At 35.0% G+C, this 72,089-nt stretch overlaps 2 protein-coding genes and 1 pseudogene across 2 annotated transcripts; all 3 read left to right on the top strand.

The window, feature by feature from the left end:
• The first annotated feature begins 29,790 nt into the window (after window positions 1–29,790).
• Window positions 29,791–35,657, top strand: LOC114266217 (uncharacterized). Its single transcript, XM_082892921.1, has 4 exons — window positions 29,791–30,229; window positions 32,193–32,468; window positions 33,630–33,767; window positions 33,884–35,657. The coding sequence occupies exons 1-4, from the start codon at window positions 29,849–29,851 to the stop codon at window positions 35,429–35,431; spliced, it is 2,343 nt and encodes a 780-aa protein (XP_082749047.1). The 5' UTR covers window positions 29,791–29,848; the 3' UTR covers window positions 35,432–35,657.
• A 3,058-nt stretch (window positions 35,658–38,715) lies between these two features.
• Window positions 38,716–41,527, top strand: LOC145800907 (mechanosensitive ion channel protein 6-like). The gene is made up of 5 exons (XM_082890659.1): window positions 38,716–38,840; window positions 39,168–39,291; window positions 39,493–39,753; window positions 39,890–40,092; window positions 41,224–41,527. Exons 1-5 carry the CDS (start codon window positions 38,716–38,718, stop codon window positions 41,525–41,527), a joined length of 1,017 nt encoding a protein of 338 aa, XP_082746785.1.
• A 29,913-nt stretch (window positions 41,528–71,440) lies between these two features.
• Window positions 71,441–72,089, top strand: part of LOC145789269 (uncharacterized) — a 7,796-nt pseudogene continuing 7,147 nt past the window's right edge.

Genomic DNA, 72,089 nt, shown 5'->3' with positions numbered 1-72,089 from the left:
ATCTAGATATACACGTTTCCTTAGAAGATTTCCAAGACATGACTGCCCCTATTAAGAGTGAAGTCTTTTATATCTGATATCTAATTCGCGTCACTATAGCCTTCTAGCACCGCTAGATATTGAGTATAATGCAGCCCATAATCCCGAGTGTAGCGTAAATACCTTAACACCCGCATAATGCCCTTCAAATGAGTAGCATCAGGATTACTCGTGTATCTACTAAGCCTGCTGAGCGAGTAGGCTATATCCAGCCTAGTACAACTCATCAGATACATCAAACTTCCAATTAGCCAAGAATATTCTAACTGAGAAACATTCTCTTTATTATTCTTGGTAAAATGTAGACTTAAATGTATAGGTGTCTGTAACAAGCCCCGCGGGGGGACCTCGCTACAGCTCGGACTCGACTTCGTCAGTCACGGTTCTAAATCTGAACCAAAGAGTCCAAATCCGGCAAATCATTTTAGGAAAACTGATTTTTGAAAAAGTAGTGCCAAACATGGACTGCTTTGCCAGATACAGAGTCGCCACCTAAATATTTTATTTTGGGAAATTTAGGAAACCCTGACTCGGTGCCAAAAGGCCACGTGTCCGTCATCACCAAAGTTGCCTCGGCTCGGGAACTTGGGTACGATTGGGGAAGGTCACTTCGTGAGCACCCCCGCTCGCCCGGTCATAGACCGGCCTCTACTAACCATGATATCAATTTTTGAAAACATTGTGAGTTCTTATTTCGGTTATTAGCCTAGGTTACTATGTGATACTCACAGCATATAAGTATAGACCGGGTCGCCCGAATTGGAATAAAACATTTCATGTTTGTTTTTGAAAATGGTTTGCTACCCGCAGGTAGGCTTGAAACATTTTGATGATTCATTCCAATTCAGATAACCCAACCTTCACCCACAGGCATTCGGGCAGATATATCAGATAAGCACATAGCCTCATGGTAAGCATGCTATCATGGCATTGACTCACACACATGCAAGGATGCTAAAGCATAAAACTCACCGGGTACTCCAAGCCAAAATAGATACTTATTAGAAATCATGCATGAATCCTAAGTATACAGAAATGCCTAATGCAACACATGCAAAATGCAACTATAGCAGGCTCGGCTATTCTAAACATGGCGTATGGAATGCTACAACTATCATGTATTCAACTTGGAATTGAAAATACAATGCAGTTAGTATGATGCGTCGAGCCCGATGCATGCAAAACAGATGGATGAATGCAAACATGCTATCATACTGTATGCTAATTTAAACATGCCCTAATCTAACCAACAAAAGCGGATAAATAAAAGGGAGAAAGACGTGGGATTGGAAGACATGCATCACACTCACCCACACTTATTACAGTTATGCCCTCACTCGGAGGGTCCGAATAAATAATACAGTCCAAATATTACAGTCCCGAATAAAAGAATATTACAGAATTCTAATTAATTAACGAATTAACTAGAAAGCAAATAAACTGGCGTGCAAGCCAGGGACCGCCTTGCTTCTGATGGATGATGCATGTCCAGGTTGTCTTGCGCGGAAATCCACCGGAATGCCCCAATTAGCCTCTGTTTACACCTGTTCTTGAAATGCGTGCCAAGTCCCAAAAGGTTGTTGATTCTTTGTTTTGCTGCAACAGAGAGCAGGAAAGGGGCATAGCAATGTATTTGCACAGATATATGCATGTCTCGATCCTCGTGCCACCAATCACGCATACCGAGGCATGATGGCCGAGGAATCGAAATGCACAACTCAATATAGGATGAATGCACATGAAGCTAAAACCTAACTCCATCATGGATAATCCGGAGTGTCGGTGACTGGGGAATTGAGACACATTCCGTCACTCGGAGTACGAAATGTACCTCGTTTCCCGTGCCCGGGTTAACTCCTATTCCGGACACGATGCAATATGCATAATATGCATGAAATGCAACTAATATACAATCCTAACGTACACAATGTTATGGAATGACGTGCCTCGAAATACATGCATACGGGCGCGCAAACCGAGGTGATGACAGAATGAAAATGAGGTGCCTCGAAGTACGTGCACACGGGCACGCAAACCGAGGCGATGCTAAAATGACATGGAAATGACAAATGGGCTTATACCAACATGAGTGAGCCTCAGCCACACTCACATCGGATGCCGTCGGATAAAGATGGAATGCCTCGAAATGCGTGCACACGGGCACGCAAATCGAGGCGATGTTAAAATGACATGGAAATGACAAATGGGCTTATACCAACATGAGTGAGCCTCAGCCACACTCACATCGGATGCCGTCGGATAAAGATGGAATGCCTCGAAATGCGTGCACACGGGCACGCAAACCGAGGCAATGCATACGCAATGCAAATGACATGGAAAATGAAGTATGGACTTATACTAATATGAGAGAGCCTCAGCCGCACTCACATAAGATGTCGATGGCAGAAAATGAGGTGCCTCGAAATGCGTGCACACGGGCACGCAAACCGAGGCAATGGTAAAATGTGATGCAACATGGCAAAAATGATATGCAAGCATGCTAATGGAATTTCAGCAATAAAACAAGGGGAAAACAGCCCCGGGATGAGGCGAAATGACATGAAATGCAAGGAAATGTCCCGAAATGTAACATTAGGCACCCGAAATGATCTATAGCTATGCTAAACATGCACAATATGGACATGCAATGCAAAGACAAAAGCTAGACAGTCCCAAAATAAGCACTTTTCCAGTTATAAACATGGCCAAACAGCAAGTATAAGCATGGCAAAAATAGCATACAAGAATAGGGACCAAGATAGGGGTAATGAAGCAAGTGGTATAAGCTAAACCCAAAATGAAAAATTTCCTTCTACAACACTGAAGATGGACCAAAAATATGAACATTTACAGTATATGGAAGCCTCAAAATCAGTATACAAATATGCTAAAAATGGGATGCAAAACAAGGCCCAAAAGGTGCTATAACATGAAGTATATAAAATAATCACCAAACAGAAAAAAAGTGTGAATGAAACATGAAGTATAGGCCAAAATAAGACTACTTTAATTTCGGACCAAGGTCCAAAAACAGAAGCAAAGAGGGCTACTAATTCATGCAAAAATGAGGCCAAATAAGGGATTGAACTACAAGTGCCACCTGGAGACACTAAACAATGTTGAGCCCTTCTCCAACATTGAAGAGGGGCTCAAAATAAGCCTCATATCAGTTTACAACATGCTCGAAAATAAATTGCTCATGGGTCAAAAATAGCATGCAAAATTATGACATACAAGATGACCAATGAAGCAAGTGTATTATGGAGGGCTCAAACAGGGTTGAGCCCTTAATGAGAAGTGAAGATGAGCTCAAAATATGGCCCTTTTCAGTTAGGGCCGAAGCTTGAAACCAAAAAGAGATGAGGCTTAGAAATAGATCAAAGGAAAGGGTCAAAAGGATCAAAGTGTAACTTACCCTTGAAGATCCAAACTTTTGTTGCTTCTTGGGTTGATTTGCAGCTTCTTTAGCCTTCAAGAATCCCTCCTAGCTGCTGGAAATGAGATGGTGGTGGTGGAGCTTGGTGGTGTAGAAGGAATGAAGGTTAAGAAGTTAGGGTTTTTTGAAGAATTGAAGGAGAAGACAATGGAGTTTAGGGTTTATGCTTGGAGAAGAATTTTTCTAACCCCCATGAAGAAGACCCTCAGCTGGTTTATATGGTCAAGAAAGGGGTGTAAAAGGGGGGTCAAATGGAGAGGAAAACTCTCTCCCAAAATATCCCCCGGATACAGAAAATATCTGGGGGATATTGCCCCACAGCTGGAAAGGGTACAGTGAGGAGAGCACGGCCGGCCGCTCACTTTGGCCGGAGGTGGCCGGCCGGCCACACCCCCTAGCCGGCCGGCTAGGGGTCAAAAGGGTCAACCAGATTTTCTGGCCGGCCAGGTATTGGGGAGGTAGCCCTATGTGTGTACAACACAACCATGTAATTGAAATTTCAAGAAAGTGGGCCCAAGGGGTTCAACAATGGCTCGGAAAGAGGGGGTCAAAAGGGTCAAGTTGACTTACTGGCCGGCCATGAACTTTTAGGGGCCTCTCAGGTGTGTACATCACAGATATGTGGTTGAAAGTTCAAGAAAAAAGGTCCAAGAGGTTCAACATTAGCCCGGAAGAAAGGGGTCAAAAGGGTCAGGTGACCTTAATGGCCGGCCATAAAATTTTAGGGGCCTCTCAGGTGTGTACATCACAGATATGTGGTTGAAAGTTGGCAACGCTAGCTCTAAGGTATTCAACATTAGCCCGGAAGTGCGAAAAACGGGCGCCGGGAGGCTCGGGAGGAGAGATAACTGGTTGCTGCAACAATTGCTGGCCTCCCACCCTTCAGTGACCTTCTTGGGGATAAAACAGAGGTACCTGCCAAAAATGAGCGAAAACCGTTGCAAAACGAATGTTCCGGAGCCAAAACACGCAGTTCGGGGTCCCGGAAATGGGCTGTTAAGCACCGAAAATTGTATTCGTCCTCGAAGTGGGTTTCTCAGCCCCCAGTGTCCCTCAAAATGGATGAAATAAGATGTATGCCAAAAATCAGAACAATAGGAGATGGTTAAGCGGTCCCGAACCGAGGCACACGGCCTGACGGCTCCGAAAACCGGGAACCGGGCTCCGAAATGGGCAAAATGGCCTACGGCCACCAAATGTAGCCTACGGACATTGAGAGATGGTCTACGGGACCTCTCCCTCCCTTCAGGAAAAGAAACAGAGAAAACCGAGTCTGGTTCGCAAACCGAGACAAGGCACAGAAAAGGGTTCGGAAGTCCGGAGGCAGGGCTTACGGCCGCGACTCTGAAACTTCTGAACGAGCACATTATGCAACATCACCAAGCGCTCAATTGGCGACGTCTGAGTCTTAAGGTCGGTCAAAAATGGGGTGTCTACAGTGTCGGTGACACACTCATATTTGATCTGCTAAACTTCTCAAGTATCTTATCAGCGGCCTCGTTTGGGAACAGGCTAATTTAGTAACTTTTTGGCTATTTGGCTAAAAAGGTAGGTAAAAAAAACTTGTATGTTTGGGATGACTTTTTGGCTAATTACGAAAAAATGTGCAAAAAGTAGAGAGAAAAGAGAATCTTTGACTTTTTGGTATGGGTTGTTGGATTTTTGGCTAATTTAGTAACTTTTTGGCTAATTGGCTAAAATAGTCTCTTGCCAAACGAGGCCTAATCTTAATTCTCAGAATAACATCTGCAGCGTCTATATCTTTCATGTCGAACTTAGAGTTTCACAACTTCTTGGTAGTTTTGATCATTTCATCATTACTACCTATAATGAGCATATCATCAACATATAGACACAAAATGACATAACCTCTGTCAATGTCTTTGACATAAGCACACTTGTTACATTCGTTGATTCTAAACTCACTTGACAACGTCACGTTGTCAAACTTCTCATGCCATTGTTTAGGCGCTTGTTTTAAACCATATAATGATTTGACAAGTTTACAGACTTTTTTGCTTTGCCCTGGAGCTAAAAACCCTTCAGGTTGCTCAATATAGATTTCTTCATTCAAATCCTCATTTAAGAAATCTGTTTTTACATCTATCTGGTGTATCTCCAAATTGCACAAAGTTGCTATCGCAATCACTATGTGAATGGATGTTATCCTAGTTACAGGTGAGTATGTATCAAAGTAATCCAGGCCTTCTCGTTGCTTCTACCCTTTGATAACGAACCTAGCCTTATACTTATCAATTGACCCATCGGCCTTCATCTTTCTTTTAAAAATCCACTTGTAGCATGAAGGCTTACTACCTAGAGGTAAATCCACCAACTTCCAGGTGTGATTTTGTAAGATGGAGTCAATCTCACTTTTGATAACTTTTTTCCATAAAGGACTCTTAGGAGAAGTCACAACTTCATGAAAAGTTTGAGGTTCGTTCTCAACCATATAAGTCAAGAAGTATGGACCAAAAGACTTGGACCTCATAGCCCTTTTACTCCTTCTAAGCTCACTTAAAACCTCAATTTGATCATTACCTTGCTCCTCAACTTGATCATCAAAATGATCATCATCATTAGCAAGCTCATCAAATGGCTCCAAAGACCTCGGAACCCCTTCTTGGGTTCGACAAGGAAAAATGTCTTCAAAGAAACATGCATTCCTTGACTCCATGATGGTATTCCTGTGTATGTCTAAATTTCAAACTTATGTATAAGAAACCAATATGCACTACTATTATGTACATAACCAATGAATATATAATCCATGGATTTCGGGCATATCCTAACCCGTTTGGGTGTAGGTATTGCCACTTTTGGAAGACACCCCCACATTCGTAAGAATTTATACGAAGGCTTAACGACTTTCCATAACTCATACAGGGTCTTGTCCACCTTCTTCTGGGGTACTTTATTTAGAATGTAATTCACGGAGATAATTGCTTCCCCCCCCCCACATATTCCATGACAATCCAGAACTTATCAATATTGCATTCATCATTTCCTTTAGAGTCCTATTCTTCCGCTCAGCAATCCCATTTGACTGAAGAGAATAAGGCGCCGTGGTTTGGTGGATAATCCCAGATTGAGCACAAATCTCAATAAACGATAATTCATACTCACTACCACGATCACTTCTTAACGCCTTAATCTTGCAGCCTAATTGATTCTGAACTTCATTCTTATAAAAAACAAACTTGTCAATAGTCTCATCCTTGCTTTTGAGCAAGTAAACATAACAATACTTAGCGCAATCATCAACAAAAGTGATGAAGTACTTATTGCCATCACGTGATTGTATAAACTTTAAGTCACATACATTACTATGCACTAAATCCAACGACTCTGAACTTCTTTCAATAGAATGAAACGAAGATCTTGTTAACTTCGCTTCAACACAAGTTTCACGCTTGTGTTTTGGATTAATCTTAAAAGATGGTTTGTGATCTAACTTGATTAATCTACGTAAAAATTTAAAGTTCACATGTCCTAGTCTACCATACCACAAATTAAAAGACTCAAGCATGTAAGCAGAAAAAGATGCATCTTTATTCATCTTTGGGATAACAGCCACTTAGTTAGAGTTATAAGATTACATGATTATTGTTTTGTATAAATTGATATGTAACTCTTGAATTATAGCGATCCCAGGTTTACCCTTGTTGAACAGTGATCCGGACATGTGTCTGTGGATGTTGGTAGTTGATTATTATCTTGTTTACATCCTTTTTACTTCGTATTTGAGTTATAGGATGTGTTGGGCAGGTTTGTTATGGGTTGGTTGAGTTTAGAAACCAAAACTAGTTGCCCAGATTTTGGCTTGTCCGCTCGAGCGGGTCTTCTTGCGCTCGAGCGGGGATTACACACTTCCAGTATTTCGTGTCTCTGCAAAACTTCTGCAGATGTGATTTTTGCGCTCGAGCGGGTTTGTTTACGCTCGAGCGGTGGCGCTCGAGCGGGTCGGTGGGCGCTCGAGCGGGTAGTACTTCCAGAGTATAAGTTTTGGGAGGGGGAAATCCACGCTCGAGCGGACTGGTTTTCGCGCTCGAGCGGAAGTGCTTTATTTTTGTTCTTGGCGCTCGAGCGTCGTGTTCTCCGCTCGAGCGGGTCATACGTATATGAGTTATCCGCTGGGTGATTTCAAATCACTTTTTGCTTTTCTTTCTCTCTCCTACTTTTTCTAAAAGCCATTTTGAGAGCTTCTCTCTCTAAAATCTTGCCTTCTCTCTAGATTTTGATCTAGCTAGGGTGAGTTCCTCACCTTCGGCCTTTGTAAAAGTCGTGTTGATCGTCGAGGGCGTCGTTTTCATCCGAGAATCTTGGTCTTTGAAGCATTTTGATTTTGGTCTTCATCTCCTTTGGAGCTCAAACTTTGAGGTAGGGATATTCTACTCCTCTCTATGGATTTTGTCTTTAAATTTTGGTATTTTGAGATGTTGGGGTTGGTTTGGTAATTTTGTGAAAGTTTGGGGCTTTTGTGTTATTTTACAAAAGTTGGGGTTTTATTTATAATAAACCTAGAAGCATGTTTGGTATGGAAAAATGGAATAAATGTTGAATCATTGATGAAAATGGGACCTAAGGGTTGGGATGGTAATTATGGAAAATGATCTAATTACATTGTTTGATTAATTGAGATAATTAATTGTGAGAAATAAGGAAATGAAATGGAATTGTTGAGATTGGGAATGTGTGGGGAAAAAGAGTGTAGTTAAATTATTTATCACTCACCGAATTGAAATGTTGATTGAATATCCATTTGTGCATTTATTTTCTGTTTAGAAATAATTGCTTTGGGCTATCGGTAGAGGATAGTCGTGATTGTTGTAGACAATGCATGATGATTAGGCAAACGGAAACTAATCAATGGAATGTGTCATGAAATTTGACGGTTGATAGAATACATTAATTGTATGTATTGAGTGACTGTATATAGAACTAATGTGTTTGTATACGTTATGTGTAGAGGAGAAGGTGGGGGATGTACTCCGCGGTTTAGGGGAAGATAGGGGATGTACCTCTAAACCGGATAGTGTTGGGAGGAGATAGGGGATGAACTCCGTAGATACAGCTCATATGCTTGTCTAGAGAAGTGAAGATAGAGCTTATATGCTTATCTTTGTGAAGTGTGGATATAGCTTATATGCTTATCTGTGAATGTGGGATATTGTTGTTATACATATCTGTTGAGAATGTGGATATAGCTTATATGCTTATCTGTGAATGTGGGATATAGTTTTTATACATATCTGTTGAGAGGATGATAGAGCTAATATGCTTATCTGTTGAAAAAGGGAAAATGAAAAGTAACCTGGACTCATAAGTCGTATGACATAAATATGTGATTTATGTGAATGTATCAGTGTTGGCCATCTATCAATTGCTAATCTTTTAGTCATTGTTCATGGTTGGTTTAGTGTATTTCTACTGGGCTGTGGCTCACCCTATATGGGAATATCATTTTCAGGTACAGGTAGCATGCCACCTCCAAGGACATAGCTTGGGAGGCTAGAGGCGGACATATTTTTGTCGTTTTATTTTTGATGTATTACATGTAAATTCAAGCCAAGGGCTAAAAATGTAAATGAGTTAGTACTCTTTTGTTGTAACCAAGTGTTAACTTGGAAAGCTGTAAGCCCGTAGGGCATTTTGCTTTTGTTGTTAACATGTAATACTTTTGTAATGAAACTCTGATGAATGTAAGGTTGTGGGACTTTTATATATCAATGCATATTTATTTGATGGATTTAATGTGGTTATTTTGAGGGCGTTACATGAATATTAATTTAATTTATTAATTATTGTCAATTAAATTGATATGTAACTCATGGCTAGAAGTTTAATTATTTAGGAGGTATAATGTTTTGTAATCTTTGTAATAATTTTATTTTTGTAACTCATCTAGCATGTTAATTAATTAGTTAATTTTATTATTAATTAGTTTGCTAGATGGTTTCAATTAATTTATTATATTTACTTAGATTATTTGGTATGTATTTTTGTTTTGCGTTTTCTACTAACCTTTTACAAGAATACTTAAGTGTGGAAAAGAGTTTTTTGAACTATATTATTTAAGCAATTTTGCTTGAGATTTAGTAGTGATTACTTGCCAATTTTTTAAGCAAGGTTGTTTGCTTGGCAGATTACCAATTTCATGGAAAAAGTAAAATATGTTTTAAGCTTGTTGTCCAAATTATGAAATTAAACAAATAGATTCACGAATAAATTAAAATTATATCCCAAGAACACATGCTGAGAATTACACCCAAATTACAACAGAAATACACAATACAATAAAATGGTAAAGAAAGCAAACCGAAGTCTGTACAGTAGCAGTTTCCTTAAAACAAATTTTTGCCGCCTCACGAGTCGAGTGCTTGAGGAATTGCGGCATCTGTCTCCCAAGATACGATAGTAAAAAACTAGCTATGGTAGAAGCACTTTCTATCTAGCTTAGCGAGCAAAACTCGTGGCAGCACTCTCTCACTCTATGAACTTTCTGGCAAACTTACTAGTAAAATGGAAGCAAAAATTTGTGTGTTGAGACTTGACAGGAGGGTCTCAATTTATCTATGGAGAGGGGAGAGAAGAGAAGCCTCCAGCCTTTATGGTTGGTCACTAATGCACACAATGCACCATTAACCCCTGCAATAATATTGGAGTTACAAACTCATTAATCATTGTGGGATAGATGTTACACACTAATCCCAATATCTCTTTCATAAGGTAATTTTTCATTCAATTCTTAATATTTTTTGTCATTCTTTTTGTGGTGTAAAGATCTTATTACAAAGTATCTAGACCCACTTAAACCCAATACAATAGATGGTTAACCCACTTTAATATTTAATTAAAGTCACCAAAAATTCATTTTTTCTAACATGATTATGATTTAAATGTAATAATTTTTGATCTGAAATTAAAAAATCTATTTTATCTTTTTATAATTAAAATAATCACAACCAAACCCAAATTTACATGCCTAACCATCACTAAAAATCTGCTTGTACCATTTACCTCCATTGTTATAGCTTTGTTGAAGGGGACAATGTGGGTGTTTGGGAAGTTGCTATTTTAGTAGGTTATTTTAGTTTTTGGCTCTTTTAAGAGGTTAAATTTTTTGTGTTTGAGAAGATAGTTAAATTTTTTTATAGTTGGATGTGATATTTGTGAAAGAAAAAGTGAAATGATTATGAATTTGATGTAACATTTTGTCTTGTTAACTATTTTAACTTATTTTATCTTTTAATATTATTTTAACAAAAAAAAATCAAAAAAGCTAATTCCCAAACGCCCCCACCTTGAATATGTCGAAAGCTTTATCCGGCTTACTTTTATTTCTTTTTCTCATTTGTTCTTTCTCTTGATTTTGGTGAATTCTCTACTCTTTCTATCTATATACTATATAAAAATATATATATATATATATATATATACTCTCTGATTTGACAAAAAAAAAATAATGTGAAAGAATGAGGAATTGCAGGCCAAATCCGGCTGTAAATTTAAATTTTATTTACAGCCACGTCATCCGTTGACGTATTTTTTTTAACAGAAATAATTTGGAGCTCTAAATAATGTGCTCTAAATCCACCATTAGTGAGATGAAAAATGAAAAAAAAAAAAAAAAAAACAAGGCACAAATCATGTTTCGTTTGGGATGTGAATTGTCTTTTTGGCTATTTTAACCTGGGGTTAAAATAGTTTCGTTTGGAATGAATTTTTTTTTTTTTTTAAACTTTTGTGAGAGAAAAAATGAAATGATTTGTTGTCCAAATTATGAAATTAAACAAATAGATTCAAGAATAAATTAAAATTATATCCAAGAACACACGCTGAGAATTACACCCAAATTACAATAGAAATACATAATACAATAAAATGATAAATAAAACAAACCGAAGCCTGCACAGTATCAGTTTCCTTAAAATAGATTTTTGCTGCCTCACTAGTCGAGTGCTTAAGGAATTCTGGCATCTGTCTCCCAGGATACGACGGTAAAAAATCAGCTACGGCAGAAGCACTTTATGTCTAGCTTAGCGAATAAAACCCGTGGCAACACTCTCTCACTCTAGGAACTTTCTGGCAAATTGACTAGTAAATGGAAGCAAAAATTTGTGTGTTGAGACTTGACAAGAGGGTCTCAATTTATACATGTAGAGGGGATAGAGGAGAAGCTTCCAACCTTTATGGCTGGTCACTAATGCACACTAATGCACCATTAACCCCTGCAATAATGCACGATTTACAAACTCATTAATCAGTGTGGGATAGATGTTACACACTAATCCCAATATATCTTTCATGAGGTAATTTCTCATTCAATTCTCAATGATTTTTTGTCATTCTTTTTGTGATATAAAGATCTCATTGCAAATTATCTAGACCCATTTAGACCCAACACAATAGATGGTTGGGACCCACTTTAATATTTAATTAAAGTTACCAAAAATTCATTTTTTCCAACAATCCCCTACATGAATAAACATTGACCGAATGACTCAACAAATGGACATTGTTCAACAATAATGACTTGAAGAGAGAGTACAACGGACTAACCCCGACATTAGAGAAGGTAGCCTTTGGTTTTGAACCTTTCCTAGTGAAAACCTATCGAGCAATGTTTTAAAAACCGGACCAGTGAGCGAACCGAAAAAGGGATCGGGTGGATGGGTCACCGATCTAACCGTCGGGTTGAACCAGAATCGAACCGTGACGTAATAAATATATTAAAATTATATTTAAATAAAAATATATGTAATAAAATTATAAATTAAAAATATTAAATTATCTTAAATATTTTCCTAATATTTTTTTTACTGAAAAATATAATAATATATTTTAAAATATTATTTATTTCAATTTTGGAAGATGAAATCAAATATTTAATATTCCCTCCGTATGATTTTAATTCAAATAATTTGATTGAAATGAGAGCAAAAATTTTGGAGGGATATCAAAATTTTAATATTCCCTCCAATACATTTGATTGAATCCCATATGGATATCTTGAGTCTTTTTGAAAGAATTTTTTTCTTATAAATAGGTGAAGACTTTCACAATAATTTCATCAAGCTCTTAATGGGATTCCTCACAAGAGGAGACCCTTGAAAAAGAGTTTCAAAGTAAAATTTTCTTATATTCTTATATTATATATATATATATATATATATAATAAGAAAGAAAGAAAATAAAAAAAAGAAAGAAAAACTATAAAAATAAAAATAAAAAAAAAACGTGGGATATTTTCAATGAGACAACTCCATTCGAGAGTAGCTGTCTTATGAAATTATGTATACGACGGATATGTCTAGACTTTTCATTATACATATTACTCTATGCCCTACCAATTGCAGATTGACTGTCACAATGAATACAAATAGCTAGCACAGATTTAGACCAACGTGGGATATTTTCAATGAAATGGCGAAGTCATTCAACTTCTTCTGTTGCTTTATCTAAAGCAATAAACTCTGATTCCGTCGTTGATCTAGATATACACGTATGCTTAGAAGATTTCCAAGACACGGCTGCCCTATTAAGAGTGAGGTCCTTTATATCTGATATCCAATTCGCGTCACTATAGCCTTCTAGCACTGCTAGATATTGAGTATAATGCAGCCCATAATCCCGAGTGTAACATAAATACCTTAACACCCACATAATGCCCTTTAAATGAGTAGCATCGGGATTACTCGTGTATCTACTAAGCCTGCTAAGTGAGTAGGCTATATCCAGCCTAGTACAACTCATCAGATACATCAAACTTCCAATTAGCTGAGAATATTCTAACTGAGAAACATTCTCTTTATTATTCTTGGTAAAATGTAGACTTAAGTGTATAGGTGTCGGTGACACACTCGCATCTGATCTACTAAATTTCTCAAGTATCTTATCTGCATAATGAGACTAAGAAAGTATAATTCCTCCAGATGTTCTGGTAATCTTAATTCTTTGAATAACATCTGCAACGCCTATATCTTTCATGTCGAACTTAGAGTTTCACAACTTTTTGGTAGTTTTGATCATTTCATCATTACTACCTATAATGAGCATATCATCAACATATAGACACAAAATGACATAACCTCTGTCAGTGTCTTTGACATAAACACACTTGTTACATTCGTTGATTCTAAACTTACTTGACAACGTCACGTTGTCAAACTTCCCATGCCATTGTTTAGGCGCTTGTTTTAAACCATATAATGATTTGACAAATTTACAAACTTTTTTGCTTTGCCCTGGAGCTGAAAACCCTTCAGGTTGCTCAATATAGATTTCTTCATTCAAATCGTCATTTAAGAAATCTGTTTTTACATCCATCTGGTGTATCTCCAAATTGCACAAAGTTGCTATCGCAATCACTATGTGAATGGATGTTATCCTAGTTACAGGTGAGTATGTATCAAAATAATCCAGGCCTTCTCGTTGCCTGTACCCTTTGATAACGAACCTAGCCTTATACTTATCAATTGACCCACCGGCCTTCATCTTTCTTTTAAAAATCCACTTGTAGCATGAAGGCTTACTATCTAGAGGTAAATCCACCAACTTCCAGGTGTGGTTTTGTGAGATGGAGTCAATCTCACTTTTAATAACTTCTTTCCATAAAGGACTCTTAGGAGAAGTCACAACTTCATGGAAAGTTTGAGGTTCATTCTCAACCATATAAGTAAAGAAGTCAGTACCAAAAGACTTGGACCTCTTAGCCCTTTTACTCCTTCTAAGCTCACCTAAAACCTCAATTTGATCATTACCTTGATCCTTAACTTGATCATCATCACTAGCAAGCTCATCAAATTGCTCAAAAGACCTCGAAACCCCTTCTTGGGTTTGACAAGGAAAAATGTCTTCAAAGAAACATGCATTCCTTGACTCCATGATGATATTCCTGTGTATGTCTAAAATTTTAGACTTATGTACAAGAAACCGATATGCACGACTATTATGTACATAACCAATGAATATACAATCCATGGATTTCGGGCCTATCTTAACCCGTTTGGGTGTAGGTATCGCCACTTTTGAAAGACACTCCCACATTCGTAAGAATTTATACGAAGGCTTAACGACTTTCCATAACTCATACGGGGTCTTGTCCACCTTCTTTCGGGATACTTTATTTAGAATGTAATTCACGGAGATAATTGTTTTCCGTCCACATGTTCCATGACAATCCAAAACTTATCAATATTGCATTCATCATTTCCTTTAGAGTCCTATTCTTCCGCTCAGCAATCCCATTTGACTGAAGAGAATAAGGCGCCGTGGTTTGGTAGATAATTCCAGATTGAGCACAAATCTCAATAAACGATAATTCATACTCACTACCACGATCACTTCTTAACGCCTTAATCTTGCAGCCTAATTGATTCTCAACTTCATTCTTATAAAAAACAAACTTGTCAATAGTCTCATATTTGCTTTTGAGCAAGTAAACATAACAATACTTAATGCAATCATCAACAAAAGTGATGAAGTACTTACTATCATCACGTGATTGTATAAACTTTAAGTCACATACATTACTATGCACTAAGTCCAACAACTCTGAACTTCTTTCAATAGAATGAAACGAAGATCTTGTTAACTTCGCTTCAACACAAGTTTCACACTTGTGTTTTCGATTAATCTTAAAAGATGGTATGTGATCTAACTTGATTAATCTATGTAAAGATCCAAAGTTCACATGTCCTCGTCTACCATGCCACAAATTGAAAGACTCAAGCATGTAAGCAGAAGAAAATGCATCTTTATTCATCTTTGGGATAACAGCCATTTAGTTAGAGTTAGAAGATTACATGATGTTAGGTTTTTATTTTTGGCAATCCTGGTTGACAAAACTCCTTTCAGTTGTATTTGCTTTCGCACTTTTTATTTCAGTGAGGTTATGAGTTTTTAGATGCGAATCCAACCCGAATTATGCCTTGCAAAGAAGTTTGTGATGTTAATACTTTCAAGATTGCCACTTCGTTGATTATGACGGGGATCGAGCTGCCCGGTCAGCTCGCGGGGGTCGAGGGGACAGCGCCCCTTAGCGGGTCCGGGGCAGCGCCACGGCGGGGTTGAGGGGCAGCGCCCTCGAAGCAAAATACAAAATTACATTCGGAGTTGCATGTCCGCCCTTGCTCGCTCGAGCGAAGAAGTCCTCACTCAAGCGAAGGACTGCGTCTGCATAAAGACCTGAAAGAGGTGTTTGTTCGCTCGAGCGAAGAATGCGTGGCTCAAGTGAAGCCACTTATGGAAATCACGCGAGATATGTTCCTCGCTCAAGCGAGTGAAGCTTCGCTCGAGCGAGCTTCAATATCCAGGATTTCTATAAGCAATTGTTTTACTCCAAAACTAGGATTACTTCTCCAGATCTTCTTTTTGGATATTAAGGTTTATATCTGGGGATATTTTGCTAATTTTCTTTGATGTTTTGATTGAGTATTCAACTCATGGTTTAAAGAGTACACATCAAAGGATTATTTGTTTGTTCTACACAGAAGAGAGAGTTGTTCTTCGGTGGATTCTGAAAAATTTGAGCCTGAAGCTTTGGTGGATTCTGAATTGGCTCATAGTCAAGACAATTCCGAGGTGAAGACGGGGTTAGAAGAGGCACATAGGGGTTGGTTCAATTCGGGCGTGGATTCGCTAGGTAATTGAGAGTATACCTGTGTAATTCTTTTATATCTTCTTAGTGGATTGTTTTGTGGCTGTTGCCCGTGGTTTTTTTTATCACAATTGGAGGTGTCCAATTGTGGTTTTTTCCCATAAAATCGTTGTGTCGATTTGTTTTGATTGTTTGATTGAGCTTATTGTTTACTGCTTAAAATTGATATATAATCACAAATCAACATCTAGGGGGTTTCTAGATTTTTCACATGATTATTGTTTTGTATAAATTGATATGTAACTCCTGAATATTAACTTAATTTATTAATTATTGTCAATTAAATTGATATGTAACTCATGGCTAGAAGTTTAATTATTTAGGAGGTATAAGGTTTTGTAATCTTTGTAATAATTTTATTTTTGTAACTCATCTAGCATGTTAATTAATTAGTTAATTTTATTATTAATTAGTTTGCTAGATGGTTTCAATTAATTTATTCTATTTACTTTCTGCCTAGATTATTTGGTATGTATTTTTGTTTTGCATTTTCTGCTGACCTTTTACAAGAATACCTAAGCGTGGAAAAGAGTTTTTTGAACTATATTATTTAAGAAATTTTGCTTGAGATTAGTGGTGATTACTTGCCAATTTTTTAAGCAAGGTTGTTTGCTTGGCAGATTACCAATTTCATGGAAAAAGTAAAATATGTTTAAGCTTGTTGTCCAAATTATGAAATTAAACAAATAGATTCACGAATAAATTAAAATTATATCCCAAGAACACATGTTGAGAATTACACCCAAATTACAACAGAAATATACAATACAATAAAATGGTAAAAAAAACAAACCGAAGTCTGCACGGTAGCAGTTTCCTTAAAACAAATTTTTGCCGCCTCACGGGTCGAGTGCTTGAGGAATTGCGGCGTCTGTCTCCCAAGATACGATAGTCAAAAACCAGCTACGGCAGAAGCACTTTCTGTCTAGTTTAGAGAACAAAACTCGTGGCGGCACTCTCTCACTCTATGAACTTTCTGGCAAACTTACTAGTAAAATGGAAGCAAAAATTTGTGTGTTGAGACTTAACAGGAGGGTCTCAATTTATACATGTAGAGGGGAGAGAAGAGGAGCCTCCAGCCTATATGACTGGTCACTAAGGCACACTAATGCACCATTAACCCTTGCAATAATACTGGAGTTACAAACTCATTAATGAATGTGGATAGATGTTACACACTAATCCCAATATCTCTTTCATAAGGTAATTTTTCATTCAATTCTTAATATTTTTTGTCATTGTTTTTGTGGTGTAAAGATTTTATTATTACAAAGTATCTAGACCCACTTAAACCCAACATAATAGATGGTTGACTCACTTTAATATTTAATTAAAGTCACCAAAAATTCATTTTTTCTAACATGATTATGATTTAAATGTAATAATTTTTAATCTGAAATTAAAAAATCTATTTTATCTTTTTATAACTAAAATAATCACAACCTAACCCAAATTTACATGCCAAACTATCACTAAAAATTTGCTTGTACCATTTACCTCCATTGTTGTAGCTTTGTTGAAGGGGACAATGTGAGTGTTTGGGAAGTTGCTATTTTAGTAGGCTATTTTAATTTTTGGCTATTTTAAGAGGTTAAAATTTTTGTGTTTGAGAAGATAGTTGAATTTTTTTATAGTTGGATATGATGTTTGTGAAAGAAAAAGTGAAATGATTATGGATTTGATGTAACATTTTGTCTTATTAACTATTTTAACTTATTTTATCTTTTAATATTATTTTAACCAAAAAAATCAAAAAAACTAATTTCCAAACACCCCCACCTCGAATATGTCGAAAAATTTATCCGGCTTACTTTTATTTCTTTTTGTTAGATTTTTATTCTTGGCAATCCCGTTTGACAAAACTCCTTTCAGTTGTATTTGTTTTCGCACTTTTATTTCAGTGAGGCTATGAGTTTATTAGATGCAAATCCGACCCGAATCGAGCCTTGCAGAGAAGTTTGTGATGTTAATGCTTTCAAGATTTCCACTTCGCTGATTATGACGGGGGTCGAGCTGCCCGGTCAGCTCGCGGGGTCGAGGGGCAGCGCCCTCGAAGCTAAATGCAAAAATGCATTCAAAGTTGCCTCCCCTCTCGAGCGTCCATTTCCCCGCTTCGATCGGAGAATGCTGAGTTCCAGAAGTATGCATGTCTGCAAAAATGCTGTGATCCGTGTTTTCACGCTCGAGCGTCCATTTCCCCGCTCGTGCGTACACCCTAGTGCGGAACACATCATATAGTGTCCCCGCTCAAGCGTCAATTCCCACGCTCGAGCAGACCTCGCGATTTCAGATTCTATAAATTCGCAAGTTGCTCCAAATCTAGGATTACTTCTCCAGATCTTCTTCTTGGGTTCTAGGGTTTATATTTGGGGATATTTTGCTAGTTTTCTTTGATGTTTTGATTGATTATTCAACTCATGGTTTAAAGATTATACATCAAAGGATTATTTGTTTATTCTACACAAAAGAGAGAGTTGTTCTTCGGTGGATTCTGAAGAATTCGAGCCTAAAGCTTTGGTGGATTCTAGAGTGGCTCATCGTCAAAGACAATTCCGAGGTGAAGACGGGATTGGAAGAGGCACATAGGGGTTGGTTCCATTCGGGCGTGGATTCGCTAGGTAATTGAGAGTATACCTATGTAATTCCTTTATATCTTCTTAGTGGATTGTTTTGTGGCTGTTGCCCATGGTTTTTTATCACAATTGGAGGTGCTCTAATTGTGATTTTTCCACGTTAAAATCGTTGTGTCGATTTGTCTTGATTGTTTGATTGGGATTGTTTTATACTGCTTAAAATTGATACATAATCACAAATCAACATCTAGGGGTTTTCTAGATTTTTCAATTAGTATCAGAGCGGGTCGCTTTTTTGTTTTTTAAAACTTTTGAGCGAGATCTTTTTTGATTTGTGATAATGAATTCAATACATGAGGGAAATTCTATGGTTCGACCACCCCTACTTGACGGATCCAATTATTCTTTTTGGAAAGCTCGGATGAGATCGTTTTTGAAATCTATTGATGAAAAAGTTTGGCAATCTGTCATGTATGGGTGGACCGAACCAACGATTACCGTTGATGAAGTAATTTTCCCCAAACCAATTGATAAGTGTGACACAATTGATTACCAAAATAGTAGCTAGAATAGTAAAGCTATCAATTCTCTCTTTTGCGCTGTCACACCTAAAGAGTTTAGTCGTATTTGTAATTGTGAAGTCGCAAAAGAGGCTTGGGATATCTTACAAACTATTCATGAGGGCACTCCTTCTGTGAAACGCTCAAAACTTCAAAGACTCACATCTAGTTTCGAAAACCTTTCAATGAAAGATAGTGAGATCTTTGATGAATTTTATACGAAGTTGAGTGACATTCTAAATTCCAGCTTCAATTTAGGTGAAAAAATACCAGAATCCAAAGTTGTGGGAAAAATTTTGAGATCCTTGCCTGATCAGTTCCAACCAAAAGTTACGGCTATTGAGAAGGCTCAAGATGTTGACAACCTCAAGCTGGATCATTTGGTTGGAAATCTCCAAACTTATGAGGCACATTAGAATTTCAAAAAGAAACAAAAAGATGCTATTGCTTTTAGTAGTGCTCATAGAGTTGGAGAGGATTCTGATGAGAATTGTGAGATAGATTCCAAGATTACGGCTGCTTTTGTTAAACAATTTAAAAAATCTTTTTTGAAAAAGAATCCTAATCTTTTGGAATCCACTCATACTTATAAATCTAAAGGCAAAGATAAACTCAAAATTAATTCTATAGCCAAGAAGGAGAAAAGAAAGATACAAGGGAACTCTGAAAGAGTCCAATACTATGAATGCCAAGGATTTGATCACTTTGCTTCAGAATGCCCCACTCGTTTGAAGAAAAAGAAAGCCCTCGCTATCACTTGGGATGATGAATCAGAATCTGATGAAGATGATAGTAATGGTGAAGAGCTTGAGCAAGCTTATAAAAAGTTGTATAAGGAATCTCTTAACTTATCCAAATTGAATGACAAACTCACTATGAAACTCAAAGCATGTGAAAGTGAGAATGTCAAACTAAATGAGGAGATTTCTGAGGCTAGGATTGATGCCATCAAGATAGCTAATGATCGACAAATCCTTTGTGCAAAACTCTTGACTTGTGAGACAAAGAGGAATGAGCTACAACAAATTTATGCTTTTCATATAATGCATCACTTTCTTTTATGAGGAATCTTCTAGAGGCTATGCACATTGTGTTTTCAAGTAATTGTGCTTCTTGGATAATCTTGTGTGTTTTAAGGTACAAATATGAAATTCCCTGCTTGCTCCACCATATTATTTTTGTCGTTTTTCTTCTTGTTCATTGTTTTTAGTGAGGGGGAGTCTGGTTTATCATTACAAGAGTTTGTTAGCATGAACACTTTGTTTTGTTTGGTAAGGGAGATTGGTTATAGTTGTTTTGCATGTTGCTATGCACTTTTTGCTTATTATTTCCTTTTTGCATGCTCCTGATATTTACATAATCTTATCATTGCTTGTGTGGTTTCTGATCTTGCTTTAGTTGATTGAGCTTCCTTTGTCAATTCGTGACAAAAAGGGAGAGTAATGTTGTCCGGTGCATGTGTCTTAGGATTTCATGTATTCATGCCACATCCATTCATGTGTCAGGTGCATGTGTCTTAGTTTTCATGTTTTCATGCTACGTGTTGTTAAAATCTCCAATTTCTATCTATTCATTTTTTTTTATCACATGTTTCAAGATAATCTAGTCATATGTTTATTGTATATACTCTTGTGGGACTAATAGTTGTTTTGGAGATTGTGGCACTAATAACTGTTTTGCAGATCATTAGCTTGAGAAAGAAGTTGGCTTTTGTTAGTTGTTATGGGTTGGGGTGTTTAGGATTTTATTTGTTAGGTTTTTATTCTTGGCAATCCCGTTTGACAAAACTCCTTTCAGTTGTATTTGTTTTCGCACTTTTATTTCAGTGAGGCTATGAGTTTATTAGATGCGAATCCAACCCGAATCGAGCCTTGCAGAGAAGTTTGTGATGTTAATGCTTTTAAGATTGCCACTTCGTTGATTATGACGGGGGACGAGTTGCTCGGTCAGCTCGCGGGGTCGAGGGGCAGCGCCCTCGAAGCTAAATGCAAAAATGCATTCAAAGTTGCCTCCCCGCTCGAGCGTCCATTTCCCCGCTCGAGCGTCCATTTCCCCGCTCGAGCGTACACCCTAGTGCGGAACACGTCATATAGTGTCCCCGCTCAAGCGTCAATTCCCACGCTCGAGCGAACCTCGCGATTTCAGATTCTATAAATTCGCAAGTTGCTCCAAATCTAAGATTACTTCTCCAGATCTTCTTCTTGGGTTTTAGGGTTTATATTTGGGGATATTTTGCTAGTTTTCTTTGATGTTTTGATTGATTATTCAACTCTTGGTTTAAAGATTATACATCAAAGGATTATTTGTTTATTCTACACAAAAGAGAGAGTTGTTCTTCGGTAGATTCTGAAGAATTTGAGCCTGAAGCTTTGGTGGATTCTAGAGTGCCTCATCGTCAAGACAATTCCAAGGTGAAGACGGGGTTGGAAGAGGCACATAGGGGTTAGTTCAATTCGGGCGTGAATTCGCTAGGTAATTGAGAGTATACCTATGTAATTCTTTTATATCTTTTTAGTGGATTGTTTTGTGGCTATTGCCCGTGGTTTTTTTATCACAATTGGAGGTGCTCTAATTGTGGTTTTTCCACTTTAAAATCGTTGTGTCGATTTGTCTTGATTGTTTGATTGTGATTGTTTTATACTGCTTAAAATTGATACATAATCACAAATCAACATCTAGGAAATTTCTAGATTTTTCACTTTTTCTCATTTGTTCTTTCTTTTGATTTTGGTGAATTCTCTACTCTTTCTATCTATATACTATATAAAAAAAATATATATATATATTATATATATATATACTCTCTGATTTGACAAAAAAAAAAAGTGAAAGAATGAGGAATTGCAGGCCAAATTCGGCTGTAAATTTAAATTTTATTTACAGCCACATCATCAGTTGACGTATTTTTTTTAACAGAAATAATTTGGAGCTCTAAATAATGAGCTCTAAATCCACCATTAGTGAGGTGAAAAATGAAAAAAAAAAAGAAAAAAAAAACAAGGCACAACACTCACTGTGGCAGTGGGTGGGACCCACTGCCACATTATTAGTGGTAGCACTAATTAGTGATCTCAAACTTTATTGTTTTTTTCAAATCTTATTGTCTTAGTGGTAGTTTGGTAATTTAGGCCTTGTTTAGGAAAAACTAAAAAAATTAAAAAGTCAAAAAATTATTAAAAAATTTAAAAAGTCTATACTATTTAAGGGTAGCTGGTGGGGGAAGCCACTAACCCTTTGAATTCAACTACCGAAAAAATTAAAAAGTTAAAAGTCAAAAAGTCAAGAGGGTAAAATTGTCATTTTGATTTTATTACACATCTTTTCGTAAAAACTTAAAAAATTATTCCAAACAAATATCTTTTTTTTCCTCTATTTTTTTAACCAAAAATCAAAAGTGCACTTATATAACACATCCCAAGTAATTACTGAGCAACTTATTATTATTATTTTTTCATCTTTAGTATTTTTTTCAAAAACATTTCAACCAAAAAAATTACTTTTAAGTTTTGCTAGGTTAGAAACTGAAAAAAATTACTAAAGACAATAAAAATATATATTTGTTGGTTTCCTTGCTTAAAAAAATGTAACTAATTTACTTTGCTAAATATAATATATTCTAAATCATTGAATTACATCTCAAAATTTAGCTATGATAAAATTTTCATATAATTACGTGATTTGAAAATATACTAAAACCAGAGAACAGACCTCATGCATTTGGATTCTGCCGCCTCATTTGTCTAATTATTAACGTTAGCAATGATGGAGATTGTTGCATCTCGTGTAATACCCACGAGTGGAAGTAAATATGTGAGGGCAAATAACAAGTTAAAAATTGATATTTAAAAAATAAAAGTTAAAAATATGTGATTTTTGTAATAATAAGATTTTTGGGTGCGGTATCAATAATTTTTAAAATGTGATTTTATAAATTATTTAGTTCTTTTTTTTTTCTTATAAATCTAAAGGGCTCATTAAAGTGAAAATTATATAAAAGAATAATCACTTACATGTTTAGGCTTAATTTTTGCGATCGTGCTACGTAGCTCGAATGCCGCGGCTCGAGACGCGGCTCGACACCAAAACGACGTCGTTTTGGTGTCGATTTTGTTTTTTTTTTTTTTGTTTTTTTTGTTTTTTTTCCTGGTTTGCAGAACGAAGCAGAAGAAGAAGAAGAAGAAGAAGAAGAAGAAGGAGGGAGAAGAAGAGAAGGGAGGAGGAGGAGGAGGAGGAGGAGGGAGGGGAGGGGGCCATAAAAACCGGTTTGAGGAGGAGGGGAGGCTGGGCTGCGACGGAGGAGGAAGCAGCAGCGGCGGCCGGAGCTGCGACGACGGCGGGGCGGAGCTGCGACGACGCCGACCTTCTTCCTCTCCCTCCCTTCTCTTTCTCCTCTCCCTCTCTTTCTCTCCCTCTCCCTCTCCCTCTCGAGCCATTTCGAGCCTGGTAGCTTCGAGCTACCAGGCATTTCCGTAATTTTTGGGGGATACACCAATAAATCTCAAATTAATAACTTATACACTGTTTAGTCCTAAAAGTTTTCTTATAGACTGAAAGGTCCCATTACAATGTTTCAAACATCAGATTAATGTTTCAAACATTAGATTTCGAACATTAGATTAATGTTTCGAACATTAGATTTCGAACATCAGATTAATGTTTCAAACATTAGATTGATGTGCAAATGGGACTAAATGGAGCATAAGAAAACTTTTAGGACTAAATGGTTCAACTTTTCAGAAACTAGGACTTATGGGTAAATTTTCCTTAATTTTTTAAGAATAAAAGTGGGTTTCTTCGAATGTAAATTTATACATTTGGACAATTCGCACTATAGAAATTTTGGAATTTTTCCTCATTCTGAAACAAATCCCACTTTACAAATAAAAACATAACACTCTAATGTAATACTCTACTGTAACATACTAAAAAATTCCTTAGTGTATTTTTTTTAAACGTAACGTAATATTAAAAAAAACTTCTTAGTGTACTTTTTTTTAAATGTAACACTCCAATGTAATACAAACGTAACACTCCAATGTGACATACTCCAATCAACATAACACTCCAATTAATGTAATTCCAAACGTAACACTCAAATGTAATATACTCCAATATAACACACACAAAAACGTTAAAAACTTCTTAGTGTGTTTTTTCCAAACGCAACACTCACAGTTTGAAATTATAAATTTGCCCAAAACTTACTAAGGAATTTTTATACTCCTTTTGGAATGGTTTGAAGAATTTCACATCCTTTTGGAATGGTTTAAAGAATCTTACATTCTTTTTTTAGAGTGTTATATTGAAGTGTTACGTTTGAGAAAACTACATTAAAGAGTTTTTTTTTTTTGTGTGTGTGTGTATGTGTTACATTAAAGTGTTACGTTGAGGAGTTTTTTCAAAGTGTTATATAAGTATACTTTTTTCAAACGTAACACTCACAGTTTGAAATTATACATTTGCTCAAAACTTACTAAGAAATTTTGGTACTTCTTTTGGAATGGTTTGAAGAATCTCACATCCTTTTGGAATGGTTTAAAGAATCTTACATTCTTTTTTTGGAGTATTACATTGAAGTGTTACATTTGAGAAAACTACATTAAGGAGTGTTTTTTTTTTTTTTGTTACATTAAAGTGTTACGCTAAGAAATTTTTTTGAAATGTTATATTAATGTACTTTTTCCAAACGTAATACTCACAGTTTGAAATTATACATTTGTCCAAAACTTACTAAGACGTTTTTGTACTCCTTTTGGAATGACTTGAAGAATCTCACATCCTTTTGGAATGGTTTCGAGAATCTTACATCCGTTTTTTAGAGTGTTACGTTTGAGAAAACTACATTAAGGAATTTTTTTTTTTTTTTGGTGTTATATTAAGGTGTTACGCTAAAGAGTTTTTTTAAATATTATATTTGAGTATTACGTTTGAGAAAAATACACAAAGAAATTTTTTTTGTGTGTTACATTAGAGTGTTACATTAGAGTGTTACACTAAAGAGTTTTTTTGTGTGTTATATTAGAGTGTTACACTATGAATTTTTTCTAGAGTGTTATATTGAAGTGTTACATTTGGAAAAAATACACTAAGGAGTTTTTTTTATGTTACATTAGAGTGTTATACTAAGGAGTTTTTTTGAAGTGTTATATTGGAGTGTTATATTTGAGAAAAATACACTAATAATTTTTTTGGAGTATTACATTAGAATGTTACGTTTGCGTTTCACATTAGAGTGTTACAGTTTGAAATTATACATTTGTACAAAACTAACTAAGGAATTTTTGTACTCTTTTTGAAATATTTAAAGAATTTCAAGTCATTTTTGTACACATTTTAAAATGTTTTCTAAATAAACAGAATTCTGATATAAAAATTTATCCCAAATTTGATTATCATATATTGTGTACCTTACCTTTCTAGCACAAAAGAAGAAAATAAAATAAAACATAATAGAAATAAGGGTATAACCATAAATTCAATTTTCAAATAATATATTAAATCTACTTTTCTAAAATTAATAGGACTGATTAGTCTATAAAAAAAAAATCTTTAGGACAAAATGGATCACCATTTCTCAAAATGGGATCAAGATTTAATTTATTTGTATCTCATAACTTGTAAATAAAAGCTGCATAAAACACAATGACACAAATTATTATAAAAAAAAAAAACTATAAGTAATTTCTTAAATCCACCAAAAACATTGTGATTAAATTGTAACTCTTGCATGATCACCTAAGTCTTAATGAAGAGGTCATAGTTTTAAGTATATAATGATATATTCAACATTGAGTTGTACTAATTTAATTTACAAACATCTTAACAACCTACTTGTCAAAAATAAATAAATAAATAAATAAATTAAAAAGTCAAGTAGTATGAAGGACATAATTTGTAGTCAAGAAAAATACCTTGGTTTGAGTTTTCTAAAAATATATTTTAAAAAATTCTTCTTTTTTGTTTTTCGTATTTTTTTTTATTTTTACTGAATTTTTTTAATATTTTAAGCAATTATTTTAATTTTTAGACACACCTAACATAAATACACTTAAAAAGTATAATTTTTGTGAAAAAAATCTTTGAAAAGTTCACTAAATACCAAAAATACAAAAAAAAAAAATACAGTACATTTTTCTTATTTTTGTGTATTTATTAATTTTTTAAAATATTTTTTCACAAATATTTTACTTTTTAAACACATCTAAGCAAGATGAATCTAAAAAAAAAAAAAAAAAAACTTAAAATTTTAAAAATATTCACTAAAAACAAAAAACAAAAAACTTAATTTTCAAAAAATTTAATTTAAAAAACTCAATCCAAACACATTGATTATAAATTTGGCAATTTATAGCACTTGGTTTCATCCTATAAAATGCTTTCCATATTAGTCTTATATTTATTTTGTATAATTGTGGAGCCTTCTATTTGTTTTGAGAATATGCGCCTCCTAAATTCCATGTCTTTTTGCTTGTTAATAATATATATTTTTTGGGTGGTAAGGCATTGCTCCATAATGCTTGAGCAAAATGATCTATAAACAAAAGTGTTACTTAAAAAATAAAATAAAATAAAATAAACATTAAAAATGATACAACAACTGAATTTTTGAAATTATGTGTCATAATTATAAATCCTTTTGTTTGATGTCACATTATTTTATATAATAAACTTGTACAATAATTATAAATCATAATTATGTGCTTTCATTAAATAAATGTCAAATCATTTTTTACATTTTCTACATTTAAATTATGTTTATATGACATTATTTTATTGTCACAAGTCTTCATTTCATATTGTCTTTTTTAGTTAATTTTTTGTGTTGGATTTTTTCAGTCTCATTTAGTTTGGCTTTTTTTTTTTTTTTGACTTTTATGAAAAAAAAGTATAATAATTATAATTTAAATATGATATTTTATTTTATTAATTAATGTAACTAATTTTATCTTTCTATACTTTTTTAGGGTAAATTACAAACACCTCCCTCGAGGTTTGGTAAAAATATAAATTCCCCCATGAAGTTTAAGAAATTACATCCCGCCTTCTGAAGTTTTTATTTTCATAACAAATTATCTCCTGAGGTTTTTATTTTTATACAGATTTTCCTTAATTTTTCCTAATTTGTTATGAAAATTTGACCCTTAAGGAGTAATTTGTAATTTCTCAAATCTCAAAAAAAAAATTTATATTTTTACTAAACTTCGAGGGAAATGTTTATAATTTGCCCCTTTTTTTAACCAAAAATCTAAAACCAAACCAACCTTAAGTAAGATAGTATAGTATCACACAGTGCCCGTTTCGCAGACAAATCAACTTTAAACTTTTGACTCAGTCAAAAATAATTTGTCATTTAGAAAAATATTTAAAAATATTAATTTTTAATTTGCTTTCAATGACATGAATGATTGCAGGTGAGCTTTTAGAAAAATGTTGTTGGTCCCAAATTTTTTATTAAATAAATAATTAAATATTTTATATTAGTGTGAGATTTATAAAATTATAAATTCTATACATTTGTGAGTTATTTTATTATTTATTTGGTAAAAAATTTGATATCTCTAATATTATCTAAATTATTAATTTATTTATAAATTAACACTTAATATCTTGTCATATAGTGTGAATAGATTTAAGAATAATATTTTAAGCATCTTTAAAATTACTCTATTTTTTGTTTCTATTATTTTGTTTGATAGGTCAAAGACGTAGCCTATAGCGAAAAAGTGAATGATTAATGTTGAAGTCAAGTATTAAATTTTGAATATTATATCATCACTATTTTGATATAGAGGAATGTTTCGTAGCTTGAAATGTCTTTGGCCCGAATGGCTCGACTGTTTAAAATGACGTCGTTTTGGGCAGTTTTTTTTTTTTTTTTTTTTTCTCTCTCTGAAACAAACAGAAGAAGAAGAAGAAAAGAAAGAGAGAAGGAGAATAAGGAGATTTGGACTTCAATGGGTCTCTTCGGATATGGACTTCAGTGGCTTGTTACTCGGAACATCATTCTCTCTCTCTTTCTCTGTGATTTGAACTTACAGACTCTGCGGTTGCGCTATGATTTTTTTGATTTGAAGGCAGAGAGATAGTTGATTTGAGACACCAAAATGGAGAAATTTTCAATACCCATCATGATTGGGTTTGTTGTGGTGTTATTAAGCTTGTGGGTTGGTATTACAGAAGAAGCAGAGTATATAAAATACAAAGACCCAAAACAACCATTGAATGTTAGAATTAATGACCTAATGAAAAGAATGATGGTGGAGGAGAAGATTGGGTAGATGGTGCAGATTGAGCGCAAGGTTGCATCATCTGATGGATTTGTGGATAGGGTTTGGTTTGAGATTTTTGATGCTTAATTTTGGAGAATTTTCAACTTACTTTACATATATTTGATTTTATTTGAGTCTGTATGTATGTATGTTTGTGATGAGAATGAGAGAAGATAAAGAGGATGAAGAAGATTGAAGACAGTGATAAGAGAGAGAGAGAGAGAGAGAGAGAGAGGAAGAAGATGAAGAATAAGGAAAAAGACAGTGATGAGAGAGAGAGAGAACAGAAGGGGGAAGAGAAAGAGCACAGCAGCAGAATTTGAGTGAAAAAAAATAATTCTGGCCACTCGAGCCAATGAGGATTCGAGCTACGTAACGGAGCTGTTTGATATAAGATATACAATTTGAATTTTTAAAATAATGCATTAATCACAAAATAATATCTAAAATTTGGGAGAAGTTTACTCATAGAAAATAAATTAATAATAATAAAAAAAGAACTAAGAACATGTATATTAGCCCCATTTGGAATTACATAAGAATTAGTTTTGACAATGATAACACCTTAAAAGAATTAAAATAAGTTATAAATTTGTTTCATACAACTTTTGATATTTTGTGAGAAAATGAACTATGTTAAGTTAAATAAATGATCACATATATTTTTTTGTGTGCAAATATTTAAAATGACATTAAAAATTATAATTAAGACAAATGAATTTTGTCCATACATATTTAAAGATTTTAAATAAGTTAACAAAGTAAAAAATTATTTTTTAATTTTTAATTTATTTTGAGTCATATCACCTTTTTATATTTATATATATATATATTTAAAAAATAAAAAGTGAGCTTTTAACCAAATTTTCAAAAAATCCAAGATAAATTATGAATTTTTAATTTTATCAATTTAAATCATAATATTTTGATTTGGTTTTAATTTAAACCATTCACTTATTTTCATTAAGTGATAGATAATGTTTTACCCATTAAATTCAATATAAATATATATAAAATGTTTAAAATATTTTTTTCATTGAATTTAATGGATGAAATCTGTTTTTTCCATTGATTAAAAGTAAATTATTTAAATTAAAAATAAATCAAAATATTAAAATTAAAATTAATAAAATTAAAAATTCAGATTTATTTTGTTATAATAGTCAATTTCTAAGTTTTTTTTACTATTATTATATAATTTCTCCAAATAAATAAATAAAAAGACCTTATTGTTGCAAATTTTGTCACCATTGTTGTACCAAATAAAACTGGTTCTTTCTCTCCTGCTTAGTCCTGATGCCTTCCATTCCATGTCACTCCATCACAGTTCCATAGAGAGAGAGAGAGAGAGAGAGAGAGAGAGAATGACATTATTTGGGAACACTGGCGGGGGATTTATCGGCGGTGGCAAGCAAGTACTTCCGGTAGATTACCAAGCGGAGGTCTCGCAGCGGCTCATCGACGCTGCACATTCCGACGACCTCAACTCTGCGATGGAATGCATTGCAGACCCCTTCGTCGATGTCAACTTCATCGGAACCGTGAGCTTGAAGACTCGAAAAACAGAGATCGTGTTACGCGATGAGTCCGCTAGTGAAGTTCGATTCGAGTTTGAAGAGTTTAGGACGGAGGTCACCGCTCTCTTCCTCGCTGCTCATGCCGGAAATGTGACGCTCCTCAGGAAATTACTGGTATTGTTTTTGTTTAATTTTTTCTCTTTGATGAAGACGAAGCTCATTATGGATATGTAATCTGTCATTTTACTGTTATTATTATTATTATTATTATTATTATTATTATTATTATTATTATTATTATTATTATTATTATTTTGAATTAGAAGGTATAGAATTCAAATTTTGTGTTTGTTTCTCATTTTGTTCGAAAATTGTCATCGATTGGTATTGGTATTGTTTTTGTTTTGTTTTTGATGAATACGAAGCTCGTTATATAATTTTGACAATGTGTGTTTATATGTATAATCTGTCTCATTTTTGTGCGTTTGTGTGTGTGTGTGTGTGGAATTAGAACATCTCTAATTCTTCACCAATTTATATAATTTTGACAATGTGTGTTTATATGTATAATCTGTCTCATTTTTGTGCGTTTGTGTGTGTGTGTGTGTGGAATTAGAACATCTCTAATTCTTCACCAATTTTTTTCATTTGATATGTACTATTCCCATATGAAATTTATGATAGGAGGAAATTTAAAATATATATATATATATATATATTGATAAAATTTGAAGACAAGAAAATCATCTCGAATGCTTCGACTTTTTAAATTTTCATGAAATTCAAATTTGATGAGTTCTTAATTTGATGAAAAATGACTCTTCCTTGATTTGATGAGCATTTAATGAAAAATTGGAGATTTTTTTGAGTATTTTTTTTGTTGAATTTAAATTTGATGAAAGAGAGGATGAAGGATTGGGGATGCCCTTACAACGTATAGACTTTGAATTTTGTGTTTTTTCGCATTTTGCTTGAAGATTGTCATCAATTGGCATTTCTTTTTCTTTTTTTTGTATAATTTTTGTTTTTATGAAGACAAAGCTTGTTATGTAGTTTTGACAATATGTGTGTGTGTAATCTATGTTTGTTTAGAAGGTATAGAGTTTGAATTTTGTGTTTGTTTCCCATTTTGTTCAAATATTGTCATCGATTTGATACTCTGAGATGTCCAAATGAGAGCTTTTCTGGCTTTTTTTCCTGTGATTATTTTATCAGTTCTTCAAATTTCTTGTATTTTCATCTCTCTCTCTCTCTCTCTCTCTCTCTCTACTATTCAAATTTCTTTATGAATTTTCTCTTTGAGATCCAATTGTGAGTAATCCAGTGAATTATCACTCTGTTTCGCTAGAAGCATACTCTGAAGGAAGATGGTTTTGGCTTTGGAGTCATTTGATAAGCTAAGTTCAAATTCTTTGAGAAAAATCAAAATTAGTTCTTATCTTCACTTTGATTGTGTTTGTGGATTTATTGGTTTATAATCTGAAACTTATTTTTTTCTTTTTTTCTTTTTTCAATCTGAATTTATTTCACAAATTTTTTTTAGGAGCTTAATTGGCTGTTGGTTTTCATTGGTAGTAATTTGAAATTTGAAAAATCAGTTATTGATTGGAAAAATCTATTTACAATTTCAGCCTTGATTTTTCAGTATATGGTCATTAATTGTTAACTGCAACATGAATGCCTTTGTTGAAATTTCAAATTAGGAGTGATTGTTGTCATAATAATAGGGATTCTAATAATACTGGTAATAATTATACTCATAACTATAATAATAGTAAGTATATTTTCCATTATCATTATTATTTTCATTTTCCTTGTGAGATAACTGCACTAAACTTTACATTTGCTTAACGGAATTCTACCCCCCCCCCCCACAAAAAAAAAAATGTTCTGACACTTTAATATGTTGAATTTTAGCTCCTCTTAACTTTAAGTTGGATTTCAAAAATTAGTTCCCAATTTTCTCTCAGCTTGATGTTAAAAGTATGTTATGTTGGGAATTTCCACTCATAATTAATGTTTTGTCATCATACTGTTCTGTCAATTGGCGATCAGTGTATTAACTTGAAATTATCTTATGAAAAAAAATACCCATTCCAAACAATTTTTTTGAGGTTATACATTTTTATGATGACAGAGTGTTGGAGCTAATGTGAACCAAAAACTGTTCCGGGGCTATGCGACGACAGCAGCAGTAAGGGAGAGCCATATTGAGATATTGGAGATACTCGTGAATGGTGGGGCAATTCAGCCAGCGTGTGAGGAAGCTCTGTTGGAAGCAAGCTATGTGGGGCAAGGCAGGCTTGCTGAGCTTCTCATGGGCTCCAGCATGATTCGCTCTCATGTAGCTGTCCACGCTCTTGTCACAGCATCATGTAGAGGCTTTGTTGATGTGGTCGACACACTTATCAAGGTACTTCATGTTTTTCTGTAATTGTTATATTTTCTTTCATGCATGTGGTTTGCTGTGACGTGACACAACCCTACAAATTGCAATAATGAATGATTTTGGAGCTCATATGATTGAATTGAATAGTTCAATTTTTTTGCAACCATGGATGTAAATTGTGGAAATGATGAACCAAGTTGTTATACGACTGAAATTACTAGAGGTAAGGTCTGTCGAACTGTGTAACCGTGATGTTTGTAAGTAGTGGTGATCAAATGGGTCAGTGTAAGCTGTAAGCTAATCTGCATAGTCAACCCTTAAGCTTAGTAACAAATCAAAGCAAATTGGGTGTCACGTGCCTAAGGAATTGGGAGTTGCTAGCAGTCCTCTGTGGGGTAGATATCCTCTGAAAACTTTTCCTGTTCCATTAGCATAGCTAAATTTGAATAGGATGACTCAGCGTTAGGAAAAGTAAGCGCCTCCTGTCTTAATTGAATTTGCCTTCGCTGCACCTTGAATCAATCAAAAAGCTTATTGATTTGTTTTATCCCATTTCATTTGGGCAAAAGAGAGGCTGCGTGTCACATGGGCTACGAATTTGTTGGTTGGTTGATTATCGAAATCACCTCTTGAGAAAAAAAAAGGCCCTGAGGTTCTGACCCACATGGTTTTGTAATTGGACGTCATACTGAAGTTCTTTTAAATTTGAATTTTATTTTATTATTTTTGGAAATTACACTTTCTTTTTTTTCTTTAGGAATTCTTTGTATTCTGCTTACTATATTTTATTGCCCCCTTGGTATTATTTGCCAATTGTGGATAGTATGCATAGAGTGTACAAAATAATTGAAATTCTTGACTATTGCGCCAAATAGGTCGGATTTTGAGCAACATATGCCATATTTGTCCAAAAGTTCCAACAATAAAAAATTAGCCTCCTGTTACAATCCAAATTGGCCAATTAATTTTTGTAAGTACTTCATTACCTTTTGGACTTGAGTGCCTACCAATTGGACTTCTATTTCTACTGCACTTGTGAAAATTTAGTCTCACATTGACAAGTAACCCCATGGACCCCTGAACCATTGTACTAGAACCGATATACTGGGTTACAATATTACCTTTAATAAGCATTGTTCTTCAAATTGATCGATCAAATGACATGTATGCTTTTAAATGTGGTAGTGTGGAGTGGATCCCAATGCAAATGCTCGGGTGCTACTTAGGTCTTCCAAGCCATCTCTACATACCAATGTTGACTGTAATGCACTTGTTGCTGCCATTGTCGGTCGGCAGATCTCTATTGTCAGACTGCTGCTACAGGTAATCATTTTGGATTAATTGTCGCTGTTGTTCATTTATTTAATAGAACTATTCTTAGTTTATCCTAATCGCATGACTTTAATCTAACATGTTTACTTTCTGAAAATCAAAATAAGTCTGGTGTTAGTATGAACATCAAAGTGAGGCTCGGAGCTTGGGCATGGGACATGGCTACAGGAGAAGAATTTAAGGTAGGAGCAGGGTTAGCTGAGCCTTACTGTGTTACTTGGTGTGCTGTGGAGTACTTTGAAGCTAGTGGTTCTATCTTACGCACACTCCTCCAACACCTCTCCCCTAACCTCCCTCATCTTGGGAGAACCGTCATCCACCATGCCATCTTATGTAACAATGCAAGGGCAATGGATGTTCTTTTGACTTGCGGCGCTGACATAGAATTTCCAGTTCAAACGACAGAGAAAACAGAGTTTCGGGCTATTCATTTGGCTGCGCGACTTGGCTCAGCTAAAGTTCTCCAACACTTAATCATCGGTGGTTGTAATCTTAATTCCAAAACAGAATCTGGTGAGACTGCACTAATGATTTCTGCGAGATATAAGCACGAAGATTGTCTTAAACTTCTGGCATCAGCCGGTGCTGATTTTGGGTTGGTTGATTCAGTGGGTCAATGTGCCCTATCAATTGCTGGATTCACACAGTGGACTCATGTATTCGAACAAGCAGTTCTAGAACTAATTCGAGGTGGGAAATTCGCATACTCTAGCAATGCCTCGAGTTTTTCATCTTTATTGTTTGTCACACGAGCCAATGACATTGAAGCCTTGAAAAAACTTGTTGAGAAGTCAGAAATTGATCTGGATGAGCAGGATGGAAATGGGTTCTCAGCAGCCATGATTGCTGCAGCATCTGGCCATGTTGAGGCTTTTTGTTTGCTTGTGTATGCTGGTGCTAACTTAAACCTGCACAACAAACATGGTGAGACTGTGATTACCCTTTCAGAATCAAACAAGAACAGTGATGTTTTCGAAAAAGTTATTCTTGAATATGCACTCACTAATGGAAGGTACAACTCTGCTGGATTTCATGCTCTGAATCGTGCAGCATGTTGTGGTGATATTGAGTCTGTTCGTATGTTAACAAGGGCGGGTTATGATGTTAATGTTGTTGACGTTGATGGGTACACTCCGCTCATGTTAGCAGCGAAGGGAGGTCATGGGAATGTTTGTGAACTTCTAATCTTAAATGGGGCAATGTGTGACATTGAGAATGCAAGACTTGAAACTGCGCTTGCGCTAGCAAGGAAAAACGGTGTGGGAAATGAAGCGGAACGTGTGATATTGGACGAACTTGCGCGAAAGCTTGTGTTGGACGGGGCATTTGTTAAGAAGCACACAAAGGAAGGGAAAGGATGTCCCCATAGTAAAGTGTTGAAGATGGTAAGGGTTTCTGGGTTTTTGAGTTGGGGGAAATCAAGCAAGAGAAATGTGATATGTAAGGGGGCTGAGGTGGGTCCCAGTTCGACATTTTGGTGGAATCGCCGCAAGAAGTTTGACGGTGGCGAACCGGGAGTGTTTCGGGTGGTTACTACCAAGAACAAGGAGGTACATTTTGTTTGTGATGGTGGGATTGAAATGGCTAAGTTGTGGGTAAGGGGGATTGAGCTTGTGACTAGAGAAGCTATATTTGGCAAGCAACAAGATGTGTGAATGGTGCATGTTAATTTTGTTATTTAACCCTTTGTATAGTAAATATTTTGTTAAACAATCCTTTTGTATTTATTTTAATAGCTGAGCTCCTCGACAGGTCGGACCTGGACATTCAGTCCGAATAGCCAATGTTTGCCACGTTGGCACTTTTTCTTGTGAATTAGTAGTTTAGATTCTTCATTTATTTATAAACTTATTCATCAATGTTACAAACGAATCCAATAGTAAGTTGGTTAAGTTTTGTTTGAAAATTAATGAACTTTAAAATATATTTAAACTCAACTTATTTATATGATGAGTAAATCTCGAATAAGTTTTTTAATGAGCCAAACTTGAATAATTTGATTTTTATAATGCATATATGTTTATCGAGTTAAATATTAATTTATTTAAGCTTGGTTTTAAAAATTAAACATATTTTAAAAAGTGTTTAAGTTTGACTCATTCATATAAAAATTTGATCTCGAATAAATTTTTAATAAGTCAAACACGGATTGAATTTGGATAATTTATTTTGTTTTGCAATCCCATCTACATGTGAAATGGACAAATATTGAGTGGTGTTTTGGAAAGTTGGTAAAAAGTTAGTTTTTTAGTTTTTTATGTGAATTTTTATATTAAAAAAGCTGGCTTTTATGATTTTTTTTTTTTTTTGTGATTTTTTTTTTTTTTTTATGTAAAAAGGTTAGAAAGTAAAAAAAAAAATTGAGGCTCCGTTCAATAAGACTTTTTAACTACGATTTGAGAATATGAATTGTATTTTGAGTTTGTGTGTTTTGAAATTATGATTTGAGTGTAGAAAATTTGTTTAATTATGATTTTTGAATAGAGTGTTGAATTGAGTTTTAAATTGAGTGTGAAACCGAGTTTTGTTTGTTTGATTTGATATGTGAAGTAAGAAAATTTGTTTGGTTATGAGTTTTGGAAAGAGTTTTCAAAACTTAATTCAAATATTATAACTCATAACAAAACACACTGCTTTCCAAACATTACAAACAAAAGCTATTCATATCATATTTTTCTAAATTTAGAATCCAACCACTACAAGTGAGTTCACAAACGTGAAAGGGACATTTTGAAGAATGAAAAACAAGAATCGATACAGGAAATAGGGGTTAACAAAAGGGGATTTCAAAGAAGGGAATCAAAACAACTACCAAAGCAAATAAACATAAAAAACCCTAAACCTAAACCTAATATTTTCCTAATTTTATAAACCAACCCAATGAGTTCACAAACGTGAAAGAGGCAGTTTCAAAGAAGGGATTGCGGTCTAGGGTTTCATAGAATGGAGATGGAGAAAAGGGGAGAGAAAAAAGTTACACAGAGAGAGAGAGAGAGAGAGAGAGAGAGAGAGAGACATATCTTGAGGCGAAGTTGAGGACAGGTCGTGTTCGCGGGATGGTCATTGAGGGCGAAGAAGAGTGTCAGAGTGGGGTCTCAAAAACAAAGGGGGCTTTGGGAAAACAACGTGAAAAGCTCAGCTAAAAGAAAACAATCAATGAAGAAATTTGTAAAAATCGTAACCGGTTGAAAAGGTACTCAAGATTTCTAATCAAATTATTCGGTGGTTGAAATTAATTTGTAAAAATCTAATGGCTTAAAATAAATATGTATATGATGTGCACATCTTATTGATAAATAAATAAATTTTGTTCCCACTGTTAGGGTATAAGGAGAAGGAAATCTCAATTTATAGGGGTCCAAAATAAAATAAGGGAGAATTGTCCGAGTTGGATCCGAGTGGAGAACAAGCGGTGGTAACTCATCAATTGCAGTCAAGTAAGTGAGTGACTAAAGTAAAATGCGAAAAAAGAGGGAAGTGATAGAGAGAGAGAGAGAGAGAGAGAGGCCATGGCAAACCTCTCAAGCCTAGTTCACGAGCTTCGCGAACGCATAGCAGCTTCATCATCAACACCTCCCAACATACTAAATCATAACAAATTATGATTAAATCTAAGTTTGCCCATTGGGAGTGGTTCATATAAAAGAAACTCAATGTTTTATTCAAATTTGAGTAAGGACTGCAGATGGCCTAAGGTATCCACTTTTAAGTTATGGATTTTGTATATTTTGTAGAGTGACAACACATTATGCCCCAACTAAGAAAAGAAATTCTTACAGTATATTTATATATAAACTACATAAACACTCCCCGAGTGGCTTCCAACCTTATATGTTTCCTATGTGCCCTCGCCATCCCACGCTCGTCCCTGCACCCAGTTCTTGCAATTAAGGTTTCAACCTCCTCAATAAGAAAAAAGAATGAACAGATGATGCATTACACCTGAGATAGTTTTGATATCTTCCGAGCAGCATTTATTACATTTTTGGCACTGTGGTTGGGTGTGTTGGCCTTTGTACATATTCTCAACAATATTTTAATTGCGGATGGCTGGATGTTAATTTATGGTTACAAAATGCTATGTGAATAGCAACTATCAAATGACAATTAGTTGTAAATCTTTAGCCTGTGTTTAAATAAAAAAAAAGATATGTGGTTTGAATTTTTTATTACAAAACAAACAATGTTTTTGATACTATTCTTGCTTGTTTTTCATATTTCTTTCTTCATTTTCTGTTGAGTACATGTTTCAGCATCTTTTTATTTTTTTATCACTGGTTGTTGGAAAATTGACATAATATGTTTCAGCTCTCGGCATGGAGTGATTTTTGAAACAGTTGGATCCCTTTTATCCTTGCTCCGTACAGGAGATCGAGATGCATATCGTCAGTTTTTCATAGACACCATGCTGATGGTTGAAGGTATGAAATGCACCCTGCAAACATCACAGTATATAAAATAAAGGTGATTGCATCATTTAAAGAACTGAGTGATGCTCTATATTATTTTTCTCTCTCTGTCGCCCACAGTGGTACTCTTGTTTGATGATTTCCTCAAACTCACAAAAAATGTTCATGGAAAGAATAGCAACTTTTTTTGTTTTCTGTCCTTTTCTCTAGTTAGTGATGGATGAGGGAATTGGATAAAAAAGTGTGACCCAATGCAAGAGGCTCCCATTCAAGTGGGGTTGCATTACTTTATATTTATTAAGTTTGATTGTTTTATTATGTTTTAAAAATTGTAGCTTTACTTTTTGCAACTTTTAACAAGAATTTCCGTGGATGCCTATAAATAGGCCTTTTATGCAATGGTTTCGCAGACTATGCTATTGAGATAAGAGATTTTAGGGTTTCTCTTGTTTTCTTGCCCTTGACCTTTCTTTTCTTTTGGTTACTCCATGGCACATAATTCTTGACACGCTATAAAGCTCCATAATTCAATGATTCATGGTCTAGACCATTGCGATCAGTTCTTCAATTATGTTTTTGCACTACTAATATATCTTATTGCCATGATCAGGACCATCCTGGTTAAAATTGATTCTGGTTCATTTGTAATGGTGCGGTTCGTTGTCAAAAGAACACCGAAGGTTATAGTATTAACAATTGATTTGTTGAAAGATGTAAAAAAGGGTTTTCTTGACTAAAGCTTTCTCAGAGTAATGACCACTTTGAAGAATGAACCAATGACAATAAAGGATGATAAGAAGGGCCACATAATTAGAGTTATGAAGAAGTTCAAATTCTGATAGCAATTTTGGAAGAATATTAATTGTTAATGTTGGCAAAACTTATCCGATGATGTGAATTTTAGTATGACAAAGTCCTTTTGTTGAGTGAAGATTTAGTTCCACATCATGGAGGATCTTGAATATTTTTTTTTTTCTGGCAGGTTCACCTACCTAGAAGATGTGTTGCGTTTCATGTTAGAAGATGAGGCTTTGAAGACCATGAGTCTTTTGGGAGGCTCACCTGAAAGTGAAAAAATAAGCCAGTCTTCTCTGAAGAACTGGGTGGTAAGAACTTGGCAATAGATGGTGCATTTATTTGTATAAAATTATTTTCTTCTTTATTTATAGTTTTACTGTTGTGATTAATTAATTGTGTAAAAGTGTTTCATCTATTTATTAACAAGGAATATTGTCATCAGTTTACATATTGTTTGCTTTTACAACTATCATGCAAATATGATAATGTGTTATGCCTGATTCTTTTAGGTTAATGCTTTTAGAGAACGAAGAGCGCTTGCCTTGACACTCAATGATACAAAAACCGCTGTCAACAAACTTCATCATATGGTGAATGTACTAGTTGTCATCATTATAGCGGTTGTTTCTCTCTTCATACTAGGAATTGCTACCAGCAGATTTCTATTCCTCATAAGCTCTCAGATCGTCGTTGTGGCATTCATATTTGGAAACTCTTGCAAGACTGTATTTGAAGCCATTGTCTTTTTGTTTGTGATGCACCCATATGATGTAGGTGATTAGTGTGAGATTGATGGAGTTCAGGTATGATAATCATATTTTGTTTGAAATCGTGCTTATGCCCTTTCTTTTACATTTCCCTTTATTCAATTTCGACTTTTGATATGTACTATGCCTTGACTTTCAGATGGTAGTTGAAGAGATGAATATCTTGACTACCGTTTTTTTGAGATTAGACAACCAAAAGATTATATATCCGAATAGCATTCTTTCTACAAAGCCTATCAGTAACTACTATCGTAGTCCAGACATGGGCGATTCAATTGATTTTTGTGTCCATATTGCAACTCCAATAGAGAAGATTGCTATCATTAGGCAAAGAATAATAAGGTATAGAAAGGCAATCTCCCTCCCTCTTTCAGCATGCTCTCTTTTTCTTCTTCCTTTTAGTATTATTCTTTTTACTAGTGCAAGTGCGGTTTTGATCACATAATATGAATAGTAAGAGTAAGATCTCTTTTGGTTGCAGCTTATAAATTTTGTATTTTTAGGTTGATTTTGAGCTTTAGCAAAGTTTTTTCAATGTAACAGTTTTAGCTTAAAAGTCAAAAAGTCTCTAAAAAATCAAAAAGTTTATAACTTATACAAAAAAGTCAAAGATTTCTTTTTCTCTTTACTTTTTGCACATCTTTTCATAAAAAATCAAAAATTTCTTCCAAACATACCAATTTTTTTTTACCTCATATTTTAGCCAAAAAACAAAAAGTTACTAAAATAACCTGTTCCCAAACGAAGTTGTCCAACTATTTTACTTTTTCGCTTCGTCTAGACTAGACTTAGGCCTCGTTTGACATGCAACACTTTTAGCCTAAAAGTCAAAAAATTACTAAAAAAATCAAACAATAATGCTTGAAACCACTAATTAGAGTTACCACTACATTGCCGTAGTGTGTGCTGTGCCTTGTTTTTGTTTTTTTTTTTTTCATTTCCACCTCACTAGTGGTGGATTTAGAGCTCATTATTTAGAGCTCTAAATCATTATTGAAAATCAAAAAGCCTATAACCTATATAAAAAAGTCAATGATTCCCTTTTCTCTATAATTTTTGCACATCTTTTGGTAAAAAATCAAAAAGTCATTCTAAACATACTAATTTTTTTACCTCATATTTTAGCCAAAAAATCAAAAAATTACTAAAATAGTATGTTCCTAAACGAGGCCTTAGTTTAGATGGATCTAAAAAGTAAAAATTTTGCCCCGTTGGTTTCTCAAGCTTAAGGTCAAAGTCAGGTCACTTCGATGAATTCCTGAGCCAAAATAAAATAAAGACCAAAAACTTTAGAAATGAAGAGCAATTACTGATATTTTGAGTTTCATGAACATTTCTTCGATTGACAGCGCCATAGTCTTGGTAACTGTTAGAACGTAAATGAAATTGCAGTGACAATGCGTTGAGATTGAGAATGTAATAATTCTGATAAATATGAATTTGATTGATTAATCCTCGTGGCTGCTTATGCAGTGATGTTGAAAGCAAGAAGGACCACTGGTATCCTTCGCCGTTGGTGGTACCGATGGACCTGGTGGGGTTAAACGATCTGAAACTATCAGTGTGGCTGAGGCACCGTATGAACCACCAAGACATGGGTGAGAAGTGGTTAAGGAGAGCCTTCGTGGTAGAAGAGATGATTAAAATTTTCAAAGAACTTGATATGGAATACCGCTTGCTTCCCCTTGACATCAACATCCGCAACATGCCCCCTATAAGCTCCACTTGCTGTCCCAATCATCATGACCATTATGAAGTTGAGCATGATAGAATTTGATGATCTTGAACAAATTTTTGATGCTCTTGAACAAGTTTCTTCTAACTGGACAGCCTCTGATAAGTGAGCAATTACATTATGGGGGTGGGCGAGAGAATTTCCATTACCTCGCCTTATTCTTGTGTAGTTTTTTGTTTTTTTTCTCTTATCCTATCTTTGTATGGCTTGTATTTTTCTTTTTGTGTTTACCATGCTCAATTTCTATTTAGTACACCATGTACATGCATGAACCAGCTGTACAGCCTCCAGGAGTTTCGCCTTCTATCTAGAAGGGCTGGGCAAAATTTACTAAGGCATTGGTAATCTTTGTACAAATCTTGTGATATGAGATTGTATATTCCTTTTATGAAGTTGGCATTGAGGTCTTTTGATTTTTGTATTTGCTGATTCTTGTTCAATTTTTGAGTCCATGATAGCAAGTGGAAGGTTGTGTAGTGAAACTTTGGCATGACCATGCATGGGATAAAAGAGAATTTTGCTATGAAACATTCTTTTTGTTTTTGTTTTGATTCATATTTGAACTAACATTTTACTAATGTTGTATATATCTCATTAATTATGTTTAACAAAGTGTCGCCATCATAATATTAAACAAGAACATTCTTTAACATTTGTCTTTGAATATTATAATCAACAATGTTACAGATCCCAAAAAAACACAATTTCACAATCCCCACCTACTTGTGATTGGTTCAGTAAGAAAAAAAATATATAAAAAACAAAAATACATGATTGGTTCACATTATTTTGGGAGTCATGGGGTCCCAAGCATTTTTGTATTGTAATAGTAGTGAATGATTGTTTTAATAATTGGGAATTGTGTCTTAAATATGATCTTTTAGGTTCATCTAAAAGCATAAATTCAAAGATTAATACTCTTTTCATCCCAAAATATTAGTTACTTATTTTATTTTTTATTATTCTAAAATATTAGTTCCTTTTCAAAAATTAAGAACTAAAATAATATGAATTTCTTATTTTGATGTTCTTTTAAATTCTTTAACAATATAAAAAGTACAATTATGACAATTGATATTCTTAAAAAAATATATTATCAAAGAGTAATTTTGAAAAACTAATATTTTTAAAATGCAATAATTATAGTATCAAAAAAGTTAGATTTTTTGAGACTATTATTTTGGGATGAAGAGAGTATATTATTTTAATTAACATTGTTATTCAGGTTCAAAAATTAAATTTACTTTATAAACTTAGTGATATGTCAAAAATATAATTGGTTGATAATTAAATATTTTCTAAATATCAATTAATAATTTTCTTGACGCATCTATAAACTGAATCTAATATATATATATTTTGATTTCACTACCTTTTTTGGTGCTCCAGAATGAATTTTGATTTGACTGTAACCTCTCATCTCTTCTCGGCAAAAACACATGATTATACTCATAGAACCCTCATTTACAGAGAATTCGGGAATTAGAGCTTGGTTTCGGTTGATTTAATTTTAGAATCATAATTTGATTATATAGTTATGTTTTGAATTTTAAGTTATATTTTGAGTTTTAAAAAGAAAAAATTTGTTTGATTATGAATTTTGAAAAGAATTTTGAGTTTTAAAAAAAGTTTTAAATTGTATTTTAAGTTTTGAGTTGTATTTTGAAATATTTTAGATTTATTTTTTTTAAATATTTAAAAATGTTTAAGAAAATTTTATTTTTATTTTAAATATATAATTTTTATTTTTTATTTTATTTTTTAACTATTTTAATTTTTTAAATATTTTTTACTTTTTTAAAAATATATATATATATATATATATATTTAAATTTAAAAAAATTTTGAACCGCCCATATATATCTAAATCATAACAAATTATTTGGCCAATAACAAAATATTTTTTTTGAAAAACTAAAAGATAAAAAATATTTTTCTTCAAAAATAAAAATAAACAAAATATTTGTTCGAAAAAATATAAAATCAAAAATAATTTTAAAGAACAAAATTAAAAAAAAAGATTTTTTTTTATAAATAGAATTTTAAAAAGAGTTTTGAAAACTGTTTATTTATGAGTTTTGAAAATAATTTTGAATTGAATTTTAAATTGTGTGTTTAATTATGAATTTTAAAAATAATTTTTAAATTAACTTTTGAATTGTATATTTAATTATAAGTTTTTAAATTTTTTAAATAAACTCACAGTTCCAAAGTAAACCAAACACACATAATTTGGTGTTTTGACTTTAGGGTGCCCGTTTTTCTCCATGCTCAATTTCTTTCGTAACTGTTAAGACAGTTTTGTGGTCTCATCAGAATGATTTGAATACTTTATTTTATAAGTTTAAAAAAAAATTATATATATATATATATATATATAAATGCTTGGTGGCTTGAAAAGGAGCGGCTCAAATAGCCCAAATGGGTGTTGGCCGGTCGTTCTCCCGGACGACTGGATGAAAGCTTGTCTACCGCGGTTGTCACCTTCGTCGACTGCGGCTGTCAGCTTCCTCGCCGGACGATCGGCAAGATAAAATTCGAGCCATTTGAGCCAACCTCCTTTTCGGACCACCTAACATTGCTCATATATATAAAAGAATAGTTTCATCAGACAACAATAAATATATTAATTTATTGTATTTTATTTTATAACATGAATTGTTTGGCATCTACAATATAAGTGTACTTATTTGAATTACGTCACCTCTCTATTTTTCTACACATCTTTTCATAAAAGATTAAAAAGTATACTTATTTAGATCTCCCTAAATAAAATTATATTTACTATCAATTTTATAAAACAAAACAAGATTAATTAGTGTATCAATTGATTTTCGATCAAATTGATTTTTTTTGAACATATGTTTTTCTCTTCAAAACCTACCATATAAACCATTCAAATCACCATCATAAGGTCCCACAAGACTTACAAAATATAGTCTTGAAAATTAGGAGAAGAGGTGACTGCTGTGCGGGAGGCACAACAATAACTGTTGTGGAGATATATGGACCCATTTCAGGACCCGTTTTGATAATTCAAACCGTTCAGTTTTTAAAATATATTGGCTAGAACATATTTGCAAACAATCATATTGATTAGATATCGTTAACTATTTCATCAAATTGCATTTGCATCTAAACAATAAATGACAAATGTGATTTGAATTATAAAACTCAATACAAATGTGAGTGGATGAAATAGTTAATGATATCCAATTAACTTAATTTTTTACAAATATATTCTATTATTTGTATTTTAAAAAAATGATTCAAATTATTAAAACGAGTCACAAAATAAGTTCTTATAGCCGCATAATAGTCACAGAGCACAATAGTCACTTATGGGTGTAAATCTGGCCCGGCCCGGCCCATGTCGAGCCCCGAGGGCTCCTGCCAAAATTCCGGTCAGGTCGGGCCGGGCTGGGCCATGAGCCAAAAAATAGGCCTAGGCCCAGGGGTATTCGGGCCTTAGACAGGCCAATGGGCTGAGCCTCGAGCAATGTTAGGTGGCTTGAAAAGGAGGTTGGGCGGGCTTGATCTTTTTTTTAAAAAATTAAATTTTTTTTTTTTACCAAACGCTTATTATTTTCCACTAAAAAATACACTGGACCTTGGGCGGCCGAGCTTCGGGCCGGGCCTTAAGCGGGCTGATGGGCTGGGCCACAGGCGGGATCGGGCTTCAAAATGATGGTTCAGGCCCTAGCCTAGGGGCTCGGGCTAGGCTCAAGCCTGGGCCTAAGAGGGCCTAAACAGGTTGGGCCCATCTCGGGCCGTGGGCAGGCTTCGGGCCGCCGACAAGCCGCAGACCATTTTTACACCCCTATAGTCACTGTTGTAAGGAGCCACAACAGTCAATTTTAAAAAATTATGGTGGAGATGGAGTTTTGAGGGGAATTACTCTCTTGATTTTGTACTTTTTCTAAATAAAATAATTTATTTTGTCAAAAAAAAGGGAAAAAAAATCATGGTAGCATTTGGTAGAATTTTCTAAATATGATTTGAGAATAGAGTTGTATTTTGAGTTTGTGAGTTTTGGAATTATAATTTGAGTGTGAAATTTATTTGGTTATGAGTTTTGAATTGAGTTTGAAATGAATAATGTGATATGTGATATTTAATTGGGATTTTTGGTGAAAAGCCCCTCTCATTGGGCCTATTTTGTGTGAAGCCCACAGAATTAAACAATGACACCAAAAGCCCCTCAATTAAAAAAATGTCATGAATTGACTGAAATGTCCTTCCATATAAGTGGGGAAATATGAAACAATTAACAGTAAAAATTTACTATCAATCAAAGTAAAATTTTACTATCACTATCAAAGTAAAATTTTACTAACATCACAAGTCCAAAAGTCAATTTGTGTTGATAAAATTTTACTGTGGTTGAGTGTAACATTGTACTATATTTTAAAGTTAATTTTTACTATTAGGTTTGCCAAAGATTGACAACTCATACAGTGTGTCACCAACACAACTTGAGACATGAATGTAAAAGTAAAATTTTACTCTGAAATAAGAATAAAATGTTACACTATGAATCTAAGAATAAAATGTTACACTCTGAATTTAAGAGTAAAATGTTACACCCTGAATTTAAAAGTAAAATTTTACTCTGTATAAAAGTAAAATTTTACTCTGAATAAGAGTAAAATGTTACACTCTGAAACTAAAAGTAAAATTTTACTCTGTATAAAAGTAAATTTTTACTCTGAAAAACTGGTAAAATGTTAGACTTTGCACAAAAGAAAAATTTTACTCTGTATAAAAGTAAAATTTTACTCTGAAAAACGAGTAAAATGTTAGACTCTGAATCTAAAAGTAAAATGTTACTCTGTACAAAAGTAAAAAAGCGGAGGCAGTGTTTGTGGCAGCTGAAGTGTTTGGCAATGACCACCTCTTGACAGTAAAATTTTACTGTCATTCTAACACCAAAGTAAAATTTTACTTTAATTCTCTCAAACAAAAAACAGAGCAATAGAACTAGAGTAAAATTTTACTCTCATTTGTTAGACTATGCACAAAAGAAAAATTTTACTCTGTATAAAAGTAAAATTTTACTCTGAAAAACGAGTAAAATGTTAGACTCTGAATCTAAAAGTAAAATGTTACTCTGCAAAAAAGTAAAAAAGCGGAGGCAATGTTTGTGGCAGCTGAAGTGTTTGGCAATGACCACCTCTTGACAGTAGAATTTTACTGTCATTCTAACACCAAAGTAAAATTTTACTCTAATTCTCTCAAACAAAAAACAGAGCAATAGAACTAGAGTAAAATTTTACTCTCATTATCTGAAACAAAAAACAGAGCAATAGAACCAGAGTAAAATTTTACTCTCATTATCTGAAACAAAAAACAGAGCAATAGAACTAGAGTAAAATTTTACTCTCATTATCTGAAACAAAAAACAGAGCAATAGAACCAGAGTAAAATTTTACTCTGGTTTTGTCAAATGAAATCAGATCAAAAACAACAAAAATAAATCCAAAAAAAATAAAATAAATAAACAAACAAAAACAAAACAAATTAATCAACATATCTAATTGAGAAGAAAAACTTCTAAAACTTGATCAACAATCACAAATCTCAATGAAACTCTCGTTTAATTGAGAGTGTTGATCGTCGGCGGCGAGATCGTCTATTGTTGACCAAGTGAGAGATCTTTGGCTGCGAGATCTTTAGATTTGGAGATCGTCTTCATCGATTTCGTTCATGCGAGATCTTCAGCTCAGATTTCAAATATTTCAAATGTATGATACGTATATATAGATGGGCAATATTGTGATAAAAAAAATAGAAATTATAAAATGTCCTTATTAAGGTAAGCATTTTCTACTCAGGGGCTTTTTGAAAGAAAATTGATAGGGTTATCCTTTACCCCAATAAAAAAGCCCAAAAGGGGGGTTTCACCAAAAATCCCTAAATTTTTTTAGTATTTGATTTTAAATTAAGGAATTAGTTACTATTTGATTAAAGAATTAGTTAATTAAGGAATGTTTTACTATTAGTTACTATTTGTTTTTTTGGTAAACCCTATTAGTTACTATTTGATTAAGGAATTTTTTACTATTTAATTAAGGAGTTAGTTAAATTTTTTACTATTTGATTTTAAATTTATTAAATTTTTTACTATTTGATTTTAAATGAGTAAAAATTTGTTTTGATATGGGTTATTCCAATCTTTCATTAAATTTCATCAAAAGTTTTTAAAAAATTACTTGTTCATCTTAAATTTTATTATTCTCTCCATCCCACTCAAAGTATACGTCCTTTCTTTAAAAAAAATTAAGGAATAAAATAATATAAATATCTTATTTTATATTTTTTTAAAATTTATTAACAACATAAAAGTGTAATTATGATAATTGATATTTCCTAAAAAATGTATTGTACTATCAAAGAGTAATTTTGAAAAATTAATTTTTTTTAGTAATAAAATTATTACTAAAAATTATTTACTAAATCAAAAAATTATTGAAAAATTATTTACTAAATTATCTACCTCTGATAATGCTTCACCCTCTACAGATAAATGTCTTACTGTTTTAAATCAACAACCTCATACTGCAACTATTTTTACCCAATCTGACACTGAAACCACTGATAATGACATCAATCAATTAGCTCAACAATTCCAATCTTCTAATCTTAATAAAATTCATTATCCCAAAGTTAATCCCCAAACTACCAAAAATTAGTATTCTCGACCTTCTCCTCCTGATCTCCAATTCGAAGAAACTAATCTTAATAATCAATTTTCTGTTTCTGCTAAAAGATTATATGAATGGAATATTGATGGTCTTAGTGAAGATCAAATTCTCCAAAAATTAAATCATTTATCTATGGTTTCCAATAGTTATCTCTCCAATTATCCCCAATATTCTCAACCTGAAATTGTTACTTTAATTACCTCTGGTTTCACTGGTATGCTCAAATTTTAGTGGGAAAAATATTTAATTGAAGATCAACGAGAATCCATAATTTATGCTAATCAAACTGATGATAATGGTTTGCTTATCTTTGACGAAAATAGTGGATGTTGCCACCCTGATGGTATTAATGCATTAATCTATACGTTTGTTAGACATTTTATTAGGACTCCTACTTCGCATCCATGATCAACTTAGTAATCTTACCTGTTCAACCTTAAGTGATTTTAGATGGTATAAAGATGTCTTTACCTCTAGAGTTATGTTAAGAGAAGACTGTACTAAATCATTTTGGAAAGAAAAATTTATTAATGGACTACCTAGTCTATTTGCTCACAAAATTAGAGATGTTCTGAGTCAACCTACTAGTGTTATTGAATATGATAATTTAACCTATGGCGATATAATTAGCACTATTCAAAAAGAAGGATTAAAAATGAGTATTGATCTTAAACTTAGTCAAAAAGCCACTAAAGATAAACATAAAACTAACTATGAATTAGGCAATTTCTGTGAACAATATGGTTTACCTCCTGTCGCACCCTCTCGTAGGAAATCACATAAATATTCTAAACATAAATATAAATCCAAATATTCAAATGAATATAAAAGAATTATTTCCCTTCCAAATCCACTGATAAATTTTATACTAAACCTAAAAAGAAATATTACAAAAAATCACATCCAAAATCTAAATCTAATAAAGATATTACATGTTATAATTGTGGTCAAAAAGGTCATTATTCTAATAAATGTAAAGAAAAATAAAAATTAAAAGATAAGGTTAATCAATTACAAATAAATGATGAATCTAAGAATCAAATATTTGAAATCTTTCAATTAAACCACTTTGTTAGTAATTCCTCTTCTGATAGTCCGGAAACTTCCTCTGATGATCATTCAACCAATACTGATTCTGATTCTGATGATAATAATAATATAACATTAGGATGTAATGATGTTTACTGCAAACCAGTTAAGCAAATTACTGTTCTTACAAAACAAAATCAAGAAGAATCTGCTCTAATTGAATTAATTAGCAAGTTAGATGATCCTAATTTAAAACAAAAATACATTGATAAATTAAAATCTTTATTAATTCATTCAGATAAGAAACCTAAGTTTGATAAACCTATTATTAGTCTATCTAAGACTTTAGAAAGATTTAAGAATAAAAATAAAGAAATTACTATAGCGATCCCGGGTTTTTACCCTTGTTGAACAGTGATCCGGACATGTGTCCGTGGATGTTGGTAGTTGTTTATTATCGTGTTTGCATCCTCTCTACTTTGTATATTAAGTTATGAGATGTATTGGGCAGGTTTGTTTTAGGTTGGTTGTGTTTGGGAGCCTAGTGTTGCTGCCCAGATTTTTGGCCCTTCGCTCGAGCGAGGAGTTTGTCGCTCGAGCGAGAGTTGAGTTTGTGTCTGGTGGGTCGAGCCAGAGTGGCTTCGCTCGAGCGAGTGATGGCGTCTGGTTCTGGACCTAAGAGTTGTGTTTCTTGGCTCGAGCGAGATTTTCTTGGCTCGAGCGGTCTGGTTTGTTCTTCGCTCGAGCGAGAGGTCTGTCGCTCGAGCGTGCTTCTGGTTGCAGACCTGAGGGTTTGAGTTGTTGGCTCGAGCGAGCATTCCTTCGCTCGAGCGCACTTCTGAGTTTTTGGCTCGAGCGAGAGTTCCTTGGCTCGAGCGAGAGTTTTTGTGTCTGGTCGCTCGAGCGACCAAGTCTTCGCTCGAGCGAGCGTGTTTTATATCAGCGGACAGTAGCAATTTTGAACTTCACTTTTTCACTTCCCTTTTCTTTCAAAACCTAGATCCGAGACCCTCTCTCTCTAAACTTACACTCTCTCTAAGAATTGATCTCCCTAGAGTGTGAATCTAGCCTAGGGCCTTTGTTAAAAAGATAGAGGGCGTTGAGAGCTTTGTTTTAATCTGAAAAAGTTGGGATTTGGAACACGTTGATCTTCGAGTCTTCATCTCCTTTTTGGTTCAAACTTCGAGGTAGGGATATCCTACTCCTCTCTATGGATTTTGTCTTTAAATTTTAGTATTTTGAGATGTTGGGGTTGGTTTGGTAATTTGGTAAAAGTTTGGGGCTTTTGTGCAATTTTACAAAAGTTGGAGTTTTATTCATAATAAACCTAGATGCATGATTGGAGTATAGAAATGGAATAAATGTTGAATCATTGATGAAAATGGGACCTAAGGGTTGAAATGGTAATTATGGATAACAACCTAATTACATTGTTTAATTAATTGGGATAATTAATTGTGAGAAATGAGGAAATGAAATGTTGATTGAATATCCATTGTGCATTTATTTTCTGTTTAGAAATAACTGCTTTGGGCTATCGGTGGAGGATAGTCGTGATTGTTGTAGACAATGCATGATGATTAGGCAAACGGAAACTAATCAATGGAATGTGTCATGGAATTTGACGGTTGATAGAATACATTAACTGTATGTATTGAGTGATTGTATATAGAACCAATGTGTTTGTATACGTTATGTGTAGAGGAGGAGATGGGGGATGTACTCCGCGGTTTAGGGGAAGATAGGGGATGTACCTCTAAACCGGATAGTGTTGGGAGAAGATAGGGGATGAACTCCGTAGATACAGCTCATATGCTTGTCTAGAGAAGTGTGGATATAGCTTATATGCTTATCTGTGGATATTGTTGATATACATATCTGTTGTAGAATGTGGATATAGCTTATTTGCTTATCTGTGAATGTGGATATTGTTGTTATACATATCTGTTGAGAATGTGGCTAGTGCTTATATGCCTATCCGTTGAAAAGGGGAAAATGAAAAGTAATTTGGACTCATTAGTCGTATGACATAAACATGTGATTTATGTGAATGTATCAGTGTTGACCATCTATCAATTGCTAATATTTTAGTCATTGTTCATGGTTGGTTTAGTGTATTTCTACTGGGCTGTGGCTCACCCTATATGGGAATATCATTTTCAGGTACAGGTAGCATGCCACCTCCAAGGACATAGCTTGGGAGGCTAGAGGCGGACATACTTTTGTCGTTTTACTTTTTGATGTATTACATGTAAATTCAGGCCAAGGGCTTAATGTGTATGAGTTAGTACTCTTTTGTTGTAACCAAGTGTTAACTTGGAAAGCTGTAAGCCCATAGGGCATTTGCTTTTGTTGTTAACATGTAATACTTTTGTAATGAAACTCTGTTGTAATAAAGATTGTGTTTATCTCATATGTCAATGAATGTCTTATTTAATGGGTTTAATGTTACTATTTTGAGGGCGTTACAATTACACTTCAGGATTTACAATATGAAATTAACCAAATTAAACAAAGTATCAGAGATTTACAACATAAAGATAAAAAATTAGAAGATGAAATTATTACTCTAAAACTCAATCAAAGTTTAGATACTTTCCAACCTAATCCAAATACATCACCTAATGCCTCTGGAAATAATTCTGAACATGATTCTGATCATACTAATCCCGATAAACTCTTTACTAATCCCGATAAACTCTTATTTGACAATCGCTCTCATCAATCTAATAATCTTGAAGAAAAACGATTAAATCTAATCAATAAAATTTATATTAAAAAATGGTATTCAAAAATTAAAATCATCGTTGAAGATTTCGAATTAGACTTAATTACTTTAATTGATACTGGTGCCGATTTAAATTGCATACAAGAAGGATTACTTCCTACTAAATATTACGAAAAATGTCATGAGAAATTAACTTCTGCTAATGGTAGTCAAATGTATATTAAATATAAATTACCTAAAGTTCATATTTGTCAAGATAATGTATGTTTTAAAACTTCATTTGTTTTAGTTAAAAATATGACTGATAAAATTATTTTAGGTACACCATTTATCTATTTACTATATCCATTTACTACATCTAGTGAAGGCATAACAACTCATGTTTTAGGACAACCTGTTACATTTAAATTTTTATCTCCACCTGAAATGCTAGAATTAAATCAATTAAAAGATTGTTCTATTTCTCATACTATTAACAGATTAACTCGACATTTAAACTTTCTTAAAGAAGAAATTAATTATAAACGAATTGACCAACAATTGACTGATCCCGTTCTTATTTCTCAAATTAATGATTTTAAATTAAAATTAGAATCAACTGTTTGTTCAACTTTACCTACTGCATTTTCGCATAGGAAAAAGTATGTAGTAACTTTACCTTATATTAAAAATTTTAATGAAAGACAAATTCCTACTAAATCTAGACCTATTCAAATGAATCATGACTTACTTGAAATGTGTAAAAAAGAAATCAATGAATTATTAAAAAATCGAATAATTAGTCCAAGTAAATCACCCTGGTTGTGTCCTGCTTTTTATGTCAATAAAAATGCTGAATTAGAACGAGGCGTCCCTCGTTTAGTCATTAATTACAAACCATTGAATGCTGTATTAGAATGGATTCGATATCCTATTCCTAATAAAAAAGATTTGATTAAAAGACTTAGTCAAGCTATTATCTTTAGTAAATTTGATTTAAAAAGTGGTTTCTGGCAAATTCAAATTCATCCTAAAGATAATACAAAACTGCTTTTAATACACCCTTTGGTCAATATGAATGGAATGTCATGCCATTTGAATTAAAAAATGCTCCTAGTGAATTTCAAAATATAATGAATGACATATTCAACCCATTTAGTCATTTTTCTATTGTTTATATTGATGACATTATGATTTTTTCCAAATCAATTCATGACCATTGGAAACATTTAACTGCATTCTTTTACACAATTAAAAGTCATGGTTTAGTCATATCTACTCCTAAGATTAAATTGTTTCAAACTAAAGTTAGATTTTTAGGTTATGATATTCATCACAATACTATTCTTCCTATTAGTCGCTCTATTTGCGTCTAAATTTTCTGATGAGATTCTTGATAAAACCCAATTACAAAGGTTCTTAGGTTCCCTCAATTACAGTGCTGAGTTCTACAAAGACCTTAGGAAAGTCTGTCAACCTCTGTTTGATAGGTTAAAGGATAATCCTCCTCCTTGGTCTTCTGTTCATACTGCTATTGTTAAACAAGTCAAACAATATGTTAAGTCTCTTCCTTGTCTTGGTATTCCTACTGAAAATTCATTCAAAATTATTCAAACTGATGCTTCTGATATTGGTTATGGAGGCATTCTTATCCAAAAAATCACTCCTCAATCCTTTGAACAAATTGTTCGTTATCATTCTGGTGTCTGGAATAAAGCACAATTAAATTATAGTACTATTAAATGTATTCAAAAATTTCAAGATGATATTTTAAATCAAAATTTTTTACTTTGTGTTGATTGTAAATCTGCTAAATATGTTTTGGAAAAGATGTTCAAAATCTTGATAGTAAGCAAATTTTTGCTCGTTGGCAATCTATTTTGAGTATTTTTGATTTTGATATTACTTATATACCTGGTTGTCAAAATTCCCTTCCTGATTTTCTTACCCGAGAATTTTTACAGGGGGTAAGGGATGACTGCTCCTGCTACACCATTTATTTCTTACCATAAATCCCAAATTACCCATTTTAGAACCCAGATCAAACAACTTACCTATCGTATTCATCGCCTCAAATTAGCCCGACCAACCACTAAACGAGCCCAATACATTAATTACCACCGGATCCAAGCTCGTCGCAATTTACTTGCTCACAATTATAACTGTTTAAATCATCATCAGAATTGTTTAGATATTCTCTCTGGTTGCTAATCATTGTTTCTTGTTTCACAGATGTCTCGTCCAAGGCCTCTTTCCAAGGCTTTGGTCCCATCTTCTAGTAAACCTAATCAACTTCTTGTTCCTCCTCCTTCTGAGTCCATAACCCAGTCTTACCCTCTTGAAATGGTTAACCGTTACCAAGTCCTTGGTAACATTTATCGACCCAATTACTCATCTGCTTTGGCCTCAGACCCTTTTGCTTCTTCCAGCCAAGCAGTATCAGTTACTCCATTCCCTGCTAATCCAATCAGGTCATCTCGGTCTGATTATACCAAATCACACACCACTAATCTGTTCTACAAAGAACCTAGTCACCCGAAAGGTCAAGTTATCCATGAAATTGCTAAATCCTATTTTGGCTCTGGATGCCATTTCATCCTCTCACATCCAGAGAAAACACTCACCTATTACAAGGATATTTTGATCCATTACCAATCAGTCTTGATCAAACCCATTTATGATCGAACCTATGCTAGCAAGGTTCTGTATCGTTCTATTTACATTCATAACATTGTTTCCTTAGCTGAATAGGGTCCTCCTTATCAGCTTCGTGATTTGCCTGGTCACTCTATTCAATGCAATTACCATGATTACATTGATGCTTGGTTCAAGATCTTCTTGTACCAAAATGAAACTTTCAGTCACTCCTAGTTCATTTCCTTTGATAAAAAATTCAAGTCTGAATTACCTTCCTGGTTTCTGAGATGGTGGACTCATTATGGCGCCATTTCAGATATCCTCCCTGGTGATCTCATTGAACTAATTAATTATTTTGCTTCTGTTTACCTATTCACTGCTCATCAGAGAACATTTCCATTTTTGTTAATTTTTATATCCAAATACAAAATCCCTTGGATATTTAAATGGAATTATGGAATTGATGATAATATAATCATCCTGTAACACTCAGCCAAATGGTGGGCTAAATTCAATGTGCCTCGCATATTTGAAATTATTCAAGAAGAATTTCCCATTGACCAATGTGCTCCTACCCCTGCCATTGCTAAAGTCCAGCAGAACCCAACTTCTGCAATCAGCCAAGGAATCAGCCAAGGAAGTCAACCCAGTCTTCTTCCAATCAACCTTGGAAGCCCCTCATCTAGTGGTTCCAAGCCCATTTCATCCAAGTCCAAGATTCAACCCACAACTGATAAATCAAAGTCCAAGGCTAAATCCAAAGCCCCTGCAGTACCGGCTTAGCCCAAGGCTCAATCAAAATCCAAATCCAAGACTCAGTCAAAGCCCATTTCACCTCCTACTCAGCCCAAAGTCAAACCCAAAAGCAAATCCAAATTATCCAAAGATGAAGTGCTCCAGTTAGTCCAACAAATTATGGATCAAGGTAAAGCCCAGTCAGCTAGTTCAGAAAATTCAGAAGACAGTTCAGACAAGTCACAATCTTCTGAAGGTTCAACTACTCATCCCATCTTATATGGAAAATCTGAGTTCCAAGATGCTCAGGACCCATATGCCTGATCAACATAGGATTCCCTATAAATACAAATTAGCTTCAGTCAATACTCTTTTGAGAAAAGCTGCCAATTTGTATTTATATTGATTCCCCTAATCACATGTTCCACCGAAAGTGATGATTAGTAAAAAGTTACTGTTCACTTTTATTTTTCATCAATCAACTTTTGTTAAAGCTGCTCAACTGTTCAGTCAATCAGCTGAAAGCAACCGATAACCTGCTCAGTCTCCAATGTTGCCAGCTGCCTTCGATCAATCAATCAATTCACATGCTGCATAGTTAATTTTCTTTTTTATATATTGTAATCAAATGTATTCATTCGGCACTTCTCAGTTTTTCTCCATTCTCCAGTTCTTCAGAAAAAACAGAGAGCTCTGAGTGAAAATTATCTCTTCCCGTTTGTAACCCAATTAATATAGCGATCCCGGGTTTACCCTTGTTGTACAGTGATCCGGACATGTGTCCGTGGATGTTGGTAGTTGTTTATTTTCTAGTTTGCATCCTCTTTACTTTGTATATTGAGTTATAAGATGTGTTGGGCAGGTTTGCTACAGGTTGGTTGCGTTTGGGAGCCTAGTGTTGCTGCCCAGATTTTTGGTCCTTCACTCGAGCGAGGAGTTTGTCGCTCGAGCGAGAGTGGTGTTGCGTCTGGTTCTGGACCTGAGAGTTGCATTTCCTGGCTCGAGCGAGATTTTCGTGGCTCGAGCGGTCTGGGTTTTTCTTCGCTCGATCGAGAACTTCTTGGCTCGAGCGAGAGTTTTCTGTGTCTGGTCGCTCGAGCGACCAATCCTTCGCTCGAGCGAGCGTGTTTTATATCAGTGGACAGCAGCGTCTAAAACATCACTTTTTCAGTCCTTTTCTTTGATTAAACCCTAAATCCGACACCCTCTCTCTCTAAACTTGCACTCTCTCTAAGATTTGATCTCCCTAAGGTGTGAATCTAGCCTAGGGCCTTTGTTAAAAAGATAGAGGGCGTTGAGAGCTTCGATTTAATCTGAAAAAGTTTGGATTTGGAGCAAGTTGATCTTGGAGTCTTCATCTCCTTTTGGGCTAAAACTTCAAGGTAGGGATATCCTACTCCTCTCTATGGGTTTTGTCTTTAAATTTTGGTATTTTGAGATGTTGGGCTTGGTTTGGTAATTTTGTGAAAGTTTGGGACTTTTGTGTAATTTTACAAAAGTTGGGGTTTTATTCATAATAAACCTAGATGCATGTTTGGCATGAAAAGAATGGAATGATTGTTGAATCATTGATGAAAATGGGACCTAAGGGTTGAAATGTTAATTATGGGAATTGCCCTAACTACATTGTTTAATTAATTGGGATAATTAATTGAGAAGAATGAAGAAATGAAATGTTGATTGAATATCCATTTGTGCATTTATTTTCTGTTTTAGAAATAACTGCTTTGGGCTATCGGTGGAGGATAGTCGTGATTGTTGTAGACAATGCATGATGATTAAGTAAACTGAAACTAATCAATGAAATGTGTCATGGAACTTGACGGTTGATAGAATACATTATTTGTATGTATTGGGTGATTGTATATAGAACCATTGTGTTTGTATACGTTATGTGTAGAGGAGGAGATAGGGGATGTACTCCGCGGTTTAGGGGAAGATAGGGGATGTACCTCTAAACCGGATAGGTATTGGGAGGAGATAGGGGATGAACTCCGTAGACAGAGCTCATATGCTTGTCTAGAGAAGTGAAGATAGAGCTCATATGCTTATCTTTGTGAAGTGTGGATACAGCTTGTATGCTTATCTGTGGATATTGTTGATATACATATCTGTTGTAGAATGTGGATACAGCTTGTATGCTTATCTGTGGATATTGTTGATATACATATCTGTTGTAGAATGTGGATACAGCTTGTATGCTTATCTGTGGATATTGTTGTTATACATATCTGTTGAGAATGTGAGATATAGTTTTTATACATATCTGTGGAAATGATGATAGAGCTAGCATGCTTATCTGTTGAAAAGGGAAAATGAAAGGTAATTGGGACTTGTAAGTCGTTGACATAAATATGTAATTTATGTGATTGTATCAGTGTTGACCAACTATCAATTGCTAATGTTTTAGTCATTGTCCATGGTTGGTTTAGTGTATTTCTACTGGGCTGTGGCTCACCCTATATGGGAATATCATTTTCAGGTGCAGGAAGCATGCCACCTCCAAGGACATAGCTGGGAGGCTAGTGGCGGGCATAGTTTTGTCGTTTTACTTTTGATGTATTACATGTAATTTCAAGCCAAGGGCTTAATGTGTAAACGAGTTAGAACTCTTTGTTGTAACCAAGTGTTAACTTGGAAAGCTGTAAGCCCGTAGGGCATTTTGTTATGAGGTTAACATGTAATACTTATGTAATGAAATTCTAATGAATGAAAGGAATGCGGTTAGTTTAAAGGTAAATGCATGTCTTATCTGATGGGTTTATTGTTATTATTTTGAGGGCGTTACAATTAAGATCCTTGCAGTTGCTACAATTGTAATTGTAAGTTATTTTCTGTATTTTAATTAAAAGTTTTATGTTAAAATATTTTTGGTTAATTAGTGCATTCCAATGTCCTTGATCAATTTTAGTCATATTTGATTTCATAATGCATGTTCTTCATCTACTTGCTGCTTCTGCCTTTTTAATGTTCTTCATCTACTTTTTAAAAAAAATTAAATTCTCCAAATAGACTATTATTTTGGGACGGAATCAAATTAAAAGGAAAAAACTTATTGAAAATTTAGTGTCTGTTTGGGATAGTCTATAAAAAACAAAAGGCCAAAAAATTACTAAAAAAATATCCAAAAAAAAAAAATACAAGCCAAAATTGTATCGTTCAGTGATGGTACAAGCTCATGTTTTGGGGCCCGTGAGATACTTTTCATATATCTTATAAAAAAAACTTAGATATATATATATGTATATCGAACTTGAGGGTACTGTTGGGCCCGTGAGGGGCCACCACGGGTCCCGTTTCGATAATTCGAACCGTCAATGTGTAGAATTCGTTGAGTAATATATATCTATAAAAAATCACGTTGATCGGATATCGATAACTATGTGATCAAATTAGATTTTTGTCAGTCATTTATTTTTTATCATCCATTTTTTTACAAAACTGATTTGATTACATAGCTATCGATATCCGATCAACGTGATTTTTTACAACCATATAGTACTCGACAAGTTCTACACATTCATTGGTTCGAATTATCGAAACAAGACCCGTGAGTACCCTCCAGTTCAATGAATATATATAGGGAAGCCCCATCCTATATATATATATATATATCTTCTGAACGCACCATCTCATTTCAAAGCAATCCGTACTTGTTCCTTAGAGCATCAATGTCAGTACGCATAGGGCATAGGGGTACTACGGTAATTTTTCTATTTTATACAATATTTTAATACACATTTTTTCGTAAAAAATCAAAAAGTTATCTCAAACAAACATATATTTTTCTCTACTTTTTTATCCAAAAAGTCAAAAAGTGCACTTATATAGTTCTTCCCAAACAATTAATGAAAGATTTGGTTCATCCTTAATTTGACAAAAAAATTGGCTGTGTCTGGAAAAGCTCTCTAAACACATTTTCACCCATTGATTTCAGTATGGTATTTGTTTTGAGTTTTCAAATTATAAATTCCACACCCACTTTTGAAAACTCCTTTCCATGCGGGAAAATTTGGCTAACTCGGATGTCTAGCCGATTGATTGGAACAGTGTTCGGTTTGTTTTTTTTTTGTTTTGGTTTTGGTTTTGGTTTTGGTTTTGGTTTTGTTTTTTTTTTTTTTTTGTTTTTTTTTTTTTGCACCTGTTATTTTTATATTTTAAATGAAAAATATTTCTAGAATTTTTTAATTTTTTTATGAGCTTTGAATAGGATTTTGGGTTATGTGTTTGGTTATGAGTTGCAAGTTTTTAAATTAAATAGGGATTTTTGGTGAAACCCCCCTTTTGGGCCTTTTTATTAGGGTAAAGGATAACCCAATCAATTTTCTTTCAAAAAGCCCCTGAGTAGGAAATGCCTACCTTAATAAGGACATTTTATAATTTTTTTTTATCACAATATTGCCCTTCTATATGTACGTATCATACATTTGAAATATTTGAAATCTGAGCTGAAGATCTCGCATGAATGAAATCAGGAGCGAAATCGATGAAGACGATCTCCAAATCTAAAGATCTTGTAGCCAAAGATCTCTTACTTGGTCAACAATAGACGATCTCGCCACCGACGATCAACACTCTCAATGAAACGAGAGTTTCATTGAGATTTGTGATTGTTGATCGAGTTTTGGAAGTTTTTCTTTTCAATTAGATATGTTGATTTGTTTATTAATTTATTTTGTTTTTGTTTTTTTTTTTGGGATTTATTTTTGTTGTTTTTGATCTGATTTCATTTGACAGAACCAGAGTAAAATTTTACTCTGGTTCTATTGCTCTATTTTTTGTTTCAGATAATGAGAGTAAAATTTTATTCTGGTTCTATTGCTTTGTTTTTTGTTTGAGAGAATTAGAGTAAAATTTTACTTTGGTGTTAGAATGACAATAAAATTTTACTGTCAAGAGGTAATCATTGCCAAACACTTCAGCCGCTACAAACACTGTCTCTGCTTTTTTACTTTTGTGCAGAGTAACATTTTACTTTTAGATTCAGAGCCTAACATTTTACTCATTTTTCAGAGTAAAATTTTACTTTTATACAAAGTAAAATTTTACTTTTGTGCAGAGTCTAACATTTTACTAGTTTTTCAGAGTAAAATTTTACTTTTATACAGAGTAAAATTTTACTCTTACTTTTAAATTCAGGGTGTAACATTTTACTCTTAGATTCAGAGTGTAACATTTTATTCTTATTTCAGAGTAAAATTTTACTTTTACATTCATGTCTCAAGTTGTGTTGGTGACACACTGTATGAGTTGTCAATCTTTGGCAAAGCTAATGGTAAAAATTAACTCTAAAATATAGTACAATGTTACACTAAATCACAGCAAAATTTTATCTACATAAATTGACTTTTGGACTTGTGGTGTCAGTAAAATTTTACTTTGATAGTGATAGTAAAATTTTACTTTGATTGATAATAAATTTTTACTGTTAATTGTTTCATATTTCCCTACTTATATGGAAGGACATTTCAGTCAATTCATGACATTTTTTTAATTGAGAGGCTTTTGGTGTTATTTAGGGGTGGGCAACGGTTTATCCAAATCGCTCAAACCGCCCAACCCGCATATAAACGGGCGGTTTCGCAAACATAATGCGGGCGGATGCGGTTTGAAATATGACAAATTTGCGGATTGCGGGCGGGTCGCGATTTAAACCCGCAACCCGCAAAAACCGCATGCACTTTAATTATTATTATTTTTTATATACCGACTTTGTAACATTTACAGGAGCACCATTATATTCTCTATGACATTAGGATCTTTATTTTTAAGTATTTCTTAACTTTCTTAATGTTGTAGAATTATCAAGTCCTAAACTTGGTTTCTTATATGATTTTCATTGGTAATTCATCCACTTTTTCCTAATAAAATTTTCCTTCTGGTGGTCGATGGAACTTCTATTTTGATTATTGATTACTGAACTGGAAATTCTAATTGAGTACAACCCTTAATGCATTGATATACATTTTTTTCATGGCAAAAATGCTAGTGTAGGGTGCAATAACCCTCACGCTATCCTAACCATACTCATATGCATTCATGTGATTCTATCTTGTAAGCTTACGTTTCAAGTCTTGTCCTTGTTCGTTTAAGTGTTACAGCATGTTTTGTACCTTGCATGGTGTGAGTTTAGCCGAGGTCGTTTTCAGTCTAGAATTATCTTGGAACCAGTTTGTTTGAGCTCCACCTTCGCCCTGACATATTGGCCGAGATGTCATTATTTAGGCCGAGGTGTTCATCACCAAGGCCGAGGTGTGAATCTAGGCCGAGATGTTACTTTTGCACCAAAGTGATCTTGTCCCGGAGTGGTATGACCTAGACCGAGGTGTGGCACGTCTAGGCCAAGGTGTGACACAGCTTAGTCAAGTGTTGTCATTCCTAGCCGAGGTCATTGTTCCCTCACTTGCCGATGCCTTGCTTTTAGCCGAGATCATTGCTTACGGAAGTGCCCATGCCATCTTGCTTGTTGAACACACTTTGTCATAGTCTTGTTTTGTCACTCAGCCACCTTTTTGAGTAGCACCAACCAGCCGCTGCCACGTGCCCCTGTAGAGGGTTAAGTCAGCCAGCAGACCTAGAAATGTATCATTTTGCTATATGTCTTTGTTTGTGAGGAGAGAGAAGCTCTTGAAGAAGAAGTTTAGAGTGAGAGAGTGGGCTTTCGAGCTTGATTCCTAGAGATCAAACCATTAGATTCGTGTATTGAGGTTAGATTCTTGATGTACTCTTATCATTCTTATTGATCATCTAGCTGCATTACACGATCGAACCTGTTCTGCATGTCATGCATCGATTTAAAGTTGGTTTAGAAAGAGAAAATAGTGTTCATGTGTTCTTGGACAAAAAGTCTTGTTTGATCTGAAAGTTTGCATTGAGATTCATGTTTTGTGTTTGTTCTCACAAGATCCTTGAATATGGGAACCCAGGTCCATGTTTTTGAACTCATGGCATGAAATCTCAGATTTTGTAATAGCAAATTATGATCTTTGCATTCATCTTCCTCATGTTCATATTCTTCATGTTCATCATGTTCTTCAAGAGAGGGAAACCCAGATTTTTCCCGACTTCATTCCTTTGAATGTGGCCATCGAGGCCACACCTCGGCAAGGGGCTGTGGAACCTCGGCCTAGACCTGGTAGTTGCCCAACATGTTTTCCTGAGATAAAGAACTATATTTGTTTTGATTTGACTTAGTCTTGAGGAATGCCGAGATCATCTGCATGCATGTGAAACTTGTTTGAAAGTGCATTCAACAGACTTTGCCATGTGTTTGTAGGATTCGGACTTGCCTTGACCTCGACGTTTGAAGAACTAAGTGAGTGGTATTTTTAATAAAGCTATGTTATAATGCTTTGATAAAAGTCTTGTTTTGTTTCGTTTTGAAAAGTATTTGTAAGCATGAATGGTTATTCCTAGTTGGAAAATATACATACTATCATGTTTTGATGACATTCTTGGAAGTCCGTACGTGCTAAGGGACTATAAGCATTTGTAGCACAAAGTTTGGAAGTCCGTACGTGCTAAGGGACTATAAGCATTTGTAGCACAAAGTTGGAAGTCCGTACGTGCTAAGGGACTATAAGCATTTGTAGCACAAAGTTTGGAAGTCCGTACGTGCTAGGGGACTCTAAGCATTAGTAGCACAAGTCCTTAGTGTCAGGGGACTATAATGCAACGGCACCATTGAATTGAGATATCTCCCTTGTCTTGTCTTGTCTTGTCTTGTCTTGCCTTGATTGCCACTAACGGTTTACCGCGTGGGTTTGTTTGCCGAGATGTCATCACTTGTATTATAATGGTGTTAGTAAGCATCCTTTGAAACTTGACAGATTTGGAAGATGGACTTGGTTCATTCCTTGACTTGCACTAATTATGTTATGTATTGTTTGATAAAGATCTTGAATACCAGTCATGCAAACCCCTTTATTACTTATACCATTCACTGAGTATCCAAGCTCACCCTCTCTATATAAATGTAGGTGATGAGCAGGAAGGCGGTGACGCCTAGGTGTGATTCGCGAGCTTGTTTTGGGTTTTTGTTATGTCGGCCTAACTTGTATTCACGTCGGTAGTCTTGAAAATTATGTTTCTCGGCTTATGATACTTGTAATTTACACATGTCAGCTGGAGAAGCCTTTTGATCAAGATGTAATATGTATTTTGTACTTCATTGTATTTGTATTCAAGTTGTAAAATTATGTAAAGTTGTATGCCATTCCATGTAACTTACGCACAGCTCTTATGGACCACTTGTATTTTTAAATTATTGCTTTCGCACTTGTGAGCCCCATATATAAATTTATACTTTGATTGTGTGTGGATTTTTGAAGGTTGGCCTTCGGTAATCCCGGATTACTAGCCATCATGGCACCAAACTACTAGTGGCGGTTTGGGGTCGTGACAGATTGGTATCAGAGCGCAAGTTCTTATAGTGCGCTATTCACACACTTGAGTCCTAAAGAGCATAGGATTTCCCTTAGAAAAATGTTAGGATCGCATCATATTGCTTGCTATTTGACAAGGTGTGCATCATCTCGGCATGACCATTTGTTATTTGTATACATGATTCTTGGTTCAGTTTGTTCTAAGGTTGCATTTTGCCTACTCATAGCATCATGAGGAGAGGTAGACCACCAGTTGGCCGAGATCAATTAGAGGATAGACTGGATAGACTAGAAAGACTGGTTGAAGGTTTGACCCATGAGTTGAGGCAGATGAGGCAACAGAATGCAAGTGCTACATCTACCCAGGCCGAACAGACGGATGGCCGACACGCAGCTCCACCTCCTCCAGTGCCCCAAGTGCCTCCACAGCCAGCCTTGTATGGGGAAGGGACGATGACTTTGATTAAAGAGTTCAAGAAGATAAACTCGCCGAGATTCTCAGGGGGCATAGAGCCGATGAAGGCCGAGGCGTGGGTTTTGGAAATGGAAAAGCTGTTTGAGATCTTTCCCAGCACCGACACTCAGAAGGTGACATTAGCAGCATTTACATTAGACGACGACGCTCGAAGGTGGTGGATGATGATCCGGGAGGCTAATCCTGGTTTAACTTGGGCCAGATTTTTGGAACTGTTTTACAACAACCATTTTTCACTTAGCGTTCGAGATCTCAAGACCACAGAGTTCCAGACTCTGACACAAGGCAACAGAACAGTGGCAGAGTACGACCGTGCCTTCACCGAATTGGCGAGATACGCGCCTCATATGGTCAATGATGAGTATAGGAAAGCCAGGAAGTTTGAAAGTGGACTACATGGACCAATCCAGGATCGGGTCAACATGCTCAATATGCCGACTTACGCCGAGGTGTTAGACAAGGCCATCTTGGCGGAAGCCAACTTAAACCGATATCAAAGTTCAGGAGAGAGTCAGAGGAAGAGACAGAACTATGAAGGTCGTCGGATGCCTTTTAATGCCAAGAAGAAGGCGAATGTGGGTAGTTCCAGCAACTTAAACCGGGATGGTAATGTTAAGCCGACGTGTGCGAGTTGTGGGAAGCCGCATCTCGGGGTTTGTCGTTGGGCGACAGGAGCCTGCTTTGAATGTGGCGAGATAGGCCACCGCGCGAAAGACTATCCAAAGGTAAGAGCGGATGATGGTAAGAAAAATGGGAGCACTTCGGGCTCTGCACAAGGAAGCAGCGTCAGAAGGACACAGATAAGACAGGGCAGAGTTTTTTCTCTAGTGCCAGGAGACACCCAGAATGCTGAAACGGTAGTGTCAAGTACACTCTCAATTTGCTCTCAAGTTGCATACGTCTTGATTGATTCGGGCTCTACACATTCATTTGTATCTGTTAAATTTGCCGGGAAGTTGAACAGACCGTTAGAACCCCTTGATTATGTGTTATCTGTATTTACTCCATCTGGGGGAACTATAATTATTGCATCCATATATAGGGCGTGTGTTGTGGTGATTGAGGATGTAGAATTATTAGCTGATTTGATGCCATTAAGCATGACTCACTTCGATGTCATATTGGGAATGGATTGGTTAGTAGCACATCATGCATCCATTCATTGTGTTACTAAGAACGTTACATTGAAGACCCCAAACAAAGCCGAGGTCTTTTTCCAGGGTAAGGGAGTAGTACCCCCACCCTACTTAATCTCATCCATGAAAGCCTATAAGTTGATCCAAAAGGGGTGTCAGGGTTATTTGTACAGTATACTAAGTGATTTGAATGGAAGTGTTGAGTTAGCCGGCATACCAGTTGTTAAGGAATTTCCCGACGTCTTTCTAAATGAGTTGCCTGGCCAATTAGTCGATAGAGAAATAGAGTTTACTGTGGACCTCGTGTCGGGAACGCAACCTATCTCCAAAACACCCTATAGGATGGCCCCAGCTGAACTTAGAGAACTGAAACTACAGTTACAAGAATTGTTGGATAAGAGATTCATTAGGCCGAGCACTTCACCATGGGGAGCACCCGTTTTATTTGTTAAGAAAAAGGATGGCACACTTCACCTTTGCATTGATTACAGAGAACTTAATAAGGTAACCATTAAGAACAAGTACCCATTGCCTAGGATTGACGATTTGCTTGATCAATTACAAGGGGCACGAGTCTTTTCCAAGATTGACCTTAGGTCGGGCTACCACCAGCTGAAAGTTAAAGCCGAGGACATTGAGAAGATTGCTTTTTGGACAAGGTATGGCCACTACGAATTTTTGGTAATGCTTTTCGGAGTGACCAATGCTCCTGCAGCGTTCATGGACTTAATGAACAAAGTCTTTAAGTCGTATCTAGATGAGTTCGTAGTTATTTTTATTGACGACATATTGATCTATTCCAAGAGTACAATTGAGCACGAGAATCATCTGAGGCTTGCCCTGCAAATCTTGAGAGACAAGAAGCTGTACGCCAAGTTGAGTAAGTGCGAGTTTTGGCTTTTCAGCATCTTATTTTTAGGGCATGTGATTAATGAAGAGGGTATATCAGTTGATCCGAGTAAGATTGAAGCCATTGTGAATTGGCCGACGCCGACCAACGTGTCCGAGATTCGTAGTTTTTTGGGCTTGGCAGGTTATTACAGAAAGTTTGTGAAGGACTTCTCAAGGATAGCAGTACCATTGACACAACTAACTAAGAAGGGAACAACATATGAATGGACCGATGATAGAGAATCAGCCTTCCAAGAGTTGAAGACGAGGTTAGTTACGGCACCAGTTCTTGTACTCCTGTCAGGTAATGAGGGATTTCAGATTTTCAGTGATGGTTCACATAAGGGTTTGGGTTGTGTATTAATGCAAGGGGGCAAAGTCATAGCATATGCATCTCGTTAGTTGAAACTTCATGAAAAGAACTATCCAACCCATGATCTAGAGCTAGCATCCGTGGTGTTTGCTTTGAAGATTTGGCGCCACTACTTGTATGGAGCCTCTTGCTAAGTTTTTACGGATCACAAGAGTTTGAAGTACTTGTTCACCCAAAAGGAACTAAATTTGAGGCAGAGAAGATGGCTTGAATTATTGAAGGATTACGACATGCAGATTCAGTATCACCCAGGTAAAGCAAACTCGGTAGCCGATGCATTGAGTAGAAAGTCAGTGGGAAGTTTGGCATGCCTAGCCATGATTTCAGTGGAGCCGACTACTATTAGAGAAGTAAAGGCAAGGCAAATGGAGGATGGATTCCTGAAGAAGGTAGTCGACGAGACTACCACCAGGCTGAGGTCGGGTTACACCCTTGAGAATGGAGTGTTTAAGTTTGAAGGAAGACTGTGCGTGGCCGACGTCCCAGAATTGAAAAGAAGGATTTTGCAAGACTCTCATGGATCCAGATTTGCAGTTCATCCAGGGAACACCAAGATGTATCAAGATGTAAAACAGACCTTTTGGTGGCCGAATATGAAAATAGAGATAGCCGAGTTCGTGTCTCAGTGTTTGTATTGTCAACAAGTGAAAGCGGAACATCAGAGGCCAGCAGGACTTCTCCAACCTTTGCCGATTCCTGAGTGGAAATGGGAAGACATCTCTATGGACTTTGTGATTGATTTGCCGAAGACACAGAAAGGAATGGATTCGATTTGGGTTATAATCGACAGGTTAACTAAGTCAGCACATTTCTTGCCGGTTAGGACTTTGTTTAATGCTGATCGACTTGCTGTGTTGTATATGAATGAGATCATTAGACTTCATGGTGTGCCGATGTCCATCGTGTCAGACCGAGATCCAAAATTTGTTTCTAGATTTTGGCAGAGTTTACAAAGGGCTTTGGGGACCGAATTGAGGTTTAGTACAACTTTTCATCCCCAGACCGATGGCCAAACAGAGAGAACAATTCAAACACTTGAAGATATGCTTAGACTATGTGTATTGGACTTCAAGGGAAGCTGGGAAGTGCATTTGCCATTAGTAGAATTCGCTTACAACAACAGTTACCAAGCTAGCATTGGCATGGCGCCGTATGAAGCCTTGTATGGAAAAAAGTGCAGATCGCCGATATGTTGGACCGAAGTAGGAGATAAAGCTTTGATCGGCCCCGATTTAGTTCAAAGGACAACCGAAAAGATTAAGCTTATCCAACATAGAATCAAAACCGCTCAGAGCCGACAAAAGAGTTACGCTGACCAGAGAAGAAAGGAGTTAGAATTCGAAGTAGGGGATCATGTGTTCCTGAAAACCTCGCCGATGAAAGGAGTTTCAAGATTTGGGAAGAAGGGTAAATTAGCACCCCATTACATTGGACCGTTTGAAATTCTTGAGAAAGTTAACCCGGTTGCCTACAGACTTGCTTTACCACCGAGATTAAGTCAAGTTCATAATGTGTTTCATATCTCGATGTTGAGGAAGTATATACGGGATCCACTACACGTGATTGATCATTTCGGGATTGTGGTTGATGAAGGCCTAAGCTATGAAGAAGAGCCGATACGCATCATCGATAGATAAGTGAGGCGACTGAGAAATAAGGCAATACCGATGGTGAAGATTAAATGGAAAGAGCATTACGGCAGGGATGCTACATGAGAAATGGAAGAGGAAATGAAAGTCTGATACCCGGAGTTATTCTCGAATCAAGGTAACTCAAGTTTGGGGACCAAACTTCTTTAAGGGGGGTAGGATGTAATAACCCTGACTCTATCCTAACCATACTCATATGCATTCATGTGATTCTGTCTTGTAAGCTTGCGTTTCAAGTCTTGTCCTTGTTCGTTTAAGTGTTACAGCATGTTTTGTACCTTGCTTGGTCTGAGTTTAGCCGAGGTCGTCTTCAATCTAGAATTATCTTGGAACCACTTTGTTTGACCTCTACCTTCGCCCTGACATATTGGCCGAGATGTCATTATCTAGGCCGAGGTGTTCATCACCAAGGCCGAGGTGTGAATCATCTAGGCCGAGATGTTACCTTTGCACCTAAGTGATCTTGTCCCGGAGTGGTATGACCTAGACCGAGGTATGGCACGTCTAGGCCAAGGTGTGGCACAGCTTAGTCAGGTGTTGTCCTTCCTAGCCGAGGTCATTGTTCCCTTGCTTGCGAATGCCTTGCTTTTAGCCGAGATCATTGCTTACGGAAGTGCCCATGCCATCTTGCTTGTTGAACACACTTTGTCATAGTCTTGTTTTGTCACTCAGCCACCTTTTTGAGTAGCACCAACCAGCCGCTGCCACGTGCCCCTGTAGAGGGTTAAGTCAGCCAGCAGACCTAGAAATGTATCATTTTGCTATATGTCTTTGTTTGTGAGGAGAGAGAAGCTCTAGAAGAAGAAGAAGTTTAGAGTGAGAGAGTGGGCTTTCGAGCTTGATTCCTAGAGATCAAACCATTAGATTCACGTATTGAGGTTAGATTCTTGATGTACTCTTGTCATTCTTATTGATCATCTAGCTGCATTGCACGATCGAACCTGTTCTGCATGTCATGCATCGATTTAAAGTTGGTTTAGAAAGAGAAAATAGTGTTCATGTGTTCTTGGACAAAAAGTCTTGTTTGATCTGAAAGTTTGCATTGAGATTCATGTTTTGTGTTTGTTCTCACAAGATCCTTGAATATGGGTACCCAGGTCCATGTTTTTGAACTCATAGCATGAAATCTCAGATTTTGTAATAGCAAATTATGATCTTTGCATTCATCTTCCTCATGTTTATATTCTTCATGTTCATCATGATCTTTAAGAGAGGGAAACCCAGATTTTTCCCGACTTCATTCCTTTGAATGTGGCCATCGAGGCCACACCTCGGCAAGGGGGTGTGGAACCTCGGCCTAGACCTGGTAGTTGCCCAGCATGTTTTCCCAAGATAAAGAACTGTGTTTGTTTTGATTTGACTTAGTCTTGAGGAATGCCGAGATCATCTGCATGCATGTGAAACTTGTTTGAAAGTGCATTCAATAGACTTTGCCATGTGTTTGTAGGATTCAGACTTGCCTTGACCCCGACGTTTGAAGAACTAAGTGAGTGGTATTTTTAATAAAGCTATGTTATAATGCTTTGATAAAAGTCTTATTTTGCTTCATTTTGAAAAGTATTTGTAAGCATGAATGGTTATTCCTAGTTGGAAAATATACATACTATCTTGTTTTGATGACATTCTTGGAAGTCTGTACGTGCTAAGGGACTATAAGCATTTGTAGCACAAAGTTTGGAAGTTCGTACGTGCTAAGGGACTATAAGCATTTGTAGCACAAAGTTTGGAAGTCCGTACGTGCTAAGGGACTATAAGCATTTATAGCACAAAGTTTGGAAGTCCGTACGTGCTAGGGGACTCTAAGCATTAGTAGCACAAGTCCTTAGTGTCAGGGGACTATAATGCAACGACCCCATTGAATTGAGATATCTCCCTTGTCTTGTCTTGTCTTGCCTTGATTGCCACTGACGGTTTACCGCGTAGGTTTGTTTGCCGAGATGTCATCACTTGTATTATAATGGTGTTAGTAAGCATCCTTTGAAACTTGACAGATTTGGAAGATGGACTTGGTTCATTCCTTGACTTGCACTAATTATGTTATGTATTGTTTGATAAAGATCTTGAATACTAGTTATGCAAACCCCTTTATTTCTTATACCATTCACTGAGTATCCAAGCTCACCCTCTCTATGTATATGTAGGTGATGAGCAGGAAGGCGGTGACGCCTAGGTGTGATTCGCGAGCTTATTTTGGGTTTTTGTTATGTCGGCCTAACTTGTATTCACGTCGGTAGTCTTGAAAATTATGTTTCTCGGCTTATGATACTTGTAATTTACACATGTCAGCTGGAGAAGCCTTTTGATCAAGATGTAATATGTATTTTGTACTTCATTGTATTTGTATTCAAGTTGTAAAATTATGTAAAGTTGTATGCCATTCCATGTAACTTATGCACAGCTCTTATGGACCACTTGTATTTTTAAATTATTGCTTTCGCACTTGTGAGCCCCATATATAAATTTATACTATGATTGTGTGTGGATTTTTGAAGGTTGGCCTTTGGTAATCCCGGATTACTGGCCATCACGGCACCAAACTACTAGGGGCGGTTTGGGGTCGTGACATAGGGTCTCTTTGTTTTGGATAATTTCATTTAATGCATTGATATTTAATTTTTATTTGTAAACTCATCAGAAAATTGTTATCACAAATATATAAAATAAATCTGATGCCTAAATTCAATGGGAAAAAAAAAAACTGAAAAATTAATTTTTAAAGAAAAAAGTGTAAATCGCAAACCACCCGCAACCATCCGCACATTTGCAAACCCTATCCACACAAACCGCAAACCGCACTGCGGGCGGTTGCGGATTGACTTTTTACCAAACCACATAGATGCGGGCGAGTCAAAACCGAACCTCAAACTGCACAAAACTGATCCGCAAACACCCCTAGTGTTATTATTTAATTTCATGGGTTTCACACAAAATAGGCCCAATGAGAGATGCTTTTCACCAAAAATCCCAAAAATTTAACTCATTCCTTATTTATTGATCTTGAAATTCGATAATTCCTTAATTTTAAAATCAAATACTAAAAACATTAACTCATTCCTTATACATTAATCTTGAAATTCGGAATTCCTCTCTGCAATCTCTCTCTCTCTTTTCTTATTCATTGATCCTGAAATTCGAAATTACTCTCTGCAATGTCTCTCTGTGTATATATATATATATCTAAATACATATATATATATATACTCACATACACATACACGTACAGTATTCATACAATATGGAGAATTTCTTATTGCTTAAGATGATCTTCTTGCTTCTTATTTGCGGTGTTTTGTTGTTCCTTCAGAAGATGATGCTTCTTTCGACATTTCTTCAGACGATGTTGCTCTTCTTGGTTCTTATTTGCACGAGGGGGCTTTTTTCATCTGAAATGGGTAGTTCGAATATCAAGAGAAGGAAAGAGAAATTGTTGGAAGAAGCAAGAGAGAGTATGCCTGAACCTGGGTCTGGAAGAGTGATGCATTTGGTCAACTTCATCGGAACCGTGAGCTTTGAAGACTCGAAAAACAGAGATCGTGTTACGCGATGAGTCCGCTAGTGAAGTTCGATTCGAGTTTGAAGAGTTTAGGACTGAGGTCACCGCTCTCTTCCTCGCTGATCATGCCGGAAATGTGACGCTCCTCAGGAAATTACTGGTATTGTTTTTGTTTAATTTTTTCTCTTTGATGAAGGCGAAGCTCATTATGGATATGTAATCTGTCATTTATTATTATTATTATTTTGAATTAGAAGGTACAGAATTCAAATTTTGTGTTTGTTTCTCATTTTGTTCAAAAATTGTCATCGATTGGTATTGTTATTGGTATTGTTTTTGTTTTGTTTTTGATGAATACGAAGCTCGTTATGTAATTTTGACAATGTGTGTT

The sequence above is a fragment of the Camellia sinensis genome, chromosome 10 (genome assembly GCF_055761805.1).
Source record: "Camellia sinensis isolate YWXY chromosome 10, ASM5576180v1, whole genome shotgun sequence".
NCBI lineage: Eukaryota > Viridiplantae > Streptophyta > Magnoliopsida > Ericales > Theaceae > Camellia > Camellia sinensis.
This window is presented reverse-complemented; position numbering and strand designations above follow the sequence as displayed.

What these genes read in the sequence shown, in the direction of transcription:
- LOC114266217 (XM_082892921.1), top strand. Translation starts at nt 29,849, where the DNA reads ATGTCACTCCATCACAGTTCCATAGAGAGAGAGAGAGAGAGAGAGAGA. An exon ending in CGCTCCTCAGGAAATTACTG is followed by an intron (nt 30,230 to 32,192) that starts GTATTGTTTTTG and finishes TTATGATGACAG; the next exon opens with AGTGTTGGAGCTAATGTGAA. An exon ending in TTGTCAGACTGCTGCTACAG is followed by an intron (nt 33,768 to 33,883) that starts GTAATCATTTTG and finishes AATCAAAATAAG; the next exon opens with TCTGGTGTTAGTATGAACAT.
- LOC145800907 (XM_082890659.1), top strand. Translation starts at nt 38,716, where the DNA reads ATGATTCATGGTCTAGACCATTGCGATCAGTTCTTCAATTATGTTTTT. An exon ending in CTTCTCTGAAGAACTGGGTG is followed by an intron (nt 39,292 to 39,492) that starts GTAAGAACTTGG and finishes TGATTCTTTTAG; the next exon opens with GTTAATGCTTTTAGAGAACG. An exon ending in ATTAGGCAAAGAATAATAAG is followed by an intron (nt 40,093 to 41,223) that starts GTATAGAAAGGC and finishes CTGCTTATGCAG; the next exon opens with TGATGTTGAAAGCAAGAAGG.